Below are 72,089 nucleotides of genomic sequence, written 5' to 3'. Positions count from 1 at the left end.
TTTTTTTTAATATAGCCGAGAAAGCTTCCCAGGTGGTTCAGAGGTAGAGAACATGCTTGCCCATGCAGGAGACTCTAGTTTAATCCCTGGATCAGGAAGATCCCTTGCTGAAGGAAATGACAACCCACTGCAGTATTCTTGCCTAGGAAATCATGGACAGATAAGAGTGACTGACTGCAGTCCATGTGTTCACAAAAGAGATGGACATGACTTAGAGACTAAAACACAAACCATCTCACAAACTGTGTGAACAAGATAATATCTAAAGAAAAAACACAAGAAGTCGACAAGTCTGCACACAAGCCTGCACACCATGGGAGATAGTGAGGACTATGACCCCTTATCCCGATGATTAACAGAAATCACTCCCTTTTTCCTTTTAAATACTTCCATGACTGAACAGAATCTTCAGAGATGGTTTTGGGGGTAGCTTAGTCCACCGTCTCCCCAAATTGCTAGCATTCTGATTAAAAACAACTTTCACCTCTACCAACATTTCTCTCTTACACACAGATACTGATTTTTAAGCAGCAACAATTGGACTCAAGTTTTGTAACACCAGATATTTATTTCTGTATATGAAAGTCTATACTGCAACTTAAAGTAACCTAGTGTTAGAGCTTAAAATAGCCTTAGAAATAATCTATTAAAGCCAAATCAATTTAGAGATAAATAAAATGTCCAGATAATATAGTTCAATGTCCAACAGTTAAAATGTACATAATGTACACAGTAAGGGCTTCAAACCTATTGTTGAAGTTTCTCATTTCTCTGATAGACTTTAAGAAGGCAAATCTAAGTTCTATACTGAACATGAGAAATGCAATGGAAATAGAAGGACATGTCTGTCAGATCTTTGAAGGCTAAATTTTCTTCACTTTTTTTTCATTAAATCACTAAGGTCGGGGTGACCTTTTATTGGTGTGCCTCATACTTATATGAGAAAGTTCAAAATCAGCATAATGACTGAACTTAGAAAGTATTCTGATCATAACAAAACAAAATTTAGAGAATGGAAAAGTAAGTAAAGTAGCAGAATAATATTGGGGATGCACATCCCAAGTCACTTTAAAATGCATTTAAATTATTCAAGCAGCACAACACAGTTTTCAATTGGAAGACATTTAATATAAGAAATTGAGATACTACTGCACTCATGAAAAAAGATTTTGCATAGATCTGTTTATCCTTAGGTACTCTTTTCTAACTCCTTTGCAATATATATTTTCATAGTATATTTGAGTTAAAATTTGAATAATAGAGGCTTGCTGAAGTTACTCACCTGTCAAAGCCGTGACATTGGAATAGAACTTATTTATATGGGAATCTAGCCTTTGACTGATTTTATATGATAAAATTATTGAAAAGTCCATCAAATTTTGAGTCAGGAAATTCAACGGCCAGTTACAGCTACTTCATTTTTGTTCTTAATAACTGTGGATAAAAACATTTCCCATTAGGGATTTTCTAGTAAATATTAATAAAAGTAATTAATATCTCTATGAATAGCATGTAATAACTACAAATTTGTATGAAAATATTAACTGGTCTCACACTATTTGAAACACAGAATCAGAACTATATATAAAATATTAAATAAAATCCCTGTTCTTAAGAAACTTAAATTTTCATGACAGTTAAGTAAAACTACAATTATAATATGATGTGTGATACAACGGAACTTCAAAAAGGGGCCACTGAATGAAGTTTTAGGGTATAGAAATTTTGTTAGAAGCTAGGATTCCATTTTGTGATGAAATATCTGAAGATATTAGCTAAATGAAAAATGGGAAGAAGATTCTGTGGAGAAGGGCAATAATAGGGAAGGACAAGCCAGACCTGAAAACAAAAGAGAGATGTCTGTGTCAGCTTAGGAGTTTGCATTTGATTTTGAATGCTTTAAAACACTGAAATATTTTGAACTAGGTATGTTGTTGTTCAGTCACTGAGTTGTGTCTGACTTGTGACCTTATGAACTGTAACCCTATGGACTGCATGCTGCAGGCTGTCAGGCTTCCCTGTCCTTCATTATCTCCTGAAGTTTGCTCAAACTCATGCCCATTGAGTCAGTTATGCCATCCAACCATTTCATCCTCTGTCACTCCCTTCTTCTCTTGTCCTCAATCTTTCCCAGTGTCAGAGTCTTCCAATGAGTTGGCTCTTCACATAGGGGGCCAAAGTATTACAGCTTCAGTTTCAACATCAGTCCTTCCAATGAAGGTATGTTAAACTATATTTATTTTTTTGAAAGTTTGTTCTTGCTGTGTTATAGGGAATAGGGAATTCCAGGAAGGAAAGATTGGAGATTTGTGGGAAATTTTGCGGTATTTTAGAAAAAGGATATTGCTGAATTAGTTGTATAGAAAACAGGGTACAAAAATTTTGAGAATGACCAAGGAAGATACTGACAACAAATGGGTGTAGATTTTCTCCAATATTGGAGATAACACGGAAGATCAAAATCTTAGAGTATGGAGGAGGAGACACATTCAATTAAATCTGTTAGTGGAATAACCAGGTTGGGGTTGGCAGTAAACAGTGAACCACAGGCAAAAGAAGGGGAACTGGGCAAGTATATTCATTTAGTGAATGATGATATGAGACATTTAAATCATCAACAAAGAGTGAGTAAAGTAAAAGAGCTTCTGAAGACTTCATGGAAAACAAAAATATTTAGATACAGCATATGGGAAAGTGGTGAAGTCCTCAAATATCTTACCCTTGGCAATGGAAACATACAATGACTAGAAACAGATATTATACTAATCACTGTTGAGAGCCATTTGTTACTGACATCTCCTTTGTAAAGTTTTTTGTTTGTTTGTTTGTTTGTTTGTTTCTATTTACGTGCTACCCTCAGCAGGGTCAGTATCTTGACCTAGAAAAGGCAATGTGATTGATTTATATACTTTTGAACAAGCATTATTGTGCCAGAGGCTTCCTTGATGGCTCAGTGGTAAAGAATCCTCCTGCTAATGCAGGAGATTCAGGAGATGTGGGTCAGGAAAGCCCACTGGAGAAGGAAATGACAACCCACTTGAGTATTGCTGCCTGGAAAAACTCCTTGGACAGGAGCCTAGCCGGCTTACAGTCCACGAGGTTGCAAAGGGTCGGACACAACTTAGCGACTGAATAATAACAACAATTGTAAGAAGACGACAAGAAGTTTGTGTGTTGAGAATCTAGACCAGAAGATAATTGAAATGTTGTCTACAGACTTTTTTCAGGAGGTAAAAGTCATAGAGAATAGACTTATGGACATGTGGAGAGGGGATGGGAGGATGAGCTGTATGGAAAGAGTAACATGGAAACTTACATTACCATATGTAAAATAGATAGCCAATGGGTATTTGCTGTATGGCTCAGGAAACTCAAACAGGGGCTCTGTATCAACTTAGAGGGGTGGTATGGAAGGGAGTTTCAAAAGGGAGGGGATATGTATACTTATTGATGATTCATGTTGAGTTTGACAGAAAACAGAAAAGTTCTGTAAAGCAATTATCCCTCAAATAAAAATAATATACCCCTCCCCAATAAAAAAGGAGATGATCAACGACTTGGGTAGTGAGGTTGAGATAAAATAGCACATTGCCAGTACAGAGGTTTGGATGAGTTCAAAGAATACAAACAATAGAAAATGATATATGCCTTACTGTAATGTTGGACATTTTCACGGGGATATAAGGAGTGTCAACAAGGCTGAACAGAGAAGTTCATGATTGTGAAATTTTAATAGAATTAGCATTCCCCTAGCTTATTCTGTGTAATACCAGTTAGGTGGGTTGTTATTAAGTGTTATGAAAAAGAAATGTTTAGTAGCCTAAGTAATGTTAAATTAATTTTAAATAACCACTCAGGAATTGTTTGAACTTTTAATATTTAACTTTTTGGTATGAGCTTCCAAAATTATTTGGCTTTTGTATACATTTTAGCTAAATATGTCATAGTGATAATGGTCTATGAAGCTTATTTTGAGAAATACCAAAGTAGATAATGTAGGTCAGGTATCAGTGTGATGCCTGGAATAATATATCTTCAGTAATTGCTGCTTTTAAAATCAGTAGCATATTTTGATCTGACCTTCTTTTACATAATCCCATAGACTCATAAAGACAATATTAGAAACTGGCTGTTTTACAGTTCCCATCATGCTGTCATTGTCTTGTATATTATTGAACTTAAGAAGTGCTTCGTGTGTAATTCAGCTGTGGTGACTGAAGTGAAAATAGAGGGCAGAGATATGCATTCAATGAAATTTTGGCATTTAAAAGCAGAAGGAAATAACTTTAAGTTAATGTCCATAAAATGTGTCCAGTTAATGTATACATGTATACACCAGGGCCACTGTATAAAGGACCAGCACAGCTGACACTCTAGGAGAAGTATTAACAGCATATACTGGGTTTGCTCAAAGTCTTTAATATATTTTAGAATAGATCTGGGATAGGTGATACTTGATCATGCTCCCTCTGGCCTCATCCTCAACCTTCAATCACAAAAATAAAAAAACATTTCTTTTTTTTGTCATTAATATCTCCCACTTTTTATATTCTAACAATTCCTCATGTCAGTCTCATATCTAGCACTGATGGAGGATGCTATAAACTAGGGCAATACTGAAATATCTTGGATTTCTAAAATGAACTTCTTTTTAATCTCCTCATTTTTATGATTTCTCTCCCCAGCCTTTTCTTTCTACAACACAGTGTGATATTTTTAAATGATACATTTTAGTGTTTAAAGGGTTTCCATGGCTTTGCTTTACTCATAAGATTAAAACTCAAGTCATTAATATGTTGTATATAACATGACTAGACTACTACTGGAGTTTCATTCCCACACATTTCATCTCCCATGCAGTCCCACAAGAAGATGAAAGACAGGAAGATCTTAAGCCTTTTTTTAAAAAACAAATTTATTTATTTTTAATTAGAGGATAATTACTTTACAATACTGTGTGGGTTTCTGTCATATATCAATATGAATAAGCCATAGGTGTACATATATTATCCCTTCTTGAACCTCTCTCCCACCATCAACTCCATTTCACCCCTCTAGGTTGTCACAGAGCACTAGAATTGAGCTCCCTGCATCACACGGAAAATTTCTACTGCCTACCTAATGTTATATATGGTAATTATGTGTTTCAATGCTACCCTCTCAATTCTTTCCACCTTCTCCCTCCTCCACTGTGTCCAAAGTTTATTCTTTATGTTTGCATCTCTTTTGTTGCCCTGCAATAGGTTTATCGGTATTATCTTTCTAAATTCCATATATGTGTTGATATAACTGTTTGTTTTTCTATTTCTGACTTACTTTACTCTGTATAATAGTTTCTAGGTTCATGCACCTCATTAGAACTGACTCAAATTCATTCCTTTTTATAACTGAGTAATATTTCATTGTAAATATGTACCACCACTTCATTATCCATTCATCTGTTAATGGACATCTAGGTTGCTTCCATGTCCTAGACATTGTAAATAATGTTGCAATGAACTTTGGGGTACATGAGTCTTTCAATTAAGGTTTCCTCAGGGTGTATGCTCAGTAGTGGGATTGACCCATATGATTGGATCATGTGGTAGTTTTATTTTCGTTAAATTTTTTTTTTTTTAAGGAAAACTATGTTCTCCATGCTTGCTGTATCAATTTACATTTCCACCAACAGTGCAAGAGAGTTTCCTTTTCTCCACATCCTCTCCACCATTTTTTTTATTGTTTTTAGATTTTTTTTTTTTTGATGGCCATTCTTACCAGTGTGAGGTGATACCTATTGTAGGTTTTATTCACATTTCTCTAATAGGCAGAAGAACCAAATAGGCATTTCACCAAAGAAGACAAACAGATGGCTAATGAACACATGAAATGATTTTAAGCCTTTTAATGCACCAGACTCCTTCATTACTCGTGACTACTGTACCTGTTGTTGTCTTTTCCAGTTAACAATTTCCCTCCCTCTTTTACTTAGTGAAGTCCTATTCATTCTTCAGATTTCTATAGAAATTTTATGTCATCAGAAAAGCATTCTCTAATTTTCTCATATTAATTAGGGTAATAAAAGCTCATATCCCATCCAACTGATCATTTATAGTTATTATTTCTAAATACACCAAATGAATATTTTATTTTATTCTTCTAGAATATTGAAATAATTTGAGGACAAGAACCATGTCTCTTTTGAACTTTCTTGTGTTTCCAATGCCAAATAAAGTTCATGGGTGTAGAACTGAAGAGCTTCTCAGTAATATATTGAACAGTACTTGATGGATAAATGGATGAATATATATATTTAATTGAGTAAAGTATTAGGGCTGGGGCTACTGTCACAAAGAAAATAATATGCTTGCCCTAACCTTTCTCTTTGAATTTATCACAACTACTTATTGAAAAAGATGGGAGCAAAATGTCATGTAAACCTAAGCAGCAGAATGAATACTAGAAAAAGTTTGTATGGATGGAAATTCCAGACAAGGACCAAGTGAAATATAGATTTAGCAAATTAGTTTATGTTACTGGTTTCTAGTTATCTTTATATAGCAGTTTTGTGTGAATAGGATGAGTTTATTTAAAATGATGAGGAAGGTTCTGCAATGTCCACTTGAGTGGGTCAATCTATTTTTGTTCACTGAATTAATTACAAAGCTATTTGAAAATGGGGTAAAAAGAGAACATTTGCCCATGTGTTAAATGGCAACCCACTCCAGTATTCTTGCCTGGAGAATCCTATGGACGGAGGACCTTGGTGGGCTACAGTCCATGGGTTGCAAAGACTTGGACACGACTGAGTGACTTCACTTTCACTTTCATGTCATTGAGAATCAATTATGTTTATAGACTTTACAAAATACTGGATACTGTGAAGTGTGTGTGTGTGGCAGCATGCTAAAACATGAGGAAGAGCTCTTATGAAGTATAAAATACACTTAATTCTATAGAAAGTGAGTCTGCTCAATCATGACTTTCAAAAATAGAAAGTGATGATTTTCATTCTTGAATCTATTTCATTAGGCTTTCAGGTTTGAATAACTGATAAAATAATTTGTTTTAAGTTTTATTCATAAAATGCATTTACTATATATGACTTTTATATCCTGTGTACCTTTTAGATAATGAAAAATATACTGATATTCATGTTAGAAAAACCTATCATTTCCAAAAGTGATTTATTGTCCCTGAAAAATAAATTATAATACTATCAAGTAGCACTTACTGTGAACTTATTAAGTCCTCACATCAACTCAATAATTTGGATTTCTATTATGTCTATTATATAGATGAGGAAACTGAGACTTAAGGAAATTACGTGACTGTTTAAGCCTCCACAGTGAATACCTAAAGGAGTTTGAGATTCAATTTGGAAAGACTGATTTCAAATAATCCTTCCTATAGATTGTGGGAACTGAAGCTCAGACATTTTCCAAAACATTCATAACATCAGCAAGCTGTACACTGCTTAAGTACTATGTTAAGCTTAAGCACTATGTTAAGCACTAGGAATTCTAACTTCTCATAAGGGGCTCATCTCCATCCCCATGGAAAAGAAATGCAAAAAAGCAAAATGGCTGTCTGGGGAGGCCTTACAAATAGCTGTGGAAAGAAGAGAAGTGAAAACAAACAAACAAAACAAAACAAAAAAAAAAAAAACAGAAAAGGAAAGATATAAGCATCTGAATGCAGAGTCCCAAAGAATAGCAAGAAGAGATAAGAAAGCATTCCTCAGTGATCAATGCAAAGAAATAGAGGAAAACAACAGAATGGGAAAGACTAGAGATCTCTTCAAGAAAATTAGAGATACCAAGGGAACATTTCATGCAAAGATGGGCTCAATAAAGGACAGAAATGGTATGGACCTAACAGAAGCAGAAGATATTAAGAAGAGGTGGCAGGAATACACAAAAGAACTGTACAAAAAAGATCTTCACAACCCAGATAATCATGATGGTGTGATCACTGACCTAAAGCCAGACATCCTGGAATGTGAAGTCAAGTGGGCCTTAAAAAGAATCACTACAAACAAAGCTAGTGGAGGTGATGGAATCCCAGTTGAGCTATTTCAAATCCTGAAAGATGATGCTGTGAAAGTGCTGCACTCAATTTGCCAGCAAATTTGGAAAACTCAGCAGTGGCCACAAGACTGGAAAAGGTCAGTTTTCATTCCAATCCCAAAGAAAGGCAATGCCAAAGAATGCTCAAACTACCGCACAATTGCACTCATCCCACAAGCTAGTAAAGTAATGCTCAAAATTCTCCAAGCCAGGCTTCAGCAATATGTGAACCGTGAACTTCCTGATGTTCAAGTTGGTTTTAGAAAAGGCAGAGGAATCAGAGATCAAATTGCCAACATGCCCTGGATCATAGAAAAAGCAAGAGAGTTCCAGAAAAACATCTATTTCTGCTTTATTGACTATGCCAAAGACTTTGACTTTGTGGATCACAAAAAACTGTGGAAAATTCTTCAAGAGATGGGAACACCAGACCACCTGACCTGCCTCCTGAGAAATCTGTATGCAGGTCAGGAAGCAACAGTTAGAACTGGACATGGAACAACAGACTGGTTCCAAATAGTAAAAGAAGTACGTCAAGGCTGTATATTGTCACCCTGCTTATTTAAATTCTATGCAGAGTACATCATGAGAAACGCTGGACTGGAAGAAGCACAAGCTGGAATCAAGATTGCCAGGAGAAATATCAATAACCTCAGATATGCAGATGACACCACCCTTGTGGCAGAAAGTGAGGAGGAACTCAAAAGCCTCTTGACGAAAGTGAAAGTGGAGAGTGAAAAAGTAGGCTTAAAGCTCAACATTTAGAAAACGAAGATCATGGCATCTGGTCCCATCACTTCATGGGAAATAGATGGGGAAACAGTGGACACAGTATCAGACTTTTTTTTTTTTTTTTTGGCTCTAAAATCACTTCAGATGGTGACTGCAGCAATGAAATTAAAAGACGCTTGCTCCTTGGAAGGAAAGTTATGACCAACCTAGATAACATATTGAAAAGCATAGACATTACTTTGCCAACAAATGTCCGTCTAGTCAAGGCCAAAGTTTTTCCTGTGGTCATGTATGGATGTGAGAGTTGGACTGTGAAGAAGGCTGAGCACCGAAGAATTGATGCTTTCAAACTGTGGTGTTGGAGAAGACTCTTGAGAGTCCCTTGGACTGCAAGGAGATCCAACCAGTCCATTCTGCAGGAGATCAGCCCTGGATTTCTCTGGAACGAATGATGCTAAAGCTGAAACTCCAGTACTTTGGCCACCTCATGCAAAGAGTTGACTCATTGGAAAAGACTCTGATGCTGGGAGGGATTGTGGGCAAGAGGAGAAGGGGATGACCGAGGATGAGATGGCTGGATGGCATCACTGACACGATGGATGTGAATCTGAGTGAACTCCGGGAGTTGGTGATGGACAGGGAGGCCTGGCGTGCTGCAATTCATGGGGTCGCAAAGAGTCGGACAGGACTGAGTGACTAAACTGAACTGAAGATAGGAGTATTCAGGTAAAGAGGTAATTGTGGATCTTTAAGGCAAAGGGAGCAAAATTAAAAAAAAAAAAAAAAACATGAGAAACAGTGTGGTATATTGAGGAATGAAAGTAGTTCACTTAAGCTATAAAAAAAGAGGAGAAGACTCTTGAGAATCCCTTGGACTGCAAGGAGATGCAACCAGTCAATCCTAAAGGAAATTAACCCTGAATATTCATTGGAAGAACTGATGCTGAAGCTAAACCTTCAATATTTTGTCCACCTGATACGAAGAGCCTCAGTTCAGTTCAGTCACTCACACGTGTCCGACTCTTTGTGACCCCATGAATCGCAGCACGCCAGGCCTCCCTGTCCATCATCAACTTCTGGAGTTCACTCAAACTCACGTCCATCAAGTCGGTGATGCCATCTAGCCATCTCATCCTCTGTCATCCCCTCCTCCTCCTGCCCCCAATCCCTCCCGGCATCAAAGTGTTTTCCAATAAGTCAGCTCTTCGAATGAAGTGGCCAAAGTACTGGAGTTTCAGCTTTAGCATCATTCCTTCCAACGAACACCCAGGACTGAGCCTACTCATTAGAAAAAACCCCTGATGCTGGGGAAGATTGAAGGCAGGAGGAGAAGGGGACGACAGAGGACGAGATGGTTGTATGGCATCAATGACTCAATGGACATGAGTTTGAGCAAGCTCTGGGAGATGGTGAAGGACAAGAAAGACTTGTATGCTGCAGTCCATGGGGTTGTAAAGAGTTGGACACAACTGACTGAAGAATAGCAACATAATTCAGGAAGTGATTAGTGAGTGCTACAATTGATAATCAGTTCAGTTCAAGTAATATAGGTGTCAAAACTTAAACTGCCTTATACTACATGCAAGCAAATGACTTTGGATTTTATTCTGAGGACAATAGGAGATTTAACATATATATATATATATATATATATATATATATATTTAATTTTCAACCATCAATTTGAAGAATTATGTGTGTGTGTGTATATATATAATTTAGGAGGTCTATTTCTATGCTATCAGGATAAATTATGCAATAAGAAATTGTTTTCATATGTTCCTATGAAAAGTTTTGAGAGTTTTGATTATAAAAGCCATAATAGTGTGAAAAATAATAGAAGTCTTTTTGGGAAAACACTCAGAAACTCGATGCTGGGAAAGATTGAAGGCAGGAGGAAGAGAAGACAACAGAGAATTACATGGTTGGATGGCATCACCAACTCGATGGACATGAGTTTGAGCAAGCTGCAGGAGTTGGTGATGGATAGGGAAGCCTGACGTGCTGCAGTCCATGGGGTTGCAAAGATTTGGACACGACTGAATGACTGAACTGAACTGAACTGAAGAAACTTGTAGTTAATTATATTAGAACTTAATTGGTGAGGGTTTTCCTGGGGATAAAAACATCATTTTATCAACTTGTTTGCATTTATTAACATATTCAGATTGATGCATGTATTTTAAAAATTTTAAAATAATAGTTGGAAACTGTCATCTAAAACATTCTTTTAATCAGTTATTGTCACTTTTTGATTTTGTCAACCATTTGATAGCTGAAGATAATTTAGGTGTTGTCTAACTTTTCCAGGCTACCCTAAAACTTTGTTGTGTCTCCTGAGAAAGCTATTTGTTCATAAAAAAAATGACTTTAATTTTTGCAATATTTAGATAAACCTTTGAACAAATACATGTAGAATGATGCTGATAAACTAAGGTTCATAAATATTCACCAATTCTGAACCAATCATCTCCTTCCAGAAACATGCAACATCATTCAAAGATGTTTATTTTGCCATCTCTGTGTTTCATCAATATCTTGCTATCTGCATAATGGCCAGGAGAGGAATTCAATTACTCTGCTAGCCATGGCTTGATTTCTGATTTCTGTGGAGCTCAAGCTTTACCAGACAAACCTTATTTATTTTGTTGGGCATAATACAGCATAGGATAAGCTCCTATTTTCTTCCTGGAGTTGCAAACTCCAGAAAGTTGAAGTGAATTTATTGTAGAGATTTGACACTTCTCCAAAGTTAATATATTTTCAGTTTAATTTTGTGGCTCATTAGTAAGTGCTTAAAATGCCTGTTCAGTTCAGTCGCTCAGTCGTGTCTGACTCTTTGCGACCCCATGAATTGCAGCAGGCCAGGCCTCCCTGTCCATCACCAACTCCCAGAGTTCACTCAAACTCACGTCCATCGAGTCGATAATGCCATCCAGCCATCTCATCCTCTGCCATCCCCTGCTCCTCCTGCCCTCAATCCCTCCCAGCATCAGAGTCTTTTCCAATGAGTCAACTCTTTGCATGAGGTGGCCAAAGTACTGGAGTTTCAGCTTTAGCATCATTCCTTCCAAAGAACACCCAGCTGCCCCCTTATTGTGGTTCCCAGATTTAAGTTAAGTTTGTATTGCCTGGTTTTGGTTTAGTTGCTAATCTGTGTTTGGCCCATTGAAACTCCGTGGACTGTAGCCCACCAAGCTCCTATATCCATGGTATTTCCCAGGTAAGAATACTAGAGTGAGGTGCCATCTCCTTTTCCATTGCATTGCTTAGTGTTTGCTAAAGAGTGAATGCCTTATGCCTTGCTAATTTTATCTTTTTTATTTTAGTCTATTTAATTAAACATAACAGCAATACTTTAGATGAGCAACCTTAGTGGTCTAAGATACCAAGGATAGAGAAAGGTTAATATTAAAGTTCTCAGATGACATTTAGGTTTTAACCTTGAGCACTCAACTGTAATTTAAATATATTTCCAAATATTTCAAGAGCAAAATTATTTCAAAAACTGATATTATCCTGTATGCAAATACTTGGAAAATATATTTTCATAGTCAATTTATGTATTAAAATATTCTTGTTCAGGGTTTTTTTTTTTTTTTCCCCCCAAAAAAGCAGATGTCAAAAACTGCACTCTCTTACAGATTAAATTTTCAAGTGAAAATAGCTTAAATTTTATTATAACTATCTGTAAGTTTCAATTTTTTTTCTGTTTCTATGATCTGAGATCATGTTTGTTTTACTTTGTTTATTTTTCAATTTGAGGAAAATTGCTTTAAAATGCTGTGCTGTTTTCTGCCATACAACAACCATAATATATATCTCCTCCTTCTTGAGTCTCCCTTCCTTCCCCTCATCCCACTCCTCTAGCTCAGCAGAAGTCCAGTCTGGCACTCTGTGATATAGTCTGCACTTTGGAAGTTATTTTTTATCAGTATGATTTGATTAATCATTAATATTTTATTATGATTAAATATAGTAAGAAAAATTAATTTTGATGAAATTTTGAATGTGTTAGTCTAAGAAACTTAGTATCTGAGACACATCAAGGTGAAATAAGACATATCTTTCCATCATTGCACCAGGAAATTGGTTGAATGACTTACTTTGAAAATAATTTTATTCTTTTATATTCATACACAAAACCAATATTGATGCTAGAAGAGAGAATAAAGGTTTTCAAGCCATCAAACCTAGCCATCTTATATGAATAAACAAGGAGCCACTGTATGCCTAAGAGAATAATGAATGGAATTAAGAAAAGCAAAATTTTGTCAAATCCTAAATATACTTGAAATACAAATATTCGATTTGTATAACTAAAACTAAAAATGAAAAGGCAACAAAATAGTAAATACATGATTTAAATAGTGTTTTAATATAAAAGGGGACAAATATGATAGAGAAGTGCACTTCTTATTAGATACATGTTACTTGTAATGAACTAGGTTAGTAGATAGAGTGGTTCGTAAATTGAGTGGTTTGTTCACTAAAATTCATTAAATTATTAAGAAAAGCTTTTGATTCTTACCTCAGATAAGAAGATAAAAACAACAACAACAGTAAAAACTTACTAACCCTTATAACAAGGAAGAAGCTTGCTGGAATACAAGTTAATAACTTTTTGGAACACATTAGTGGACTGACCTCTCATGTCTTTTAACTAAACCAAGATCTGGAAGAGCCAGGCATCTGTACAGAGAGATATAGTAGGAACACCTTGAATTGAGCAAGTGTTGCTGTTGGACATGGAATAAGCTAATAAGAATTCTTCTGCCTTATTGACTACGCCAAAGCCTTTGACTGTGTGAATCACAATAAACTATGGAAAATTCTGAAAGAGATGGGAATACCAGACTACCTGACCTGCCTCTTGAGAAATCTGTATGCAGTTCAGGAAGCAACAGTTCGAACTGGATGTGGAACAACAGACTGGTTCCAAATAGGAGAAGGAGTACATCAAGGCTGTATACTGTCACCCTGCTAATTTAATTTATATGCAGAGTAAATCATGAGAAATTCTGGGCTGGATGAAGCACAAGCTAGAATCAAAATTTCTGGGAGAAATATCAATAACCACAGATGACACCATCCTTATGGCCATAAGTGAAGAACTAAAGAGCCTCTTGATGAAAGAGGAGAGTGAAAAAGTTGTTTTAAAGCTCAACATTCAGAAAACTAAGATTATGGTGTCTGGTCCCATCATTTCATGGCAAATAGATGAGGAAACAGTGGAAACAGTGGCAGACTTTATTTTCTTGTGCTCCAAAATCACTGCAGATGGTGATTGCAGCCATGAAATAAAAAGATGCTCACTCCTTGGAAGAAAAGTTATGACCAACCTAGACTGCATATTAAAAAGCAGAGACATTGCTTTGTCAACAAAGGTCTGTCTAGTCAAGGTTATGGTATTTCCAGTAGTCATGTATGGATGTGAGAGTTGGACTATAAAGACAGCTGAGCACCAAAGAATTGATGTTTTTGAACTGTGGTGTTGGAGAAGACTCTTGAGAGTCCTTTGGACTGCAAGGACATCCAACCAGTCCATCCTAAAGGAGATCAGTCCTGAGTGTTCATTGAAAGGACTGATGTTGAAGCTGAAAGCCCAGTACTTTGGCCACATGATGCAAAGAGATGACTCATTGGAAAAGACCCTGATGCTGGGAAAGATTGAGGGCAGGAGGAGAAGGGGATGGCAGAGGATGAGATGGTTGGATGGCATCACTGACTCAATGGACATGAGTTTGAGTAAACTCTAGGAGTTGGTGATGGACAGGGAGGCCTGGTGTGATGCAATGGGTCGTAAAGCATCGGACGTGACTGAGCGACTGAACTGAACTGAACTGAATAAGAATTGAGCTGAAATGTCTTTTTGTTGTTGTTGTTGTTATAAGCCAAGTATGGACTATGTGAAAGTGTAAATCCCTCTTGGATTACAGATTTAGAAAATGTTTGGACCAGTTATAGACTTTCTCCATGAGTTTAATGAGGTTCTTACAAGGAAGGCTGGGGAGAACCCTGAGAAATCTTTCCTTGTGATCCTGGCTACAGGACTGAAGTAGCTTAAGGTACTGACACTTTGCTGACACCTACCTCATATTTCTCCTCCGTAGAACAAAACTCTTGCACTCCAGGTAAAAGGATAATGACTATTGGCTTTTTAGGAAATTGTGTAATCCTTGATACTGGAGAAAGAGTAAAGGAGCAAAAAATAAATTATGTGTCTCAGAGGAGAGACAGAAATAGTCCTAACACTATCATTACAAGTGAAGCAGAGGCAAAGTGATTATTTCCACCGTGCTCCTGGGAACTTTGGACACTCTGCTTGCATAGGATGGAGGCTGTTAGAACATCAGAGGAGAGTTTCTCTTGTTGATTTCCATTTCCAAAATAATAAGAATTTGATAAAACTGTAGAGCATTATTAAGAGAGCATCAGGAAATGTATTCTTTTTCAGGTATAATGAAAAACGAAAAATAAATAAAAGTGAACAAATATTGAGAACATAACTTCTGGCCAATCTATACCCTAAACATCAAGAAAAATTTCAAATCTGTGGTACACTTGCAACAACAGGCCAGCCCAATTTTGAATTAGATTGACATAAGCCCCAACACTAAAATAATAGCAGAAATAAAGCAACACTAATCACCATGCATAAGAACTATTTATCTCAGCCTCTACCCTTTTACATAACATGTCCATTTTTTGACTCTACCTCTCCCTTTACTTCACTCTGCACTGGGGTGGCTCAGAGGGATGGTACGGGGAGGGAGGAGGGAGGAGGGTTCAGGATGGAGAACACGTGTATACCTGTGGCGGATTCATGTTGATATATGACAAAACCAATACAATATTGTAAAGTTAAAAAATAAAATAAAATAAAAAATTTAAAAAAATAAAATAAAATTCATTTTTTAGTTTTAATTGCTCTAAAATATAGCTGGGATTTTAAGTTCAGACAATGTGATACAAACCTTTTTCTCCTTACTCCTCTCCACTAAGCACAACTAAAAACCCTGGACAAAACACAAGAGACAACTAATGAAGAAATGTGAAAGGTATAAGACAAAGACAAACTTGCTATAGACCTTAGGATTGGAGTGACAAGTGCAGTAACAAGATGCTTTATATACCTCCAACCAAACAGATAAGCTTCCCAGGTGGCTCAGTGGTAATGAATTCACCTGTCAATACAGGAGACACGGGTTTGATCCCTGGGTTGTGAAGATTCCCTGGACAAGGCAGCCATTTGGAGAATCATAACCCCCTCCAGTATTCTTGCCTGGGAAATCCCATGGACAGAGAAGCCTGGTGGGCTACAGTTCATGGGCTCACAAAAAAGTTGGACACGACTGGGCAACTAAAATAAAAACCAAACAGACAACCCAGACCTAGTGTTTCTGATTTACAGTTTAATAACAGAAGGCAACGCAGATAGGTTTTACTTCTCCTTTAGGCCAAACAAGTATCTTTCAACATCAGTTGAACCAGACATCCACCTGCAAAAGGCATCTCTCAGTAGACTTGCCATCAGTAAGTGGCCAGAAGAAGTGTTCTCCTTCCCCTCCATGCCTGAGATTCCTTCAAGAGAGATACTGAAGTAGAGTGAAACCTGAAGGAAGAACTCAACCACAGCAACCTGCTTGGTCTTGGTCTTGGGATATTGTGTGTCTTTTTGTTCCAGGGCTTTGAAACTTTTCTTACCTTGCCAGAGACTTGGTGCATTTCAGAGTCATGGGCAAGGAGACACCAACACAAAATCTGTCTAGCTGAAGAACGCTCTTTTTCTCCTCAGATCAAAGACTTCTCTCCCTGACTGTAAAACACCTAGAGTCCATCCTTGGGGCTTCTTTCTTATCCTCAGGCAGCAACATCAGAAGTAGGAGCCCCAGCAGCACCACATAAGCCAAGCAGACCATTATACAAAGGTTCAGAAAATTAAACTGCCATTGGAACCACAGCCCATAAATATAGGCCAAACCTATGTGTTAAATCTAATTAAGCTGAGTGTTAGACTAAATGCTTTAAATTGAACCTAGGGTCAACTAACAAAACAAACAAAATATCTGGGGTCCTTTAAAAAAATCATCTACCCTACTAAGAACAAATAAAATAATAATCTAAATGAGAAAAGTTAATCAAATGATACTAAGACAGAGATGATTCAGATGTTATTTTCAGCAGTCATCATAAAAATGTTTTAACAAGCAATTAAAATTCTTTTGAAATAAAAGCAGAAAGTTTCAGAAAATTAAAGGAAATTGAATATCAACGAAATGGAGGAACAAATGACAACTTGGACTTCCTTTGTAGCTGGTTGAATGGAAGTGTTGTTTTTGGCTGGACAGATTTTGTGTTTATATATATATATATATATATATAGGCTTTCCTGGTGGCACAGTGAAGAATCTGCTTGCAATGCAGGAGACCCAGGTTTAATTCCTGGGTCAGGAATAAACCTGGAGAAGGCAATGGCTACCCACTACAATATTTATATATACATATTTGCAGATATAGTTAAGAATACTGAGATAAGGCCATTTTGGTTATATAGATGGGTCTTAAATCTGATGAGAATGGGTTCTTAAAATAGGCAAGATGATAGACACTGGAAGAAAGAGAAAAGGCCATATGAAGACAGAGGCCATGACTAAAGTTGCGAGCTACCCAAAAGGAAGGCCTGAGCTACTAGAAGACCTATAAGCAAGAAAGAGACAAGAATGGATTCTCCCTTAAAGCCTTCAGAGGGTACATAGCTTTGCCAGCACTTTGATTTTGAACTTCTGGACTCTAGAACTTTGACAGACTCAATTTCTGTTGGTTTAAGCCACTGCATTTGTGATACTTTGTCATGATAGTCCTATTTGACAATGAATTAGTCAAAACAAAGAAAAATTTTGCTCTACAAAAGACCTCCTTTAGAGGCTGTAAAGGCAAAATATAGGTGAGGGAAATATCTCCGTATCATATATCTGACAAAGAATTAGTATCTGGAGTATTTAAATGTGATGGGTAATTTTATGTGTTAACTTGGCTGAGCTGAGGGAAGCCCTGGTAGCTGGTAAACTAGTACTTCAGGGTGTGTCTGTAAGGGTGTTCCCAGCACAGTTAGTCTTTAAATCCACAGACTGAGTAACGAAGATCACCCCCATCAATGCAGACTGAATAGAACAAAAAAGTGAAGGACAGATTGGTAGAGTTGGATGTCCATGTTCACATGCCCTTAGAAATCATTACTCCTGATTCCCAGGTGATTTACACCATTGGCTCCTCTGGTTCTAACACCTTCAAATTTGAATTGGGACTGTATCACTGACTTCCCTGGGCTTCCAGCTTGTAGGCAACAGATCATAGACCTTCTCAGCCACCATAACTGTGTGAGCTAATCTCTCACCATAAATTTATTTAAATAAATATTCATACATATTTTAATACAATATTACAGCATGTTTATGGAATCTAAAAACACAGGCATACAAAACTCAATTTTTCAAGGTTGCAAATATACAAGGGTACTAGCCTATGACAAGGGTTGGGGTGGGGCAGAGTGAAGATAGTAGAGTTGAAGGGCAAAGAGAAAAAAATTAAGGTGAGAACAAATAATAAATTGAAGTGACTTGAATAGACTGTGTGCTTTGACCAGAATAATAGTGAGCAACTTACATTTGATACCCTTTAAAAATTTTTAAATAATATATATGTACATATCTATCTACATATATCAGATCAGATCACTCCCTCAGTCGTGTCCGACTCTTTGCAACTCCATGAATCGCAGCACACCAGGCCTCCCTGTCCATCACCAACTCCCGGAGTTCACCCAGACTCATGTCCATCGAGTCAGTGATGCCATCCAGCCATCTCATCCTCTGTCATCCCCTTCTCCACCTGCCCCCAATCCCTCCCAGCGTCAGAGTCTTTTCCAATGAGTCAACACTTTGCATGAGGTGGCCAAAGTACTGGAGTTTCAGCTTTAGCATCATTCATTCCAAAGAAATCCCAGGGCCGATCTCCTTCAGAATGGACAGGTTGGATCTCCTTGCAGTCCAAGGGACTCTCAAGAGTCTTCTCCAACACCACAGTTGAAAAGCATCAATTCTTCGGCGCTCAGCCTTCTTCACAGTCCAACTCTCACATCCATACATGACCGCAGGAAAAGTCATAGCCTTGACTAGATGAACCTTTGTTGGCAAAGTAATGTCTCTGCTTTTGAATATGCTATCTAGGTTGGTCATAACTTTCCTTCCAAGGAGTAAGTGTCTTTCATTTTCATGGCCGCAGTCACCATCTGCAGGGATTTTGGAGCCAAAAAAATAAAGTCTGACACTGTTTCCCCATCTATTTGCCATGAAGTGATGGGACCAGATGCCATGATCTTTGCTTTCTGAATGTTGAGCTTTAAGCCAACTTTTTCACTCTCCACTTTCACTTTCATCAAGAGGCTTTTTAGTTCCTCTTCACTTTCTGCCATAAGGGTGGTGTCATCTGCATATCTGAGGTTATTGATATTTCTCCTGGCAATCTTGATTCCAGCTTGTGTTTCTTCCAGTCCAGCCTTTCTCATGATGTACTCTGCATATAAGTTAAATAAACAGGGTGACAATATACAGCCTTGACGAACTCCTTTTCCTATTTGGAACCAGTCTGTTGTTTCATGTCCAGTTCTAACTGTTGCTTCCTGACCTGCATACAAATTTCTCAAGAGGCAGATCAGATGGTCTGGTATTCCCATTTCTTTCAGAATTTTCCACAGTTTATTGTGATCCACACAGTCAAAGGCTTTGGCATAGTCAATAAAGCAGAAATAGATGCTTTTCTGGAACTTTCTTGCTTTTTCCATGATCCAGGGGATGTTGGCAATTTGATCCCTTGTTCCTCTGCCTTTTCTAAAACCAGCTTGAACATCAGGAAGTTCACAGTTCACATATTGCTGAAGCCTGGCTTGGACAATTTTGAGCATTACTTTACTAGCGTGTGAGATGAGTGCAATTGTGCAGTAGTTTGAGCATTCTTTGGCATTGCCTTTCTTTGGGATTGGAATGAAAACTGACCTTTTCCAGTCCCATGGCCACTGCTCAGTTTTCCAAATTTGCTGGCAGCTGCGACAGGTGCGCTAAGCATGGCCGAGAGGAGCCACCCCACCTCCGAGGTCAGGGGCAGAAGCTGGGAGGACCCCATGCCCAAAGGGGGGCGGCCAAGAGAAGTTACCCCACGTCCGAGGTCAGGGGCAGTGGCTGAGAGTACCAGACTGCGACGGCACAGGAATGGCGGAGAGGAGATACCCAGCGTCCGAGGTCGGGGGCTGTGACGAGAGGAGTTACCCCACGTCTGAAGTCAGGGGCGGCAGCCGGGAGGAGATACCCCATGCCCCAAGCCCAGAGGCCAGGGGCGGCGGGTGGGAGGAGCTACCCCACGTCCAAGGATCCGTGGCTGCACAGGCGCAGGAAGGCCTAGAGGAGCTATCCCACGTTGAAGGTCAGGAAGGGCGGTGGTAAGGAGATACCCCTCGTCCAAGGTAAGGAGCAATGGCTGCACTTTGCTGGAGAAGGCGTGAAGAGATCTACATATATAGAAACAAATAAATATACTCCTATTTGTTCTGTTTCTCTGAAGAACTCTAATGTAATAAAAATTTCCCAAAAGATAACAGTAAAAAAGCAAGCAATTCAATACGAAATTGGGCTAAAACATAAACAGACATTGAAGTGAAGAGGACATACATTATTAGATGATGAGTAAGCACATGGAAAGAATTGCAATATCATTACCTATCAGATTATATATGCATATTGCTTATGGAATCTGAAAACACAGGCATACAAAACCTGTGGTTTTATATATTTTATATATACATATATATATATATATACCTACACACACACACACACACACATATATATATATATATACACCAAAATGAAATATCACTATGTACCCATCAGAGTGGCTGAAATAAAACATGAATATTGACAACACTAGATGATTATAAGGATGTGAAAAAAATGGGTCACCCATACACTGCTGATGGGATTGCAAAATGGTAAAAACATTCTGGAAAACGTTGGCAGTTTCTTGTAAAGTTAAACTTGCAATTACCATATTAACAAGCAATTGTGTTCATGGACATTTATCCCAGAAAATGAAAATGTTCACACAACAATCTATACATGAATGCTCATTGCAGGTTTATTTATAACCCAAAGTGGTTAAAAAAAAAAAAAAAGTGCAATGTCCTTCAACAGGTGAATGATAAGATAAACTGGCAAAACATACAATGGAATACTTCTTAGCAATATAAAAAGACTGAAATATTGATAAAGAGGAAGCAGATGGATCTCTAGACAATTATGCTAAATGAGAAAAGACAGCCGCTCAAATTTACATATTGTATGGTTCATTTGTAAGACATTTTTGAGATGAGAAAACTTGAGTAAATAAGAGATTAGTGATTTCCACGATTTTGGAAAATGGAGTAGGAGACAGGAAGGGAACAGTGATGATGGGATCGTTTAGTATGTTGCCTGTGATGGTGCATATACAAACTTACACCCATTGTAAAACAGTTTAAAACTTACATTACCATATGTAAAATAGATGGCCAATGGGAATTTGCCTTATGGCTCAGGAAACTCAAACAGGGCCTTTGAATCAACCTAGATGGGTGAGATGGGGAGGGAGATGAGAGCGAGTTTCAAAAGGGAGGGGGAATATATGTATACCTATGACTGATTCATGTGGAGGTTTGACAGAAAACAGCAAACTTCTGTAAAGCAATCATCCTTCAATAAAAAATGAATTAAAAAAACTAAATACATGCACACACAGCTTAGTACAAGTAAAGCTGGTGAAATCTGAACAAGATTTGTGGGCTTTATCAATTCTAGCAAACTCAATTTGATAATATACTATAGTTTTCACAAACTTTAAAATTGATGAAAATGGATAGAGTTCACACAGGATTTATACTCACACTAATTTCAATACAATTTTTATTAAAAATAAAATATTTGAAGATAATTCAAAGAAGTGTAAAATGACTTTTGAAAAATGTTTAATATTATTAGAAATCAAAGAAATGCAAATTAAAACTCTGATAGTGTGTGTGTGTATATGTATATATACACAAAGTGAAAGTATTAGTTGTTCAGTCATGCCCAACTTTTTATGATCCCATGGACTATAGCCTGCAAAGATCCTCTGTCCATGGAATTCTCCAGGCAAGATGGAGTGGGTTGCCATTTCTTTCTCCAGGGGATCTTCTCAAAAGGGTGATTGAACCTGGGTCTCCTGCATTGCAAGAGAAATCTTTACCATCTGAGCCACAAGAGAAGCCTTTGTGACTAGAATTAAGTCTAACAGTAAGGATGTGACACAACATATATTATTGGCAGAAACATTTCAAGAATTATGCAGTGTTTTCTCATTAAACAAGCCAAAAATTATCAACTGTTTCAGTAATTCTCTGCGAAGACCTGGATTCGATCCCTGGGTTGGGAAGATCCTCTGGAGAAGGAAATGGCAATCCACTCCAGTATTCTTGCTTAGAGAATCCCATAGAAAAAGAAGCCTGAAGGGCTATAGTTCATGGGGTCATAGAGTCAGACATGACTTAACGATTAACACACACTTCAGTAATTCTCTACTTCTGCTTCCTTTACTCTCCTAAAGCTTTTGGGTGAATCACAACAAACTGTGGAGAATTCTTAAACAGATGGGGAATACCAGACCACTTTACCTGTCTCCTGAAAAAATCTACTTCTGATTTATGACTATGCCAAACACTTTGACTGTTGGATCACAGCAAACTGTCAAAAATTTTAAAGAGATGGGAATACCAGACCGCATGACCTGCCTCCTGAGAAATACGTATGCAAGTCAAGAAGCAACAGTTAGAACTGGACATGGAACAATAGACTGGCTCCAAATCGAGAAAGGAGTATGCCAAGGCTGCATTTGGTCAGCGTGCTTATTTAACTTCTATGCAGAGTACGTCATGCTGAATGTCAGGCTGGATGAAGCACAAGTTGGAATCAAGATTGCCGGTTCAAAAACTTCAGATATTAAGATAACACCACCCTTACGGCAGAAAGCAAAGAAGAACTAAGATCCTTTTGATAAAAGTGAAAAAGGAGAGTGAAAAAGCTGGCTTAAAACTTAACATTCAGAAAATTAAGATCACAGCATCCAGTCCAAACACTTCATGGCAAATAAATGGGGAAACAATGGAAACAGTGACACACTTTATTTTCTTGGGGTCCAAAATCACTACAGGTGGTGACTACAGCCATGAAATAAAAAGACGCTTGCTTGATCCTTGGAAGAACTATGACCAACAAAACAGCATGTTAAAAAGCAAAAACATTACTTTGCCAGCAAAGTCCATCTAGTCAAAGCTATGTTTTTTCCAGTAGTCTGGATGCATATAAGAGTCAGACTATAAGGAAAGCTAAGCCCTGAAAACTGACCCTTTTGAACTGTGGTGTTGGAGTAGGCTCTTGAGAGTCCCTTGGACTGCAAGGAGATCCAACCAGTCTATTCTAAAGGGAATCAGTCCTGAATATTCATTGGAAGGACTGATGCTGAAGCTGAAACTCCAATACTTTGGCCACCTGATTCGAAGTTCTGACTCACTTAAAAAGACCCTGATTCTGGGAAAGATTGAAGGCAGGAGGAAAAGGGGAAAACAGATGATGAGATGGTTTTTTGGCATCCCTGACTCAATGGACATGAGTTTGAGTAAGCTCCAGGAGTTGGTAATGGACAGGGAAGACTCTTGACCTGCAGTCCCATGGGGTTGCAAAAATTCAGACATGATGAGTGACTGAACTGAACTGAACTGAAAGTGTAAAGCATATTGAGTGCAACACTTTCACAGCATCATCTTTTAGAATTTGAAATAGCTCAACTGGAATTCCATCACCTCCACTAGCTTTGTTCATAGTGATGCTTCCTAAGGCCCACTTGACTTCACATTCCAGGATGACTGGCTCTAGGAGAATGATCACACCATTGTGGTTATTTGAGGCATGTGGTGGCTGCATGGTGCAGGAACAGCCAAGAAGAGATACCCCAATACCAAGGTATGGGGCAGTGGCTGAGAGGAGCTATCCCATGTCCAAGGTAAGAAGCAGTGGCTGTGCTTTGCTGGAGCAGCCGTGAAGAGATACCACACATCCAAGGTAAGAGAAACCCAAATAAGACAGTAGGCACTGAGAGAGGGCATCAGAGGGCAGACAGACTGAAACCACAATCCCAGACAACTACCCAATCTAATCACATGGGCCACTGCTTGTCTAACTCAATGAAACTAAGCCACGCCGTGTGGGGCCACCCAAGATGGGTGGGTCATTGTGGAGATGTCTGACAGAATGTGGTCCACTGGAGAAGGGAATGGCAAACCATTTCAGTATTCTTGCTTTGAGAACCCCATGAACAGCATGAAAAGGCAAAAAAATAGGACACTGAAAGATGAGCTCCCCAGGTCAGTAGGTGCCCAATAAGCTATTGGAGATCAGGGGAGAAATAACTCCAGAAAGAATGAAGGGATGGAACTAAAGCAAAAACAACACACAGTTGTGGATGTGACTGGTGATTGAAGCAAGGTCCGATGATGTAAAGAGCAATATTGCATAGGAACCTGGAATGTTAGGTCCATGAATCAAGGCAAATTAGAAGTGGTCAAACAAGTGATGGCAAGAGTGAACATCGACATTCTAGGAACCAGTGAACTAAGATGGACTGGAATAGGTGAATTTAACTCAGAAGACCATTATATCTACTACTGTGGGCATAAATCCCTTAGAAGAAATGGAGTAGCCATCATAGTCAACCAAAGAGTCCTAAATGCAGTACTTGGATGCAATCTCAAAAACGGCAGAATGATCTCTCTTCATTTAGAAAGAAAACCATTCACTCTCACGGTAACCCAAGTCTATGCCCCAACCAGTAATGCTGAAGAAGCTGAAGTTGAATGGTTCTATGAAGACCTACAAGACCTTTTAGAACTAAACCCCAAAAAAGATGTCTTTTTCATTATAGGGGACTGAAATGCAAAAGTAGGAAGTCAAGAAATACCTGGAATAACAGGTAAATATGGCCTTGGAGTACAGAATGAAGCAGGGCAAAGGCTAATAGAGTTTTGCGAAGAGAACACACTGGTCATAGCAAACACCCTCTTCCAACAACACAAAAGAAGGCTTTACACATGGACATCATCAGATGATCAACATTGAAATCAGATTGATTATATTCTTTGCAGCCAAAGATGGGGAAGCTATATACAGTCAGCAAAAACGAGACTGGGAGGTGACTGTGGCTCAGATCATGAACTCCTGATTGCCAAATACAGACTGAAATTGAAGAAAGTGGGGAAAACCACTAGACCATTCAGGTATGACCTAAATCAAATCCCTTATGATTATATAGTGGAAGTGAGAAATAGATTAAGGGACTAGATTTGACGGAGTTCAAAGACGGAGTGCCTGATGAACGATGGACTGAGGTTCATGACATTGAACAGGATACAGGGATCAAGACCATCCCCAAGAAAAATAAATGGAAAAAAGAAAAATTGCCATCTGAAGAGGCCTTACAAATAGCTGTGAAAGAAAAGTGAAAAGCAAATTAGAAAAGGAAAGATATACCCATTTGAATGCAGAGTTCCAAAGAATAGCAAGGAGAGATAAGAAAGCCTTCTTCAGCAATCAATGCAAAGAAGTAGAGGAAAACCATAGAATGGGAAAGACTAGAGATCTCTTTCAGAAAATTAGAGATACCAAGGGAACATTTCATGCAAAGATGGGCTCAATAAAGCACAAAAATTGTATGGACCTAACTAAAGAGCCTCTTGATGAAAGTGAAAGTGGAGAGTGAAAAAGTTGGCTTAAGGATCAACATTCTGAAAACTAAGATCAGGGCATCCAGTCCCATCACTTCATGGCAAATTGATGGGGAAACAGTGGGGACTTTATTTTTCTGGGCTCCAAAATCACTGCAGATGGTGATTGCAGCCATGAAATTAAAAGATGCTTACTCCTTGGAAGGAAACGTATGACCAACCTAGATAGCATATTAAAAAGCAGAGACATTACTTTGCCAACAAAGGTCCATCTAGTCAAGGCTATGGTTTTTCCTATTGTCATGTATGGATGTGAGAGTTGGACTATAAAGAAAGCTGAGCACAGCCATCCTAAAGGAGATCAGTCCTGAGTGTTCATTGGAAGGACTGATGTTGAAGCTGAAATTCCAATACTTTGGCCACCTGATGTGAAGAGCTGACTTATTTGCAAAGACCCTGTTGCTGGGAAAGATTGAGGGCATGAGGAGAAAGGGACAACAGAGGATGAGATGGTTGGATGGCATCACTGACTCAATGGGCATGAGTATGGGTAAACTCTGGGAGTTGTTGATGGATAGGGAGGCCTAGTGTGCTGCAGTTCATGTGGTCACAATGAATCAGACACGACTGAGCAACTGAACCTAACTGAACTGGGTCATGAAGGTCTTTTTTATATAATTCTTCTGCATATTCTTGCCACCTCTTCTTAGTGTCTTCTGCTTCTGTTAGGTCCATCCCATTTCTGTCCTTTATTGTGCCCATCTTTGCCTAAAATGTTCCCTTGGTATCTCTAAGCTTCTTGAAGTTATCTTTGGTCTTTCCCATTCTATTGTTTTCTTCTATTTCCTTGCATTGCTCACTGTTGTTTAGACTTAGCAACTAAATAACAGAAAAATTCTCAACAGTGATATGATTTTGCCTCACCAAAGACCTTTGTAAATATCTAATTTTTGGCTGTCCCAACTGGCAGTGACTGTTACTCACATTTAGATGATTAAGACCATAATTCTGCTGAATATTCTACAAAGTATGGAACAACCTTCCACAATAATTATCTGGTCCAAAATGGCAACATAACTGAGGTTCAAAAATCCTGATTTACATGTTTACATATGACCCAGCTGTTCTAATCCTAGATATCATCCAAGAGAAAGAAAATATATGGCAATATAAGATTGATACACACTGATACTCCTGCAACATGGGAGACCTGGGTTCAACCCCTGGGTTGAGAAGATCACCTGGAGGAGGACATGGCAACCCACTCCAGTATTCTTGCCTGGAGAATCCACATGGATGGAGGAGCCTTGCAGGCTACAATCCATGGGGTCACAAAGAGTCAGACACAACTGAGCCATTGAGCACTACAAACATGTAATGTACTTATTGCTCTGTGGACCATAATTTAGGAAGTGTAGAGAGAAATATCAAGTAGACATATATTGGTATTTTCTTTGTGACAGACACAATGCTCAGGGCTTTGTATAAATTTTCTTACTCAGTTCCTTCAAGGTCCTTGAGACAAGTTTTGTTTCCTCCACTTTGAGATAGTGAGATGGAAGCCTGTGTGTGTGTATGCTCAGCCACTCAGTCATGTCCAACTCTTTGTGGCCCTGTGAACTGTAGCCCACCAGCCTCCTCTGTCCTGAAATTTTCCAGGGAAGAATACTGAAGCAGGTTTCTATTTCCTACTCCAGAGAATCTTCCTGACCCTTGGATCGAACCTACATCTCTTGCATCTCCTGTACTGACAGGTGAATTCTTTACCATTGTGTCACTTAGGGAAACCCCTAAAATGGAAGCCTAGCAAATTTAAATTGAATATAGTCACAAATAAAAGGGAAACCATGAGTTAATTCTAATATGCTCTATTTTAAATGTATGCCTTTCTATTTTATTCTAATTTCCAAAGGTGACATGTCAGCAACATTAATACATTAAATAGTTGTAAAAAAGAAGTATTTGTAAATAGTGCTGTGATGAATATTTGGGTACATGAATTGTGGCTTAGAAGGTGATGGCACCCCACTCCAGTACTCCTGCCTGGAAAATCCCATGGACAGAGAAGCCTGATGGGCTGCAGTCCATGGGATTGCCAGGGGTTGGACACGCCTGAAGTGACTTAGCATCAGCAGGGTTTATGCCTAGTAATAGAATTGATGGGTCATACGGTGGATTTATTCCTGGTTTTTATTTTTTATTTATACCTATATATTTTTTTCCCAGTGGGATGAAACTTTAGCTCTAGAAATACTCTTTCAAAAGAAACATACCTTTATAAATGAACAGGTCTTGCATATTACCACCCCAAACCAGAGGAGACACATCTACACTGGTAATGATGAACAGCCTCCTGTTTTCCACACTGATACAAGTACCACATATTAACCAGGTTAGATTTTTACGCATCTGAGAGTCAAGATTTGTTATACATTTGTAATTGTCTGACCAATGAGGTTAAGAACCTAGTACATTTTCTTTATTTGAGTTCTAGCATGACACACCTGTTGGTGACCCACCTATTTCCCCAATTGCTTTGTATGTGTCATAGGACTCTCTGTTCATAAATGACATGTTTGTTTATATGCACTGTGATTTTTTTGCCAGTTGTCTATTATATTGTTTTGGCATATTTTGCTATGCTGAAGTTTATTTAAATCTTTGTACAAGCTGGCTTACTCTCTTCATGTCTTCCATGCCTCTTTTCCTACTCAGTAAAGCCTTCCTCCTTCCTGTGCTTTCTTCTAACATATTATTTCATAATTAAACCTGTTAAATACAATTGTCTCATATTTCTTTGTAAGGTCTGTGTATGTTTTCTTTATTTTTGGAGAGTTGATAATCTATAGTTAAAACATCATTTCCCCAGTGATGAAAAACTAATCTTATTATATGTTGTTCTTTACTCGTTAAGTTTTGTCTGACTCTTTGGGACCACATGGACTGTAGCAGCTAGGTTCCTCTATCTGTGGGATTTACCAGGCAAGAATACTGGAGTGTATTGCTATTTTCTTCTCCATATTTCTAGTTTTTATGGGAATTGCCATACTGTTTTCCACAATGGTTGTATCATTTATATTTCCACTGAGTGTACAAAGGTTCCCTTTCCCTCACATCCTCTTCAGCATTTATTGTTTGTAGATATTTTCATAATTGTCATTCTGACTGGTATGAGGAGATACTTCATTATAGTTTTGATTTGAATTTCTCTAATAATTGGTGATGCTGAGTGCATTCTTGTACAGCAGAAACCAACACAACATTGTAGAGCGATTCTCACCCAATTAAAATATTAAAAATTGATTAAAATTTTAAAAATAAACCTTTCAAAACAGCAAAAAAAAAAAAAAAAGCAAAGAAGCATTTGGATGTTCCTACAATTTAAAAAATTAATATTTGAAATTTCCAATAAAATTGTAGTTTTAAAATATGTGTACCTCAGAAAACATTGACCTATGGAAAGGGCTTCAAATTCTCTTAGTCTCATAGTCATCGACACTTGTAACATAAAATCATTTCTATTCCTGTGCTGAAGATTGTTCCCCAAACATCTTTTCAGTCACTTTTTTGACTAAACTTTTTAGCACTTAGAACTTATATTGCATTGTTTTAGCTTATCTTTTGTAATAGGGCTTCCTTTATGGCTCAGATGGCAAAATAATCTGCCTGCAATGCAAGAAACCTGGGCTCAATCCCTGGGTTGGGAAGATCCCCTGAAGAAGGGAATAGCCATCCACTCCACTATTACTCTTGCCTGGAAAATCCCAAGGGTGGAGGAGCCTGGTAGGCTGCAGTCCATGGGGTTGCAAAGAGTCGGACACGACTGAGTGACTTCACTTTCACTTTTCACTTTCATGCATTGGAGAGGGATATGGCAACCCAAATAAATATTATGAATTTTTCCTTTTTTACTTGTTTATGAAATAATAGTGATTTGAACAATTCTCAGAATAAAGGTGTTCATTGATACTGGATAAATCAATGACTTCCATTAACCAGAGGTGATAGGAGTTTTAAGAAAACAATCCCTTATTACAGCATTTCTCCTTTACTATTTATATTCTGTCTTTATCCTATCACACTGATATGAGCAATCTGAGTAATGTACAAGGTATCTTTAGCTTTTTGTGTGTGAAAGTTTGAGTGAGGTTGAGATTAAGAATTTAGCAGAGTGAATTTGTAAGCAAGTGATTCTCTCCAGTGATGATGTTGAAGGAAAATGTAGACATCTTCTATGGTGTTTTAAAGTCATGATATTTGGTAAAACTAATACAATTATGTAAAGTTTAAAAATAAAATAAAATTTAAAAAAAAGAAAAAAAATAAAAATAAAGTCATGCCAGTAAAAATTCTTGCAGGAAGTCCAAGATAGGAAAAAAAAAAAAAAAAAAAAGCAAGAACAGGGAAAAGAATGAATTGCAAAAATAAAGTAAAGTAAATTGGCAGAGTAATGAATAGGCAAGTCAAGTCAGACTTCAATTTACATAAACAGCTTTACCAAAGGTGGTTTAAAAGGGTAGATATTTGTACCTGCATTAATTGTTGTGACTCATCTCCTTTGACTTTTGACTTCTTGGATCAGAGATAAAGAAATAAATTTTTATCAAGGACTCATATGAGATTCATCCGCTACATTTTCAAAGTAGATAAAGGCAAACTCTGCATCTTTCATGTTTTATAGAAATTATATCTCAAAATATGTGTAGGAAGGCTTCCATAAACTTGAGATAACTTGCATAAAGCTACCTTTTATCAGAAATAAGGCATTACATATTCATAAATATTAGTGTAATAAAAAGAAACACCTCCATATTCACATGTATTAGGGAAAAACCTGTTTTTTCCTGTCCTAGTTAGTTACAATTACCTGCTCCAGTTCTTTTTTGAGAGGAATCCTGGACACAAACTTTTCTTTCTGCTAGGCAACATGTAACAAAGACTAAATTCTCCACATCTGATATAACTCTATAATCTATTCTCTTGGTTTTATTATTTATTTTTAATTTTCACTTCCTTTGTGGTTCCATCAAATTCTCCCATCAAGCTCTTCAGTTCTCTCATGAAATATTGCACTATCTTCCTATACAAATTGCTTCCTCCTTCCTTCCTAACTTGGATGCTTATATAAGGGTTATATTTTGATTACAAACACAATAAAATGTCTCTACAACTTACACATGGTCCAGTGCCTTCTCAAGGGCTGCTGAAAAAAGTCCAAAATAAAGTCCATTCTCTAGAATTGTTTCTTTTTTTTTTAATTTTATTTTATTTTTAAATTTTACATAATTGTATTAGTTTTGCCAAACATCAAAATGAATCCGCCACAGGTATATATGTGCTCCCCATCCTGAACCCTCCTCCCCCCTCCCTCCCCTTACCATCCCTCTGGGTCTTCCCAGTGCACCAGCCCCAAGCATCCAGTATCGTGCATTGAACCTGGACTGGCAACTCGTTTCATACATGATATTTTACATGTTTCAATGCCATTCTCCCAAACCCAGTCCATTCATAGAATCCTACTCTAAGGACCCATAGTCTAGTATCATTGAATTATTGCTTTTCTCCTTTCTTGGAATATTCTTTCTCACTCTGTGTAGTACTACAAGGCCAAATTTACTTTTTGACACAATTAAAAGTACTACACTAATTAATTTGAATACTGTGTTTATAATTTGTAACAGCCATTTTTAAAATAATTATTAATCTTGGCCTGGCATTACGATGGAGTGTTGCAACTGACAATATGTAATTTATTTCCCTTACATTTGAAGCAAAATAAAACAGGGCATTAGTGATAAAGAATCCAACTGCCAATAAGGAGACATAAGAGACACAGGTTTTATCCCTGGGTTGGTAAGATCCCCTGGAGGAGGGCATGGCAACCCACTCCTGTATTCTTGCCTGGAGAATCCTGTGAACAGAGAAGCCTGGTGGGCTACAGTCCATAGGGTCACAAAGAGTTAGACATGACTGAGCCAATCAGCATGCGAAGCACACACTAATAAAGAGCAGATAGAGTCAGTCTCTCTCTCTAAGATATATAGGAGTTTGAAAGTTCAGGCACCAGTTCTTACCTTCAATCCCACATCCATTTACTAAGGAGAGCAGATCTGTCTTTTGCAGGATTACCTTACAGTAGTAATATTATGGTCAGTTATGCTCTTTCTTTATATCCCTTTCTTCAGAGATAATGGCGCCCATCCTCCTGGAGACCAAGGGAATCCAAACAGAATCCCACATAAAGACTGAGGAGTATCTTGAAAATCAAAGGGCCATCATTTTATGACTCAACTGAACTATGCTCAGCCAGGAAATCTGTTGATTCATACTCGTACTTTTTAGAACAGGAAATAAAGAACCCAAAGAGAAATAGCAATTAGAGGTCTTTAGGGCTGTAATTGGGGCACCAGGATATGACTAGCCATGGCATCTTGCTCAGGAGTGAGCCCTTTGTCTTTAGGACTCTGAATTTCCCCTGCATTAGTGTGTGCTAAATCACTTCAGTTCAGTTCAGTTCAGTTCAGTCGCTCAGTCGTGTCCGACTCTTTGCAACCCCATGAATCGCAGCATGCCAGGCCTCCCTGTCCATTAATAACTCCTGGAGTTCACTCAGACTCACGTCCATCGAGTCAGTGATGCCATCCAGCCATCTCATCCTCTGTTGTCCCCTTCTCCTCCTGCCCCCAATCCCTCCCAGCATTAGAGTCTTTTCCAATGAGTCAACTCTTCGCATGAGGTGGCCAAAGTACTGGAGTTTCAGCTTCAGCATCATTCCTTCCAAAGAAATCCCAGGGCTGATCTCCTTCAGAATGGACTGGTTGTATCTCCTTGCAGTCCAAGGGACTCTCAAGAGTCTTCTCGAACACCACAGTTCAAAAGCATCAATTCTTCGGCACTCAGCTTTCTTCAGTCATGTCTAACTCTTTTCTTGGTGGCTCAGATGGTAAAGAATTTCCACTACTCCTCCGTCAAATCCACATGAAGTACAAAAGTTACATTGAATAGTGTGCATTAGTCACCTCCAAGGGGAGAAGTATAACCTAATATTCAAACAAAATAACTCTGTCTACTTCTTTTGCCCTTTTCCTTGTTTTGCCCCACCAAACACCCTTGGTCTACTTTGTACTGTGGGAAACAGATAAAAATAATTTTGAATTGGGTATAATATCACAGCTCTGAATATAATCAGAACATATTTTCAGGAAGCAAAATGAGACTATTTATTATTTAGATATGTCAAAAAATAAATAAATAAGGATACTGAGAAGGTAATAACTAAATAGATGAAAGTGGGTCTGATACAGTTGGAGATTTAAAAAGAATACTACCATGTATTGTTTATAACCCAGTGACTTCATTATTTGCAAACTGGTCCCAAATTAGTTTACCCAACAAGCATTTATTGATCAGTTACCAAATACTTGACGTATACACCCCAAGGTATATAACATGGGATAAGACAGAGAAGAACAGTCATTCTGAGTTTGAAGGCTCATAGATATTGTCTTATCTGTATAGGCTTCTCTTATGCTCACCCTAGCACAGAATTAACTCCTCCACTTTCTGATACTTCAAACTGCATCTGCATACAATGATATAAGGGAAATAATTTTTATAAGTTTCAACCTATCATAATTCTTTATTTTAAAGATACTCTCAATCCACTGTGGGACAGATCTGTTCCATGTCTAAGACTGAAAGTTGAAATGATTTATCATACAGAGTGAAGTTAGTCAGACTGAGGAAGACAAGTATCATATGATGTCATTTATATGTGGAAACTAAAAAAAAAAAAAAAAAAAAAAAGGTAAAAATGAACTTATTTACAAAACAGAAATAGAATAACAGATATAGAACAAACTTATGGTTTCCAAGGGGAAAAAGGGAGGAGAAATAAACTGGGAAACTCTGATTGACATATAGTCAGTACTATATATAAAATAGATAACTAATGAAGACCTACCATATAGCACAGGGAACTCTACTCAATACTCTATAGTGACCTATATGGGAAAATAATCTAGAAAGTGGTTATATGTATAAGTAAAAATGATTCACTTGATGAGCAACATAAACTAACACAGCATTGTAAATCAACTATATTTCAGTAAAAATTAACTTAAAATAAATAATTAAATCCCTTATTCTGTTAAAAAAGTAAAACAAAATGAAAATGAGTTCAGGGTCAAGTCTCCAAACTGTGTGACCTGGAAAATTAAGTGACTCGAATACCTGTCTCCTAGATGAAAATAATAATATCCTCCATGGCTGTTGTGAGAAAAATATATATATACACATAGAGAGCATAGATTATGTGTACATATAATATATATTAAATTATAAGTATTCAATATACATAATATAAAACACTTGTACAGTATCTGATCCCTAATGACTAATCCCTTTCCATGTGTCTTTCATTTGTTTATCTCCTGTATCCAAATCACTCAAATAAAATTTTGACATATGGTAATATCATGCTATATGCTTCAAATAGTGTTCCTATATCTCATTTGTATTGATTTACCTTCTTTCAAAGGTTTCCTTTTTTCCTTCATCAGTTTTCACAGGGCTTATCCTATTCTCGGTTTAGGTTTTCCAGTCAGAGCCCTGAGATAGTCATACAATTTTGCCTTTCTCCACAGATATGTGATTCTCAGTTTGCCGTATAAACTTCTCAGTTTAATTACCAAGTTGGCAGAGGCATTTTTAGGCTATCCACTTGAGTTTGTATTTTTTCTCCATTTTTTTCCCATCTGTCATTTATTTACATTTCTGTAGTCATCTTCACAGCTGTAGCACTTACCATCCTCTTGGAGCTACATCCCTTATGGTATCATAAGGTCTGTGTGTATCTGTTTAAATATTTGGAAGTCTATTGTTCTGAAGCCTAAATAATTATCTGAATTAAATCCAGTTTTAAAAAAATGTTATTTTTTTAATGTTTTATTTTTTTTAATTTTATTTTATTTTTAAACTTTACATAATTGTATTAGTTTTGCCAAATATCAAAATGAATCCGCCACAGGTATGTATGTGTTCCCCATCCTGAACCCTTCTCCCTCCTCCCTCCCCATACCATCCCTCTGGGTCGTCCCAGTGCACCAGCCCCAAGCATCCAGTATCGTGCATCGAACCTGGACTGGCAACTCGTTTCATACATATTTTACATGTTTCAATGCCATTCTCCCAAATCTTCCCACCCTCTCCCTCTCCCATAGAGTCCATAAGACTGTTCTATACATCAGTGTCTCTTTTGCTGTCTCGTACACAGGGTTATTGTTACCATCTTTCTAAATCCCATATATATGTGTTAGAATACTGTATTGGTGTTTTTCTTTCTGGCTTACTTCACTCTGTATAATAGGCTCCAGTTTCATCCACCTCATTAGAACTGATTCAAATGTATTCTTTTTAATGGCTGAGTAATACTCCATTGTTTATATGTACCACAGCTTTCTTATCCATTCATCTGCTGAGGGACATCTAGGTTGCTTCCATGTCCTGGCTGTTATAAACAGTGCTGCAATGAACACTGGGGTACACGTGTCTCTTTCCCTTCTGGTTTCCTCAGTGTGTATGCCCAGCAGTGGGATTGCTGGATCATAAGGCAGGTCTATTTCCAGTTTTTTAAGGAATCTCCACACTGTTCTCCATAGTGGCTGTACTAGTTTGCATTCCCACCAACAGTGTAAGAGGGTTCCCTTTTCTCCACACCCTCTCCAGCATTTATTACTTGTAGACTTTTGGATCACAGCCATTCTGACTGGTGTGAAATGGTACCTCATAGTGGTTTTGATTTGCATTTCTCTGATAATGAGTGATGTTGAGCATCTTTTCATGTGTTTGTTAGCCATCTGTATGTCTTCTTTGGAGAAATGTCTATTTAGTTCTTTGGCCCATTTTTTGATTGGGTCATTTATTTTTCTGGAGTTGAGCTGTAGGAGTTGCTTGTATATTCTCGAGATTAGTTGTTTGTCAGTTGCTTCATTTGCTATTATCTTCTCCCGTTCTGAAGGCTGTCTTTTCACCTTGCTAATAGTTTCCTTTGATGTGCAGAAGCTTTTAAGGTTAATTAGGTCCCATTTGTTTATTTTTGCTTTTATTTCCAATATTCTGGGAGGAGGGTCATAGAGGATCCTGCTGTGATGTATGTCAGAGAGTGTTTTGCCTATGTTCTCCTCTAGGAGTTTTATAGTTTCTGGTCTTATGTTTAGATCTTTAATCCATTTTGAGTTTATTTTTGTGTATGGTGTTAGAAATCAAAGAGGACACTAACAGATGGAGAAATATACCATGTTCATGGATTGGAAGAATCAATATAGTGAAAATGAGTATACTACCCAAAGCAATTTATAGATTCAATGCAATCCCTATCAAGCTACCAACAGTATTCTTCACAGAGCTAGAACAAATAATTTCACAATTTGTATGGAAAAACAAAAAACCTCGAGTAGCCAAAGCGATCTTGAGAAAGAAGAAGGGAACTGGAGGAATCAACCTACCTGACTTCAGGCTCTACTACAAAGCCACAGTTAGCAAGACAGTATGGTACTGGCACAAAGACAGAAATATAGATCAATGGAACAAAATAGAAAGCCCAGAGATGAATCCACGCACATATGGACACCTTATCTTTGACAAAGGAGGCAAGAATATACAATGGATTAAAGACAATCTCTTTAAAAAGTGGTGCTGGGAAATCTGGTCAACCACTTGTAAAAGAATGAAACTAGAACACTTTCTAAAAAAATGTTATGAATGGTGATAGCACATGACCTTTTTAAATTTATTTTGCAAAGTTTAAACATTGCTAAAGTGTTCTTCTTAGTCAATAAGAATTAAGCCTCTTTCTTTATTTAATAATTATAAAAGAAAATCATTCATGCCAGGGCAAGGAATTCACTACTAGACTTTCTGCTCTTAAAGGAGACTTCTTTTTTTTTTTTTTTCATACACACAATGTATTTTATTATATCATTGTAAAACATTATTACAGACATTTTTAATTTAGAAAAATACCACCTTTAATGCAATTTTTAAAAATCCTCTTTGCTCTTAAGGAAGCTAACAAATGCAGGCATTCAATGTTTTTAGCATTTAATTGGGTGCCTATGATGTGTCCAGATTAGTTCCTGTGGGAAATTCTAAGGAGCATGAAGCATGTCTTCTGTCTTCTGGGAGCTTACAATACTCGCACATAGACAACAATTAGCAAACAGTTCCAGTACTTAATTAAGTATTAGTGCTTTGCAGTGTATAAGTCAGAGAAGGCAATGGCACCCCACTCCAGTACTCTTGCTTGGAAAATCCCATGGACGGAGGAGCCTGGTGGGTGCAGTCTATGGGGTCGCGAAGAGTAGGACACGACTGAGCGACTTCACTTTCACTTTTCACTTGCATGCATTGGAGAAGGAAATGGCAACCCACTCCAGTGTTCTTGCCTGGAGAATCCCAGGGATGGGGCAGCCTGGTGGGCTGCCTTCCATGGGGTCGCACAGAGTCGGACACGACTGAAGCGACTTAGCAGCAGCAGCAGCAGTGTATAAGTACTATGGAAAATGCATAAAGGAAGAGGAGCAAGGGCTAATTGTTGAGGAATGCCATATACTTTTTCTAGTAGTGTTTGTGTTTTATGCTGTCAAAAAATTATCTAAAATATAGTGTATCCATACCACTTAACATAATCTTTTTCTGAAATCATGGGGCTAAATACTTTATAGTAGTATGTTAGACATACTATCCTTTTACTGTTCTAGGTCTTTTCAGTGAAAGAGCTCAAATGGTAGATATTTGAATTCCTGTACTCAACTGCCTAAATAAATCGTGTTGTTGTCATTGTTGTTCAGTCACTAGGTTGTGTCCTACTCTTTGCAACCACATGAACTGCAGCTCACCAGGCCCCCCTGCCCCTCATTATCTCCTGGTGTTTGCCCAAGTTCATGTCCATTGAGTCCATGATGCTATTCAATCGTAAAAATAGATCATGAGTTCCTAGAAAATAGAGATTTTTTTTTTTTTCTATAGAATACCAAAGACTGCCTAGCATGGTGCCTTTATGGCAGGTTATTCAGTATATGTCTGTTGGTTGACCAAGTGAATAAATATATGCCTTTCTTATTGGGATTCATTATCTTCAATCATTCAGAGGTTAGTATCATTGAAATCAATGGGTTTGATTCTTATATTGTCCAGTAGCTTTACATAGGAAACCCCATTTCATAACCCATGGAGTCTCAAAGTTGAGCAATTATGTGTACTTGGAGAGGATGTGCTACACCAGAAGATAAGGGAAGTTTTTGTTTTTTTAAAGGATGTTTTAAATTTCCATATCTTTCTCCTGCTGTCTTACTGAACACCTAAATTTTGTCAGCTTGTCAGCTTTGTGTGTTGGTCAGGGTTCTCCAGAGAAAATATCATATATATATATATATAGAGAGAGAGAGAGAGGTTTGCTATATTTGTTATAGGAATTGGTTCCTGTGGTTATGGAAGATAAGAAGTTCCATGGTCTGTTGTCTGTAAGCTGGAGAAAGAGTGATGTACTTAAGTCCAAAAGGTAAGGTCTAAGAATCAGGCCCCAATCTGAATCTGAAAGCCCAAGATCCAGGAGCATCACCAATATCAAAGGGCAAAAGGCAGATATCACAGCTGAAGGAGAGAGAGTGAATTTGCCCTTTGTCTACATTTGTTGGTCTTTCCAGGTGGCTCAGTGGTAAAGAATCCACCCATCAATAATGGAGCTGCAGGAGATATGGGTTCTATCCTTGGATCAGAAAGATCCCCTGGAGGAAGAAATTGTGACTAACTCAAGTATACTTACCAGGATAATCCTACGGACAGAGGACACTAGAGGGCTACAGTTCATGGGGTCAAAAAGAGTCAGATAAGACTGAGTATGCAAACATGCCACATTTTTCTTCTATTCATATCCTCAACAGTAAGGGTGATGCCCACCCTCCTTGGAGAGAAGAATCGTCTTTATTAAGTCTTCGGATTCAAAATGATAATCTCTTTTGGAGATACCTTCACAGAAGTTCCTAGAAATTTTTGACCAACCATCCATGCATGCCTTAGTCCAGTAAAGTTGACACATATGTTACCCATCATGCTCTTTGAGAAGGAATATAACAGAAAGATTAAATGCATCAAAACTTTGGAGTCAGATGAATCTGGTTCTATTTCTACATTTTGTCATTTATTAGCTGTGTGATGTAAAAAATATTATTTACCCTCAAATTTTATGGATTTGTGAAACAAAAATAACAATTATGCTTATCTAAAACTGACTAGAAGAGATCCATGCATAGTGTCTGGCAATATTATTTGATAATTAGGTGCTTTATATACATCATCACATTTAATAACAGCTAAACAAGTAAGGTATTATTATCTTTCTCATTATATGTAATAGAAAACTGATTTTCAAAGAATTCAGGCAACTTGTAAATATTTGGGTGAATGAGTAGCATATGAGAAATTACATTTCAGTTTTATCTCAGTTGAATTTCTAGGTTCATGTTATTTCTATTATAATTTCATAAAAGATGCATACAGAAAAATATGGTATAGCAGGTAGTTCCTAGCGGTAATCTTATTATCCATCTTATCTAGCATCATTCCCTAAGATTCTGCTCTGTAAGGCTAATCAGTCTGATAACACTTCTGTTAATATTATTCACAAATTAATTTTGAACCCATAAAAATTATTACTCTTACAAAAATATTGGTGTAAAAAGTCTGGTAAAATCAGATTTTATGTAAGTCATGAAGTGAGTGCATTTGGCAAGTGCAAACCTTTGACCCTTTTAAAACCATATTACCTAGATGTCAATATTTTCTATTTACACATGAGTGACTCAAATCAAGTGAATTAGCATTATTAAGGAAGGAACATATTATTAGTATTGACTTTTAATAGGCAATCTACTATGAGCTTCTAGAGTGACTCAGCATTAAAGAGTCCATCTACAAGGCAGGGGATGCAGGATACACACAGGTTCGATCTCTGGTTTGGGATGATCCTCTGGAGGAGGGCATGGCAACCCACTCCAGTATTCTTGCCTGGAGAATTCCATGAACAGAGGAGCCTGACAGGCTGAGGTCTATGGGGTTGCAGAGTTGGACATGACTGAAGCAACTAAGCACAGCACAGCACAGAGCAAGCAATCTACCACCACTTGAAAACATGGCTGTATACAATTTCAATTTTGTTATAAAGTTTTGTGATAAAAAGAGTGAGGACTTAGGTTGGCGTCCAAGGAACTTGGTTTTCATTTGAATCTCTGGTCTGTTATCAACTCACTATTGTTTAGACAAATCACTTCTCTCTGCAAATAAAGTTTACTAACAAGTGGGGAGCCCAAAGTGTTCTTAACTTCTTTCTTTAAAAGATAATGATCCATTATTTACCAAGAACAGTGTGCATTTATCTCTTCCCACTTTATTGTATATTCTAATTGTATCTCATTTCTGCCTTAAAGATTTCCATTAGTAGTAATTATATATAAAAAAGGAGGTAACCATTTCTTCCTTCAGGTGCTTGAAATGGAGTGTTGTCAGTTTCTCAAACTCAAAAATCACCTGATTGTTCTCAGATGCCAGGCAAAGACTGTGGAAATTTTTATTGTCAGATTTGTAAACCAAACAAATTCTGTTTCAGAAATATTTTATCACATTATAAATCAACACCAAACAAATGATATAATCTTACTATAGTAATAAGTAAATTATTTAAATTCATTAATCAATAATATTTAGAATAATATTAAGCATATGAATAGTGTGTTTCTTGGCATATACTTCTCTTTCTAAAGAATAGCACCCACATATTCTAAAGTGTGATTTTCTTATATTTAGATCAGAATACTAGAGTGGTTTGTCATTTCTTCCTCCAGGGCATCTTCCCAACCTGGGGGTTGAACCCAGGTCTCTGGCATTGCAGGAGGATTCTTTACCAGCTGAGCCACAAGGGAAACCCCAAAGACCATCACAGACAATGCCATTGTCATTTTCTCTGAATGAGTCTATTATTCTGAAAAATAATTGCACATTCAGCAATCACATATCAGATCCTCCAATTTCATTTTTTATTTTTTGCAGCAGAGCTGAGAATAGAAGAGGGCTTTAAATTTTCTTTACATTCTCCTTGCTAGTTTTAGTTATTCACAATAATTTAAGAATTGTGGTAAAAACTTCATTTTGTTCATTTCAGCATTTTTAATGGGACTAAGTTTGTGAGTTAGCAGATTAAACTACCCATGGAATTACAATAGTCCAGTGATATCAGTTTCTATATGAGACTTTCTCAGTCCAGATTTTTCGTAAACAATATCTGCTGTGATATTATTCTCCCTTCTTAAATTACTCAAAGTCACTTTCCCTTTTCATGTAATAAAGAAGAAAATAGACATGTATGTTGGGCTTCTTGAGTGGATCCAGTGGTAAAGAATCCTCCTGCCAATGCAGGAGACATGGGTTTGATCCCTAGGTCAGGAAAATCCCCTGGAGGAGAAAATGGCAAACCACTCCAGTATTCTTGCCTAGAAAACCGAATGGAACCTGCATGTTCCACGGGGTCATAAAGAGTCAAACACTACTTAGTGACCAAACAACTGTCATATATGTTAGTTCTAGTAAAAACTCTAAGAGTTGTCTAGTTCAGTGGTCTTTTATTTGTCGGTAAAATGTGTAACTACAGGGGTAAGTAACTGGTCTCAAGATAACAGAGTGAATTTGTTCTTTAGATTTGACTCAGACTTCAGTGAAGATACTCAATATCTATTTGGGAATAAGATACTCATTTTTATCTTTCACATCTGTTAGTGTTAATTGACCTATAACCACAAAGTAGGTTCAAACAATTTAGAATATTTTCAAAAGAGTTAATGTCAACAAATAATTTCATATAAACTCCTAGTTGTCTGGTGAATTAAACTCACACTGTGTGCCCATTGAAACTTTTTCTGACCTATAATATAGAAGTTTGACTTCTATCTTCTGTTGAAAGAAATGCCTTTAAGGTCATAAAATCAGATTCTTTCATTGACTCCCAGTGGATTCAGAGAGTCATTCCTATTTAAATTCCTCACAAAAATAGTGAGCATAAGAGTGTATGCTCATGAATACTTCATTGTTTTTAGTTGTACTTTAAATAATAAATATGCTTGGTTTGGTGAATTTTGTTTTTTAAACATAAGGCCCATTTTTTCCATTAAAATAGCTTTAAAAGACTTTTTCTTTTCTAGTATTCATCTAGAATTTCTTACTTATTAAGAATATCCAGTTTAAACTGATGAAATGAGAGCAAACAAATTTAAATCAAAACTGAATTTTAGGCTCATGACAAGTGCTCTAAAAATGGCCCATGGCAGGTGTATAAAACTGATTCTTATATTCAGTCATGGGAATGATCTGCAAGTTCACATAATTATGAAAATTTCTGTTCATAGAGTTTTGTTTGAGGTATTAGTAGACATTGATGTTGGACCTCAATAGAGTTTCTTCTAGTTTAGAACTCAGGCTTTCTGTTGGACTATAGCAAAGTAAATATATTTTCTTATATGTACATCCAAAAGGGATGTTAATTCAAATCCTAAAAGATGATACTGTTAAAGTGCTTCACTCAGTATACCAACAAATTTGGGAAACTCAGCAGTGGCCACAGGACTGGAAAATGTCAGTTTTTATTCCAATCTCAAAGTAAAGCAATGCCAAAGAATGTTCAAACTACCAGACAATTGTAAAGTAGTAAGTAATGCTCACATACTAGTAAAGTAATGTTCAAAATTATCCAAGTCAGGCTTCAACAGTACATGAACTGTGAAATTTCAGATGGTCAAGCTGGATTTAGAAAAGGCAGAGGAACCCAGTGATCAAATTGCTAACATCCACTGGATCACTGAAAAAGCAAGAGAGTTCCAGAAAAATTTCTACATCTGCTTTATTGAATATGCCAAAGCCTTTGACTGTGTAGATCACAACAAGCTGTGGAAAATCCTTCAAGAGATGGGAATACCATATCACCTGACCTGTCTCCAGAGAAATCTGTATGCAGGTCAAGAAGCAACAGTTAGAACTGGACATTGGACAACAGATTGGTTCCAAATCGGGAAAGGAGTACATCAAGACTGTATATTGTCACCCAGCTTATTTAACTTATATGCAGAGTACATCATGTGACATACTAGGCTGAATGAAGCATAAGCTAGAATCAAGTTTACCAGGAGAAATATCAATAACCTCAGATTTGCAGATGACACCACCCTTATGGCAGAAAGTGAAAAGGAACTAAAGCACTTCTTGATGAAAGTGAAAGAAGAGAGTGAAAAAGGTGAGTTAAAACTCAACATTTGAAAAATGAAGATCATGGCATCTGGTCCCATCACTTCAAGGCAAATAGATGAGGAAACAATGGGAACAGTGACAGACTCTACTTTTTTGGGCTCCAAAATCACTGCAGATAGTGACTGCAGCCATGAAATTAAAAGACACTTACTCTTTGGAAGAAAAGCTATGACCAACTTAGAGAACATATTAAAAAGCAGAGATATTGCTTTTTAATTGCCGACAAAGGTCCATCTAGCCAAAGTTATGGTTTCTCCAGTAGTCATGTATGGATGTGAGAGTTGGACTAAAGAAAACTGAGGGCTGAAGAATTGATGCTTTTGAACTGTGTTACTGGAGAAGACTCTTGAGAGTCCCTTGGACTGCAAGGGGATAAAATTTTGATATTTGGCAAATCTAATACAGTTATGTAAAGTTTAAAAATAAAATAAAATTAAAAAAAAAAAACAAAAACAAAAAACAAAACAAAAAAAAAAAAAAAAAAAAAAAAAAAAACCAGTCCATGCTAAAGGAAATCAGTCCTGAATGTTCATTTGAAGGACTGATGCTGAAGCTGAAACTCCAATCCTTTGGCCACCTGATGTGAAGACCTGACTCCTTGGAAAAGACCTTCATGCTGGGAAAGATTGAAGCAGGAGGAGGAGATGACAGAGAATGAAATGGCTAGATGGCATCATCAACTCGATGGACATGAGTTTGAGCAAGCTCTGGAAGTTACAGATGGACAGGGAGGCCTGGTGTGCTGCAGTCCATGGGGCCACATAGAGTTGGACATGACTGAACTGAAAAGTGATGATAATAATATTGATTTTTTTTATATGAGAATCTTAGGGGTAAAGTTGTATACAGGAGAATGACAGTATTGATATATAAGAAAAATAATCAGCCTCTTTTGTTGCTCAGTTGATAATGAATCCTTCTGCGATGTGGGAGACCTGGCTTTGATCCCTGGGTTGGGAAGGTCCCTTGGAGAAGGGAACAGCTATTCACTTCAGTATTTTGTCCTGGAGAATTCCATGGACTGGATAGTCTATGGGTTCACTAAGAGTCAGACACGACAGAGTCACCTCACTTGATTATTTATATTAATAATAAAAGCAAAATATTAGTAAAATTTTATGCTGCTATATGTTGTCAATTATTTATGTTTAAACTCATATTCATAAGAAGTGAATGAAAAAGCTTAAAATGTCTGTATCAATAATATATGTATATGCTCATACATGTGCGTTTTGTCTATTTACTATATAAGTGTGTATACAATATATTATACATATTTTGATATATGTGTATGCATGCATTATTTGCACTGTAAATAATCCATATGCATGTATATAAACATACATTTATACTTGCAAACATATGCAAGAATGCTAAGTGGTGTAAGGATATTTCAGAATTACAAAGAGCTCTTTGAAACAGAAACATTCAGAACATTTGGTGAAATTATTTGAGCAGTATTGCTGTGATTTATGGGGTCGCAAAGAGTCAGACATGACTGAGCTACTGAACTGAGCTGAACTATTGAAAAAGAGAAAAAATAGAAAAGAAAATGATTTAAATTAAGAATGTAATCTATAGACAACTTTCAAACAGTAAGAATGAAAGTCTAGATTGAATATCCTAGATAAGAATTTATATTAGAAGCATATAAGGGAGAAAAAAAATTAAGGGATAAAAAAATCAATATTTAACAATATTAAAATATTTTAGAAAATGTAAAGGAATGGCAATGTCATTTATTCAGTTAATGAATACACTTTCACCAATTATTTAGACTAGAAGCAAAATTCACTTTATAGCTTCTACTAAGCAAATGGTTCAAAACAGTGTTTATGAAGGATTTGGTTATACTGTTTGTCCTCTGTTAAATCCTGCAATGGCAAACAGACAAATTATCATTTCTATTCAGGTTTACACATTAGTATCATAAGTTCTGCTAAAATCATCCCTTTTTATCCCTTTATGTGATATAGCTATATCAAACGCATTTAGACTCAGAAAAAGAGAAAGAAAAACAATACAGGTATCAGAGCATTGTTCAACTAGCATCTAAGCATGTTTCAGACAGAGCATCAGCAACTTTTACTTTTTCCTTGCTTTTTGAGAAACCATGTGTGCTAACATTGACTTGTTTCTCTGAGGAACAATTGTGTGTGTGTGTGATGGTGATGCTATTATTCAATTTTCCCATAATTCTCTGGATGTATGCTTTTAAACTATAAAATAATTAATGATAATTTATTTGTCAAATGTCTCATTGAGAATAATGTATTTTAAGATAGCTTGAAAAAGCACCTTTCAAACTATTATACAAAGGTAAATTTACAGCTATGAAATGTGTCCTTACATCATAATTCCCTTAGCTTATAGGTGCCATTTTTTGTATTAAATAGACTTGGATGAACTATTCAAAAATATATTTTCAATATTATTCAACTCATGGAGAGTATTTTCACTAAATTTTAAGAAGAAAGATGTTATTAAATGTAACTTCAGTTTTAATCAAAGGCAGAATCTTTTTGGTAACAAAATTTGATCAAAAAGCATTTCAGTGTTTTCCTCTAGCTTCTGCTTGAATAATCTTTGGTGACTTTAAGACACCTCAGTCTTAACATGAGTCGTTTACATGGTCTTCTACATTATCATTGCTTAATTAACTAGATTTTAAATTTTGTAGTTTGAGCAAAAACTCAGGCAACAAAATGACAAATTATTAATAATTTATTTTTAACTTTTTATTTTGTATTGAGGTATTTCTGATTAACAATGTTGTGATACTTTCATGTGAACAGTGAAGAAATTCAGCCAACATATACACGTATCCTTTCTCCCCCAAACTCCCCTTCCACTGAGGCTGCCACATATATTGAGCAGAGATCCATGTACTTTACAGTGAGTCTTGGTTTACATTTTAAATACAGCAATGTGTACATGTCCATCCTTTACACCCATTCTTCCCCCTAGCAACCATAAGTTCATTCTCTGTGTCTGTGAGTCTCTTTCTGTTTTGTAATTTCATCAAATTATTAACAATTTTAACCTTCTAATTCCCAAAGTTGACAAATGCCACCCTACATGTTGCTTAAGTATTTAAATGCTTCCATACAAGTTGTAACTATCTTGTGTTCAAGTTCTCACCCACTCTGGTACTACCTGTGTCCTCCCCTCCCTAGAAATGCCCCAACCATCAAGACTAATCCAACAGGTTTTTCTTCAGTAATACATGCAGCTTCCACTCTGATTTGCCTGTACTTATTCTTCACAAATTGTCAAATACTATAAATATCAGTCAATTACTTCCAACCTATACCACTTCCTTCAAACGTTCCATGAAAGGAAAGATGAAGGAAGGAAAAAGCTATGTTACTGTCAATAGTTAAGAGTCATCTTGCTTCAGTTATATACAGAAAATAAGCTCAGTGAGTCACTAAGTCTGTTTCTCCAGCAGACACACACCACTCAAAGATAAGTGGAAGGAAGAGGTGACAGACTAGGCAGATAAACAGCTGGGGGACATGGATTGCTGAGCCTTTACAACAGTCACTCTTGAGTTGTGTACAATGAGCATAGCAAATTTCATCTTATTATTTCCCAGATTATTATATTTTGACCAACCATCAGTCAGTCAGTTGATACTGGAGTCACAAATATTTACCAAATATTATCAAAGCACCTTCAAATAAGTGGACAAAGTTATTTAAAACATAATGAGAGAACTATACATTTTAAATAATGTTCATTTTAAATTTTCAAAAAGAAAAGTGCAAGAGAAATGCACCCATTGTTAACCCAGTCAAGTTAAAAACTCCTACTTTAACAGAGATGTGTTACATCAGGCAGGTGGCGCTAGTGGTAAAGAACCTGCCTGCAAATGCATGAGACTTGAGATGTGGATTCAATCCCTGCGTTGGGAAGATCCCCTGGAGGAGGACATGGCAACCCACTTCAGTATTCCTGACTGGGAAATCCAATGGACAGAGAACCCTGGTGGGCTTAAGTCCACAGGGTCGTCAGACATGACTGAAGTGATTTAGCATGCACCTCAGGCAGAGTGTGAAGTTAACTCAGAAAATCACTTTTGAACAAAAATAAAAACTATACAGCACAAGACATTTGGAATTCATTAACTCAGATCTTATGACAACAGGACTAAAATATACTTTTGCAGTATTTGTGTATAAGGGGATTGCTATGCTGATTTTTGGTATAAACAGCTTTGATGGACTATGTCAGGGATATAAATTGGGAGTTAAATTCTTGAAGAGGACACATGACTTTCATGTGCAAAATTAAAGATTATTAATGTTATACTACTTAAATTTAAGTTTTAAGTGAAAGTCGCTCAGTCGTGTCCAACTCTTTGTGACTCCATGAACTATAGAGTCCATGGAATTATCCAGGCCAGAATACTGGAATGGGTAGCCATTCCCCTCTCCAGGGATCTTCCCAGCCCCAGGGATCAAACCCAGGTTTCCCACATTGAAAGCAAGTTCTTTATCAGTTAAGCCACCAGGGAGGTCCCACTTAATACTACTAAAATAGCACCCAATCCATATTCCAAATTTTACAACTGAATAAAGCCCAAAGAAAAGAACTAACTTATTCATAGTCCAGTATGCACTGAGTTACTGTAAGAGTACATATGTACTTACAATGTGTCATTCTGAGTTTTAGAAATAACTCAGACACATTAATTGTGCCTGTGTTTATCAAGTCAGAGGACTTCCTGGATTGGGTGACTGAATTGTCTTACTAAGAATTATATCTAATTAAAAATACTATTACAAAACCAATTTTAAGTCTTTAGTGTAAAATGTGAAAGTTTTAGTCTCTCAGTCATTTCTGACTCTTTGTGGCCCTGTAAACTGTAGCTTGCTAGGCTCCTCTGTCCATGGGATTCTCCAGGCAAGAATACTGGAGTTGCCATGCTCTCCTCCAGGGCATCTTCCCTTTCCAGGAATCGAACTCACAAGTCTTACGTCTCTTGCATGGGCAGGTGGGTTCTTTACAACTAGCATCGCCACAGTTTTAGTAATTTCTTTCATGTGAAATTCAGCTCGTTTTTACTGAGAAAAACACGCAGTAGCTAGCTGAGACTTATTTGAGAACAGTTAGTATTTGCAAATTATTTTAATCTTTGTTTCCTGTTAGAAAGGGTTAAAAATAAATGTGTGGTGAGTTTAGTTAAGAGGTTCTAAATTTGTAAAAAAAATAATTGATAGAAGCATCTCTTGGAGAAAAAGAAATGCCATTTAATTATCATTTTCCTCAGTGTTCTCATTGGCAAATATAAAGATAAGAAAATTCATGTTTTAAGACAGTTTAATATCAAAGCTTTTATTCGTCTTAATGATTTAGAAAATTATTAGAGCACGATAAATGCTTACAAATAGTTAACAATGCTTTTAATTCATAATCCTATATCCATTAACTAATTGATGCTTATGTTTTAAAGCATGTTAAGTTATTATATGTGTTTAGTAAGACAATAAAGCTGCATCACTTAATATATAGTACATAATTCAATTGACATACTAATTTGAAATATCTTCCCATACTTATTTCTTCTAGTTTATCCTTGATTAAGCAGCATACTATAGTCAATATAAATGTAAGTCCTAGCATTAGAGTGCTTGTGATAAAATCCTCCTCCATCACTAACCAACTCTATGATTGCAGAACTTACATAGCTTCTTTGCACCTAGCATTCCTCTTCAGTGAAATCATGAGGAGAAAGAAAAAAGATAGAATTTTTTGTAGACTTCAATGTGTTTCTTGGACAATTAAATGAGTTATTATACTATTGTATTCAGAATAAAATCTGTCCTGCCTTACACATTCAATATATGTGCATGATTTCTTTATTATTTTGTTGTTGTTGTTGTGATGAGTCTTATCAGCAGAAAACAATAAAGGAAAAACACTTAGCATCAGAAGGATAGTTTGAAATTTGAGGAATAAATGTGGCCAGAAGATCAATTCTACATGTAGAGAGAAACTGGACAAAGGTGGAGCACTGTGCAAATGTCTTGGAACCTTAATTCTAAGACTGCTTCTTGTTTGTGCATTTCAGACAAAGTTTGATATTGATGTAGAAACTGTATTGAGTATAAAGCCTAAAAGCTTCCTAGTGTTTACACTAGTTTAAGTATACAGACCACATAACTTGCCTCCTGAGAAATCTGTATGCAGGTCAACAAGCAGCAGTTAGAACTGGACATGGAACAACAGACTGGCTCCAAATCGAGAAAGGAGTACCTCAAGGCTGTATATTGTCACCCTGCTTGTTTAACAACTATGCAGAGTACATCATGGGACATGCCAGGCTGGAAGAAACACAGCTGGAATCAAGATAGCCGGGAGGAATATCAATAACCTCAGATATGCAGATGACACCATCCTTATGGCAGAAAGTGAAGCAGAACTAAAGAGCCCTTGATGAAAGTGAAAGAGGAGAGTGAAAAAGTTGGCTTAAAGCTCAGCATAGAGAAAACTATGATCATGGCATCTGGTCCCATCATACCATGGTAAATAGGTGGAGAAACAGTGGAAATGGTGAGAGACTTTATTTTTTTGTGCTCCAAAATCACTGCAGATGGTGACTGCAGCCATGAAATTAAAAGACACTTGCTCCTTGGTAGAAAAGCTATGACAAACCTCTTTTTTTTTTTTTGAAAGTCAGTCATGTCTGACGCCTTGCCACCCTATAGACTATACAGTCCATGGAATTCTCCAGGCCAGAATACTGGAATGGGTAGCCTTTCCCTTCTACAGGGGATCATCCCAACACAGGGATCAAACCCAGGTTTCCCACCTAAACAGCATATTTAAAAGCAGAGACATTACTTTGTCAACAAAGGTCAGTCTAGTCAAAGCTATCGTTTTTCCAGTGGTCATGTATGAATGTGAGAGTTGGACTATAAAGAAAGCTGAGTGTCGAAGAACTGATGCTTTTTTTTTTTTAATTTTATTTTATTTTTAAACTTTACAATATTGTATTAGTTTTGCCAAATATTGAAATGAATCCACCACAGGTATACCTGTGTTCCCCATCCTGAACCCTCCTCCCTCCTCCCTCCCCATACCCTCCCTCTGGGTCGTCCCAGTGCACCAGCCCCAAGCATCCAGTATCGTGCATCGAACCTGGACTGGCGACTTGTTTCATACATGATATTATACATGTTTCAATGCCAATGTGGCATTTGAGAAGATTTTGAGAGTTCCGTGGACTGCAAGGAGATCCAACCAGTCAATCCTAAAGGAAGTCAGTCCTGAATGTTCCATTGAAAGGATTGATGCTGAACTCCAATACTTTGGGCACCTGATGCAAAGAACTGACTCATTGGAAAAGATCCTGATGCTGGGAAATTTTGAAGATGGGAGGAGAAGGGGACGACAGAGAATGAGATGGCTGGATGGCATTATGGACACGATGGACATGAGTTTGAGTAGGCTCCAGGAGTTGGTGATGGACAGGGAAGCCTGGTGTGCTACAGTCTATGGGGTCACAAAGAGTTGGACATAACTTAGCAACTGAATAACAACAGCAATAATCTATATTACAATAAATTGAATGTAGATTATAAAGGCAGAAGAAAGTCAAGGTCTACACTGTCTACACTTAAAAAATCCAGCCACAAGGGAATATAATGTGAAAAATATACCACCATTTCCTGATTACTACCTAGATTACATATTTGCCTTTAAATGATACAAATTCTAGTCAACCAAAAAACAGAATCCTTAAAAATTCAAATGTCTTTAAAATAGAATTACGCCCATATCACGAGAAGCATAAATGCTTTTGACTTAAGGCCATTTTATATAATGTGAAGTTTGTCAGCAGTTTATAATTTTACTGCTATTGTATATGGGATATATTTTTAATTATACTTTCTGAATTTTTTTCTGAAAAATAAGCATCCATTTTAATGATGCAATAAGATTTTTACACTGTGGTAATATTTAGCTTTATTTTTTTAATATTTGTGATTTTATTATTGTAAGCAAATTATTTCCACTTTACTAATGAGTACACTACTTACTCTTCTTGTCAAGTTGTATTTTAATCCTTAGAATGATGCTAAATATTAATGGAAAAGATGAACATATTTGCTTCATTTTTACTATATCAGTGATTTTTTTAATGTTTCATATTTATTTCTTGATTCATGTAGGTAATCATGTAAAAATGTAGTATTCTTCTGTGCATATTTATATTCAAATATTCTGTATCATTTTTTGTATTATTGTACTGATCAAGGCTGAATCTGTACTTCATTAAGTGTCTCATATATTCTTACCATCTATGAATAGATAGCACTGGTGTTATTTTTAATGCATATTTACAGAAGTTTGGTATTTAAGTGTATCAACATTGATAATGGATGTTTTGAAGTTTTAGCCATACATTAAAAGAATGTTAAGAGTAGTTCCTTTATATTGACTGTGAGACAGTGAATTTTATATATGCAAAATGTCCTGACTTCCTATGTAGTCCTGGTTAAGCTTCACATGTAGATTATCATTGTGTAATCTCTATAAATGAGGTTACTATAAAGGCAGTCATCTGAAGCAGGACTGAAAAAAAAAATCAGTTAAGGGCATTTGATGCCTAAGAGATAATCTAAAAATCTGTATGAGCCTTGAACAGGGATAAGTATTTCCCTAGAGCTCAATGATTGCCTGCACCCTTTGCTTCTATGGATGAAAGAAAACCTATATGATGAGTCATGTGACACCAATTCTACCTTTGACCAGCCTGAAAATCTTGAAATGGAGAAAAGTCAGTGAATTCCTGGATGGTGACCAATGTTAAAAAATATAGACATACCTCAAAGATATTGTAGGTTCAGTTCAGGACTACTAGAACAAAGTCAATACACCATAAAGCAAGTTACAAGGTTTGTGTGTGTGTGTGTGTGTGTGTGTGTTTTAGTTTTCCAGTGCATGTAAAAGTTATGTTTAAACTATGTGGTAATCTATTAAGTGTGCAGTAGCTTTGTGTCTAAAAATATAATGCAAATACCTTAACTAAAACATGAAAATGCTAAAAATCAACTGACATTTTGGCTAGTCATAATCTTTCTGCAACAAGAATATGCAAAAATCTTTTTGTAGTAACAAGATCTCTGATCGCTGATCACAGATCACCATGAAAGTGAAAATGTTAGTCTCTCAGTCCTGTTCAACTCTTTGCCACCCCATGCACTGTAGCCCTCCACATTTTGTGTCCATGGAATTCTCCAGACAAGAATACTGAAGCAGGTTGCCATTCTTTCCTCCAGGGAATCTTCTAGACCCAGAGATCAAACCCAGGTCCCCCACATTGCAGATCACTATAATAAATACAATTATAATGAAAAAGTTGAAATATTGTTAAGAATTGCCATAATGTGGTATGTGAACATGAAGTAAGCAAATGCTATTGTAAAAAAAAAAAAAAAAAAAAGCTGCCAATACATTTGTTCGACACCAGGTTGCCACAAATCTTCATTTTGTAAAATATTCAACATCTTCAAAGCTCAAAAAAGCAAAGTGTAATAAAACAAGGCATACCTATAAATAAATGCAAGTAATAAAATAGTGGATGGTCTCTACATTAATTTAATTTAGAAAGTTGAAGAAAACAGTGTAAAAATTACTGCTAGATTTTACAGCCCTACCAAAACATGAATTTTTACATTTGAGATAATACATGATTGGAGACAGTGATATCATCAAGAATGTGGATTAGGAAACTCTGGCTCTTGTTTCCTCACAGAACCACTGATACAATAACAATTTTGAGAGCAAAATACCTTAAAAGGAATTTTAGAATGCAGATAAAAAGTCAAAGAAAAAGAGCACAAACTGAGTGCAGTCCCTATATCAGTCCCTCCCTCAAACCAGCTTAGCTCAGCACCAAGAAGACAATAGGCTTCCCTGGTGGCTTAGAAGTAAAGAATCCCCCCACAAGACAGGAGACACAGGTTCAATTCCTAGGTTGGGACAATCTCTTGGAAAAGAAAATGGCAACACAGTCTAGTATTCTTGCCTGGGAGCTCCCATGGACAGAGCAGCCTCATGGGCTACATTCCATGGGGTAGCAAAGAGTCAGACACTTTGATTTCATGGACAACCTGTGATTTCTTTCATGGGAAGAAAAGTGAGATTGGCACCTGTATCTGGTTGCCTGGCCTCCTGCCCTATCAGGACACATTCCACTGAGTTGGTTTCTATCTCACCTCATACAAAAAAATGAACAGTCTGCAGAGCCCAGTCCCCTGGAACATCAAACAACAAAGGGTAAGACATTCTCTTACAATCAGTGCTGCTCTATGAGACTGGAGAAGGCACATGACTGAGGCTTTTGCCTCCACAAGAGATGTGTGAAAAGGGCCTTACCCCCAGCATTTCAGAGTGGATCCGGTCTCTGTCTTGCTTCATACTGACTTCTGAGAAACCTGCAGAGTCTGGGTCTTGGGGCAGCTTGGGATAAAGGAAAATGGATGAGCATCCTCTTAGAGCTAGCACTGATCTTCAAGATTGTGAAAAGTTGCAGAATGAAAATCTACATTTTCAAGTGTATGGACACAAAGTAAACCCACAAGGAACCTGGAAAATCTAAAAAATTTTATACAAAGAAAATTTTATACAAAGGAATAAAATAAATGTCCAGTAAAAACCTGAATCCACCTGCAATGCAGGAATAGTCGCAGGAATCACAGGTTCAATCCTTGGGTCAGGGAGATCCCCTGGAGGAGGGCATGGCAACCCACTCTAGTATTCTTGCCTGAAGAATCCCACGAACAGAGGAGCTTGGCGGGCTACAGTCCTTTGGGTCTCAAAGAGTTGGACACAACTGATGCAGACTCTCTGCATTTGTAAAAACCTGAAAGAATTAAAGATCTGCTAAGTAAAATTTTTAAATAATCGTCTTAAAGTAGTTTGGTGAGTTATGAAAAGCATGGCATAACTAAATCTAGGAAAGAGTAAATGAACAAAATGAGAATATCAGCAAGCAAAAACAATTTATGGCAGATTCATGTTGAGGTATGTCAAAACCAATACAATATTGTAATTAACCTCCAATTAAAATAAATAAATTTATATTAAAAAAAAGAGCCAAACAAAAATAGCGGAACTGAAAAAGACAATAACTGAACTGAAAATACCCCTGACATGTCAGGAAATCTGCTCAACATGTCATTAAAATCTATTCTTCCAGTAGATACAAATCAATGAAAGAAGTAGGAAGAAAAAGTGGATGTAAAGAGGAGGAGGAGACAGAAAATAATCCCATTTACAATAGCATCTATAACAATAATATATTTAGTAATACATTTAATCAAGTAAACGAAAAATTTTCACCATGACATGTGTAAATCATTGATTTACAAGAAGACTACACAAATATAGGAAATATATCCCATGATTATGGGTTTTAATATTGTTGAAATAGCCATATTATTCAAAACAATTTACATATTTAATTCTTTCTCTATTATTATTCCACTGGGATTTTTCACAGAAATAGGAAAGCAATCCTAAAAATAATGTAAAACCGTAAAAGAGCTCAAACAGCCAAAGCAAGCTTAAGCATGAGCAACAAAGCTGGAGGCAACACAATGCTGTATTTCAAATTATTGCAAGGCTATAGTATAGTGATCAAAAAAATTTGATAGTATCATCAAAATAGACATATGGACCAGAACTGAGAGTTCAGAAATAAATCTATGTGTCTGTATTTAATTGATCTTTGACAAAGGTAGCAAAAGCACACAATGGGGAAAGGATAATCTTTTCAATAAATGGTGTTGTGAAAACTGAATATACACATGTAGAATGACACTATAAACAAAAATCAACTCAAAATAGATTATAGAATAGCAGAAGACCTTCTTGACATTGTTTTTGGCAATGGTTTTCTTGGATGCAATACAAAATCACACATTGCAAAAGCAAAAATAAATGAGATTGCATCAAACTAAAAGGCTTCTGTACAGAAAATGAAACGATCAACAGAGTCAAGAGAAAGCCAATGGAACAGGAGAAAATATGTAGAAAGCATGCATCTGATAAGAAGTTAATATCGAAAATATTTAAAACTCAAACAATTCAATATCAAAAAAGTAACTTCATCTTAAAATGGGCAAGAACTTTAACAGGCTCAAAAAAGTGATACAAATGCCCAATTTATGTGAAAAGATGCTCAATATTACTAATCATCAGAGAAATGTATATCAAGACTACAATGAGATATCACTTTACTTTAGAATGGTTATTATTAAAAGAAAAAGACAACAAGTGAAAAGGATATAGAGAAAAGGGAAGTCTTGCACACTGTCCATGGAAATGTAAATTGCCACAGTCACTATGGAAATCATTATGCAGATCTCTTTAAACATTAAAAATAGAGCTATCATATGATATAACAATCCTACTCCTGGATACAAAGTATATTAAATCATTATCTTGAGGAGCTCTCTGTACTTGTAGCCTCATTGCAGCATCATTCACAATAGATAGGATATGAACATAACCTAAATGCCCATCAATGAACAGATTATAAAATGTAATACACACATATTGGAATATTTTTCAGCTTCAAAAAAGAAAACCCTGCCATTTTTAACCACATGGATGAATGTGCTAGACATTATGCTAAGTGACATTATCCAAGAACTGAAAGACAGATACTGCAGGATCTCACTACGTGTGGAATCTAGAAAGATAAAATCTGAGTAGAATGGTGAATGCCAGGAAATAGATAGTAGTGAAAATAGGGAGATATTGGTCAGAATTTACAAAATTTCAATTATGTAGAATGAAAAAGTTGTGAAGATTTAATGTGCATCTTGGGGATTATAGTTAATAACATTGTATTGTATACTTGAAATGTGTTGAGAGTACATCTTCAGTATTCCTACCAAAATGAAATTAAACATACCATCTGAGGTGATGGATCATTTAATTAGCTTGATTGTGGTAATCATTTAACAATGTATATATATATATATATCATAACATTATGTTTTAATCCTTAGATAGATACAATTTTCATTTGTTAATTATACCTCAATAACACTAGAAAAATGCAATTCAGTCTACAGGCAAAATATATATATTATCAGGCAGGTTGTATTAATAGAATTGGTTCATTCTTACTTTCCTGAAAAAAAATTTTGTTGATAACTGACATATGATTTTAATATGGTGTTACATTTTGTTTTTATGGAAGTCTTCTTAACTATAAATGTGTCACATCTTCCTTCCAACACTACTGTGAATTTTGGCTTGGGAATCAGACATAGATTGGATTTATTCTTCCCTCATTACAGATTTTTAAAACTAAGGCCCACTGCTTCATACTGAGCACAATAGTTCTTTTTTTCCTCTTATTTTCCTCTTTATCATTACTTTTCAAGGTTCATATATTGGGTTTTTTTTTAATTAATTGTGTTCATAAAATAAAAAAGCACTTTTATTCTTTGGTATGTTAACATCAATTAGTCTGTGATTATTTCCCTGGGATTTATTACATTATATTTGAATGTCTTGTTTCTCCAACATTAAATAGGCTGAATATTACACATACACAAACACACATGCACAAACATGTCTGAGTAATCTATTCAACAGGCAAAAGCTATATGTCGGGAAAAATCCACTGATTTTGTTTATTGAAAATGGCTAAATTTAAGAAAGTTACCAGAACACATTAAATTCTTCAAGGCCCTACATCTGCATACCATAAGGATGTAAGGAAATAGCAAAGGAGCTTCAATAGCTTCAGTAGCCAAATAGTCAGAGGCATAGCCTCATTCCATGATTTTGTTTTCTATCAAGATTCAGGAACACAGTATCTTCTTAGTAAACATCTAGCACTTGTGGGATGCCCCAAGCAAGTGTGCAGTGTTTTGCATATAAATCATCACATTATTCCCTGTGTGCTCCTGGCAAGGTAGAAAGAAATGATCAACACTATTTAACAAAGGGGGTCACATATCCCTCTGCATGTCAGCAAGTTATAGAAAAAAAGTGAACATTTTAATGTATAGTTAAAAGAAATAGTCACACAATTATGTAAACTTTTGTTTTATGTCTGTATATTTACATTTAAGAAGTAAAAATTGAATTAGAGAAGAGTAAAAAAATCTTCAAATTTATATATATTCCTAGGTAGGGAAGATCCCCTGGAGAAGGGATTGGCTCCCCACTTCAGTATTCTTGCCTGTGAAAGTTCATGGACTGAGGAGCCAGGCAAGCTACAGTCCATGGTTCACAAATAGTTGGACATAACTGGGTGACTGATAGTCTTTTGGTCTTAATAAAAATCCAAATGCTTTTTTTACACACTGAAAACTGATGAAACACTCATACATACAACACAAATGAAGAAATACTTCCATTAGCAGGTAGACACACTTTTATTATCAAATAGTCAAATCTTATTGCCCAAGTTCAAGAAACTATTCAAGACTATGTGACTAAAAACTACATTAACTAAATATTTGATAAACAATTACTTAGTTTCATTCATTACTGTAGGCACTAAAAATAAGTTTTTGTTCCTACTGTCTAGGGTTCTCTTTCCCATCAGCTAAAATTTACTTCTAAAAAGAACTACTTTCTAAATTGGTAAATGAATGACCAACAAAGTTATAGTTCTTCTGTTTGCTTGTATGTTTTGAGGCAAGTGTGGTTGGTGGCAGTGATGTGAGAGCAATTGAATATGATAACGTTGAGTTGCCTGTGAAATATTCCAGTAGTCTCTAAGAGGCAAATGATGAATATATAAATCTTTGGTAGCAAGTTGAACAAAATGTGTAAGGGTCAGTTCTAAAGCAAGCAATTTGAGAAATAGTTTCACACTTTAATTCTCACATATGGTAGAAGGATATAGTTCTTTCATAAGATCAAATGTGTTTAAGTTAATAACACAATGAAGTTAAAGCTGTTTTTAAGCTATTTTTAAAGTGTAATGGAATTGTGTGTACTCTTCTGGAGAGCAATAGAATAAAGAAATTCAATTACTGGGTAATACAAATGAGACTGCAAAACAAATGGGTTTCTATTTCAGTTTTAAAGAGTTTACCACTTGTTAAGCAAACTTGTTTATAAATACCATATGTAGATACATAGAAAAGTACTTGACCAATCTGTGGTGGTCAAAAGCAAGCAAATTCATTGATATTACAAAACAATCAAGAATAAACACATTGACAAAATATTTCCAGACTATTTTAAATACTAAATATATTGTGCTTCAAGTCTACTCTTTTTTTTTTAATTAGAGAGCCACATATACCTTGAGGCAAGAGATAAACTCAAATATCATTTTAAACAAAATTCAGACCAGATATTTAAACAATGTATAAAACATTTAATAGAACATCATGAAGACCAAGAATGAATACTGCGAACCCAAGAAAAATGTGCACCTACTTTGTGATGTCAAACCCTAATTCTATAATTTCAACAGAATCAGCTAAGCCATGACTACATAGACAGAAATCTCTAATGACAAACTGAAGAATAAAATAACATATAGAGACTGAATAGATTAAAAAATTTATTAATAATTATTTGTTAATAAGCATAAGTTCAGAACTAAAAAAAAAAAGAAGCTTTGACAGTCTTTCAGTTTGTAAAGAAAAATACATGATTTTTCAAATTTATAGGTGAAATTTTGTTGTAAAAAGTGCTAAAAAAATATTCAATGATTTAATTAGGATCCAAAAATGAATTTGAGAGGCAAGAATGTTGTGCTAAAGTTTAAAAATAAATTTATTTTTAGGACTTGCTATTGAATATCAGTAGAGTGACTACACATTTCCCCAAATATTCTTCCCTTGACAACTTCATCTCTAACAGTGGCTATGTGAGTCTATCATGGCCTTCCTCTCTGGTATAATGGTTTGAAAAAGAATCAGACATTGTATTTTTGCATGTGGCAATGAACAATATTAAGGTTAAATGAAGAGCTAAGAGTTGAGCAATTTCTAGAAAAGAAGTGAATAGAAGCCCAGAGAAAGCAAATTCCCACATAAAGATGATCTGAGGATATTTCTTTAGAAATAAAAGTAAAAACTCAGCTTATCTTGTAGTTTTACAATGACAATCTTCATATTTCATAGTGTATATGGAACATTGTTTAGGCTGGTAGGGGTAGGAATGGGCATGCAACCAATTTTGATAAATCTTATACATATATATATACACATACATTTGATTCCAGTTCTCTCCCCCCAGAGAACTGGAATAAGGACCACTTAGTGAAATTCTCAGTTGTGTCTGACTCTTTGTCACCTCATGGACTATACAGTCCATGGAAATCTCCAGGCCAGAATACCGGAGTGCGTAGACTTTCCTTTCTCCAGGGGCTCTTCATAACTCAGGGATTGAAACCAGGTCTCCCACATTGCAGGCAAATTCTTTACCAGCTAAGCTACAAAATAAACTTTTAGCACATCTCACAGATGTAGAGAAAAAGATGCCCTTGGGTAAGCAGAAAGGTATCAGTGACTTATGTCAATAAATGGATGATTTCTGTATCAGATTTTATCTCTTTCCATACTTTTTAAACTTCTCTAAAGGATATTGTCTTATAAGTTGTTGACCTTTTCACATGAAGGAAATACACTGGCCCATTTACTATGGCTTTTGTCCTGCTAAGAGTTTATTGATCAGTGCATTCTAATGAATTCTGATTTGGGAGCATGTGTCACAAAAACATCTTTACCCCAATTTAGCATTGTCTTACCAAATTCAGGAAACTAGCAAAAATTGAATCTCTGAACCTATAAGACCATAAGAAAGGATGAGTTCAGGTGAATAAGTGATACACTGCAGAGTTTCAGAGACTTTCCAAGATCACACGTGCTCATTTCATTATGCATTATCTTCAAACTCTTCTAACAGACCTATGAGCAGAGGATTAACACCTGGTCTGGGCTGATACTGGCCTGCTGGTAAATGATCTCAGTGTTTGTTTTCTGGAAAACTACATTTAAAATAAATGTGGAATTTGGTGTCTGTTCCTCTTTATAAACATGTAATTGGTAAAAATTCACTTGAACTGACCAAACTGAATTTTCTCACCAACTGTGGGCCTGGATAGCTGGTGAGAATTTGAGTCTGTAGGCTCTCAGTGTCAAGGTGACTTACTTTGGTTCTTAGGCACCTGTCTCTGACAGTCCTATACAATCATGGGGGTAAGGGACAAAAGAAGTTCGGAATTGCAGAGCCATTGGTCATCCAAATGAAACTGAAATCTATCTGCTGCTTCTTCAGTCCTTTTGCTTCCATAAAATCAATGCAGCATCAGATTGAAGCTTACTTGTATCTTATAAATCTGATTGTGTTTTCTGACCCATAGCAATTGCAAAGTAAATGTAGAGCTTATTCAAATGTTGGTATAACATGGATAAGCAACATGCTAGAGCTTTAAAAATGGTTTTAAAATGCAAATAAAACCTTAAGATTTATGAATTTGTATACTTAAAACCAGAGAGATTTTTAATAAACATATTTTCTTCCCTCCACTATGACCTTGTGGCACTCTATTAGTTTGCTAAGGCAACCATAGCAAAATACCAAAGATAGGGTGGCTTAAAAAACAGAAGTACAATATCTCATAGTTATGAAGCCTAGAAATTCAACACCAAGGTGATAATATGTTTAATTTCTTCTTATTCCACTCTCCTTGGTTTACAGATGACTGCTTTCACAAGGTGTCTCCTTTGTGAAGTGGTATCCTTGGTGTAATCCAAGTAATATGAAGACATTACTCTGTCAACAAAGGTCCATCTAGTCAAGGCTATGGTTTTTCCAGTGGTCATGTATGGATGTGAGAGTTGGACTGTGAAGAAAGCTGAGCACCAAAGAATTGATGCTTTTGAACTGCCATGTTGGAGAAGATTCTTGAGAGTCCCTTGGACTGAAAGGAGATCCAACCAGTCCATTCTAAAAGAGATCAGTCCTGGGTGTTCATTGGAAGGTCTGATGCTGAAGCTGAAACTCCACTTTCGCCACCTCATGAGAAGAGTTGACTCATTGGAAAAGACCCTGATTCTGGGAGGGACAGGGGGCAGGAGGAGAAGGGGACGACAGAGGATGAGATGGCTGGATGGTATCACTGACTCGATGGACATGAGTTTGGGTAAACTCCAGGAGTTGGTGATGGACAGGGAGGCCTGGAGTGCTGCGATTCATGGGGTCACAAAGAGTCGGACACGACTGAGCAACTGAACTGAACTGACTGATCCTTGGTGTATTATTATATACCAAAATTTTCTCTTCTTATAAGGACATAAGGCAACTTGGATAAGTGTCCATTCTAATAGCCTCATATCATCTTAATTACATTGGTAAAGGCCCCATCTCCAAATCATAGCTATTTCTTAAGGATTCAGATGTGTGAGTTTCAACATAAGAATTTTGAGATGGTGGCACAGTTGAGTCCATAACACTTTCCTTGTATTCAAGCCTAGAGTGAATAACCATTTGGTAAGAATATAACAGAGAAGTGATAAAAATATATATATATATATATATATATATATATATATATATATAGGACTTTAGCTGCAATCAGCTTCCTTGATAGCTCAGTTGGTAAAGAATATGCCTGCAATGCAGGACACCCTGGTTCAATTCCTGGGTCAGGAAGATCCGCTGGAGAAGGGATAGGCTACCCACTCCAGTATTCTTGGGTTTTCTTTGTGGCTCAGTTGGTAAAGAATCTACCTGCAATGTGGGAGACCTGGGTTCGATCCCTGGGTTGGGAAGATCCCCTGGAGAAGGGAAAGGTTACCCGCTCCAGTATACTGGCCTGGAGAATTCCATGGACTGTGTAGTCCAGGGCTTTGCAAAGAGTTGGACATGATTGAGTGACTTTCACTTTAGCTACAATCAGCTTAAAAGTATTTTTCAAAAAAATATTAGAAATATTTTATAGTTCTAAAGGAATAAACTGATAGTTTAGACCACATGAAATTGTCATTTTTATCATTCAAAAATTTTAATTACTTGTGTTACTTTTGTGACTGCTAGATCAGAATACAGAAATAAGGTCCATTATAAATAACATGTTATTTATAAGAGAGGAGTTGTTCTGGACTTTACCAAGATAGTAGACTAGGAGGGCAAGAACACAATTCTGCCATGAACACATCAAAAATACATGTACATGTGGAATAATTCTTGGAAAAACTAACAGGAGAAAGACTTCTATACAAACACAGCTGTAAGAAAGATGCACAGGTAACCAGGTAGGCAAGGAAGTAAAGTGATTACCCTAGGACTTGTGTCCCTGAGAATGACTCAGAGGAGAAGGCAGATTAACAGAAAAGATGAATCCTCTTAGCCAATTGGATAGGTGGCAGGACTAAAAGAGGGTAGAGGGAACATGGATTCCACTTGTGAGGAGCTTGTGCCCAAACCAGGATGGAGAGGATGGAAAACTGCAAGAGTGGCTGCTGAGTTTCCTGCAAACACCACTACATACATCCCAGACTGATGGGAGCAAAAGTTCCAGCCATACTTTGTTCAGGAAGCAACCTCACAACCAGGGCAAGGGCAGCAGAGGATGAGGGGAAAGCCCATCTGTGAGGGACAAAGGGGGCTCAGACCAGAAGTGGAATTTGAACATGGGAGGTAAACACTACTGACACAGGAGTACATAAGAAGCAGCCCTGATTTCTGTCTGCAATGGAACCATTACAGCCTGTGCTCCAACCAATGCAAGAGTGTACATGGGGCCCCTCCTGCCCTGTGATGCAGCTCCACACCCCAGAGAAGGCTCCAGAGACTGAGAAGAGAGTTTAATTGAGGCTTAGAAGGGGGCCCATTGCTAGCAGACCCATATACAAAGAAATGTTAAAGGGAGTACTTCAGGTTGGAATGAAAGGACACTAGTGTCTAAGTCAAAGACATAAAATGAGGTAAACAACACCATTAAAAGAATTGTACTGTGTAGACTTAGTCTTTCAGTGGTGTCCTGCTGTTTGCAATCCCATGGACTGTAGCCAGCCAGGCTTCTCTGTCCATGGGATTTCCCAGGCAAGATACTGGAGTAGGTTGTCATTCCTTTCTGCAGGGGATCTTCCCAACCCAGGGATCGAACCCAGGTCTCCTTCATTGCAAGTGGATTCTTGACAATCTGAACCACCAGGTTATGCTTTTGTCTTTTGAATCATGTACAAAAAGATAAAAATCAAAGACAATAATACTCGATTTATGTATCTAAATATAAATTGAGTATTATTGTAATAATTATTAGAATGACATAGCTAAATATAAATCTAGTATTATTGTCTGATTTTTATCTTTTTTTAAGTGATTCAAAAGTCAAATGCATAATGCAGTACTTATGAATCTATGTTAAAGTACATACAAAAATACAGATGCAATTTATGACAACAATATAAGGAAGCTGTGGTTTATAAAGCAAGTTTTTACACCATTTTAACTTTGGCCACCTCATGCAAAGAATTGACTCATTGGAAAAGACTCTGATACTGGGAGGGATTGGGGACAGGAGGAGAAGGGGATGACAGAGGATGAGATGGTTGGATGGCATCACAGACTTGATGGACGTGAGTTTGAGTGAACTCCAGGAGTTGGTGATGGACAGGGAGGCCTGGTGTGCTGCGATTCATGGGGTCGCAAAGAGTCGGACACGACTGAGTGACTGAACTGAACTGAACTGTTAGTATTAATTTAAATTAATTATACAAATTAAGATGTTAAGTGTAATCCCCTGGTTAGCCACTAGGAAAATAATTAAAATATATATATAATAAGTGGGGAGGGAGGAGGGAGGAGGGTTCAGGATGGGGAACACATGTATACCTGTGGCGGATTCATTTTTATATTTGGCAAAACTAATACAATTATGTAAAGTTTAAAAATAAAATAAAATTAAAAAAAGAATATAAAAAATATATATATAATAAGTTATATAGAAACAGAATCAAAATGGCAAACTAGAAAACATAAACTATAAATGAAAGAATACAATAATGGAGGAATTGAGGAACACAGATCATACAAGATAGAAAGATAGAAATTTCAAAATGTCAGAAGTAAATTTTCTTATTATCAGTAATAGCATTAAATGCAAATTGATTAAACTCTAAGTGAAAGACTCTAAGTTTGGAAGGATAGATTTAAAAAATGACACACTCTATGTTGTCTACAAGAGATTTCCTTAGATCCAAAGACACAAGAAGTTGCAAGTGAAAGGGTGGAAAGATATTTCATGCAAGTATTAAACATAAGGGAATTGTTAGTGGCTGTAATGATACCAGACAAAACAGAATTCAAGTCAAAAACTTAAACAAAGATCAACATTACATACTGATAAAAGTGTTAATCCATCACAAAACAATAACAACTGTAAACATATACATAGCTAGCAACAAAGCTCCAAAATATATGAAAAACTAACAGACTTAAAGAAGAAATGGGAAATTATATAATCATTGGATGCTTCTGTACCCTATATTCAATAACGTATAGAACATCTGGGCAGAGGAATAGAGAACTTGAACAATGTTATAAATCAACTCAAACCAGCAAGTATGTAACACTCTGCCTAAAGACAGCATAGTGCTCATTCTTCTAAGGTGAACATGGAGTATTATATTAGATGACAAAACATGTTAGATGATAAAGCAAGTCACATGTTCATAATTCACTGGATGAAAGAACCATTTTATTAATTCTGCTGCCGTAGCTTGTCATCAGTTGAAATAGTTGTGTCTTCATCAGAGATTAGCAGTAGCACCAAGCTTACATATAAGTGATTTCCCTTGGAATGTTAGTTACCCATCAACTAATCCTTCTTGAAATCAAAAATTTCACTCTAGCAACTGACCCATAATTTGCTTTCAACTACAATATCCTAAAGTCTCTATTTTATGATGATAGTAGAATCCAGATATGAGCTTCTTTAACTTTCTTCTATGGAGCTTTCCTTTATCTGTACTGAGTTGTGCGTAATCAGCCTTTACTGCAATTTATCAGAACCACATGCTACAAAAAGTCCTCAGGTTTTAGGATTTTGGTTATATCTCTATTATTGAAATGATGATGCATATTTTTTCTGTTTAATATCTCCCATTTAAATATGGAAATGTTTCAATGTTAAATTTAAACATCAAATAGAAAAACTGCTTAAATTTTCAGATATAATAATGTTCAGTCTTCTCCTTATTAAAATAAAATGCATCACTGTAATTATGACTGGCACATTATCACCAACTAATTTCCCTTTAACTATTCTCAATCCCTGCTTAATAACATTGGGACTTATGTATATTATTTGCATGAAATTAAAGGTTTGTACTATTGTGTATCTTAGGCAGTTCATATTGAATAATATTTCCATATCTGTTATTTCATATATAATACAATTAAAAGATACCTTGTAAACCCAAAGAATTGCTAAAAGGATTATTTTTATCTGGAGATAAATTTAACTAGGGACACTTTTAACTTCCAAAGGGATTCTGTCAATGTCTGCTCTGCGGACATTTTTATTTGTAACACTCAGGAACTTCTATGGCATCTAATTTTAATGCCAGGGATGTTAAAAAGTATTCCATAATACATAAGATGGGCTTCCCTGGTGACTCAGAAATAAAGAATCTGCCTGCTAATGCAGGAGACATGGGAGATGCAGCTTTGATCCCTAGTTCTGGAAGATCCTCTGGAGAAGGAAACACAACCCATTCCAGTATTCTTGCCTGGAGAATCCCATGGACAGAGAGTCTGGTGGGCTACAGTCCACGGGGGTCACAAAGAGTTGGATGTGATTGAAGTGACTTAGCAAAATACACAAGACAGACATCTTACAACTATCAAAATATCAATAAGATCAATATTGAGACACTCTGTTCTTGAAAAACATTAACTTGACATAATCTCAATTTTTACCAAATATTAAAACTACAGCTGTAGAGCAATGCATAGATATTTAGGAGGCTTTTTTTTTTTCTAAGTTTGGCTGAAAATACAACGGGCTACCCTGGTAGGTTAGTTGGTAAAGAATCCACTTGCAATTAGATTCCCAGGTATATTCCTGGGTATGAAAAGGCAAAATGATAGGATACTGAAAAGGGAACTCCCCAGGTCACTAGGTTCTCAATATGCTAGTGGAGATCAGTGGAGAAATAACTCCAGAAAGAATGAAGGGATGGAGCCAAAGCAAAAACAATATCCAGTTGTGGGTGTGACTGGTGATAAAGCAAGGTCTGATGCTGTAAGAGCAATATTGCATAGGAACCTGGAATGTCAAGTCCATGAATCAAGGCAAATTAGAAGTGGTCAAACAGGAGATGGCAAGAGTGAACACTGACATTTTAGGAATCAGAGAACTAAAATGGACTGGAATTAGTGAATTTAACTCAGATGACCTTTATATCTACTACTGTGGGCAGGAATCCCTTAGAAGAAATGGAGTAGCCATAACAGTCAAAAAAGAGTCCGAAATGCAGTACCTGGATACAATCTCAGAAACGACAGAATGATCTCTATTTGTTTTCAAGGCAAACCATTCAATATCATCCGTAATCCAAGCCTATGCCCCAACCAGTAACACTGAAGAAGCTGAAGTTTAACGGTTCTATGAAGACCTACAAGACCTTTCAGAACTAACACCCAAAAAAGATGTCCTTTTCATTATAGGGGACTGGAATGCAAATGTAGGAAGTCAAGAAACACCTGGAGTAACAGGCAAATTTGACCTTGGAGTACAGAATGAAGCAGGTCAAAGGCTAATAGAGTTTTGAAAGAGAACCCACTGGCCATAACAAACATCCTTTTCCAACAACACAAGAGAAGACTCTACACATGGACATCACCAGATGGCCAACCTTGAAATCAGATTGATTATATTCTTTTCAGCCAAAGATGGAGAAGCTCTATACAGTCAGCAAAAACAAGACTGGGAGCTGACTGTGGCTCAGATCATGAACCCCTTATTGCCAAATTCAGATGAAGAAAGTAGGGAAAACCACTAGACCATTCAGGTATGACCTAAATCAAATCACTTATGATTATACAGTGGAAGTGAGAAATAGATTTAAGGACTAAATCTGATAGACAGAGTGCCTGATAAACTATGAATGGAGGTTCGTGACATTGTACAAGAGACAGGGATCAAGACCATCCCCATGGAAAAAAAATGCAAAAAAAGCAAAATGGCCGTCTGGGGAGACCTTACAAATAGCTGTGAAAAGAAGAGAAGAGAAAAGGAAAGATATAAGCACCTGAATGCAGAGTTCCAAAGAATACCAAGGAGAGATAAGAAAGTCTTCCTCAAGGATCAATGCAAAGAAATAGAGGAAAACAACAGAATAGGAAAGACTAGAGATCTCTTCAAGAAAATTAGAGATACCAAGGGAACATTTCATGTAAACGTGGGCTTGAAAAAGGACAGAAATGGTATGGACCTAAGAGAAGCAGAAGATATTAAGAAGAGGTGACAAGAATACACAGAAGAACTATACAAAAAAAGAGCTTCACAACCCAGATAATCATGATGGTGTGATCACTCACCTAGAGCCAGACATCCTAGAATGTGAAGCCATGTGGGCCTTAGAAAGCGTCACTACAAACAAAGCTCGTGTAGGTGATGGAATTCCAGTTGAGCTCTTTCAAATCGTGAAAGATGATGCTGTGAAAGTGCTGCACTCAATATGCCAGCAAATTTGGGAAACTCAGCAGTGGCCACAGGACTGGAAAAGTTCAGTTTTCATTCCAATCCCAAAGAAAGGCAATGCCAAAAAATGCTCAAACTACCGCACAATTGCACTCATTTCACACGCTAGTAAAGTAATGTTCAAAATTCTCCAATCTAGGCTTCAGCAGTACGTGAACCATGAACTTCCAGATGTTCAGCTGGTTTTAGAAAAGGCAGAGGAACCAGAGATCAAATTACCAACATCCGCTGAATCATGGAAAAATCAAGAGAGTTCCAGAAAAACATCTATTTCTACTTTATTGACTATGACAAAGCCTTTGACTGTGTGGATCACAATAAACTGTGGAAAATTCCGAAAGAGATGGGAATACCAGACCACCTGATGTGCCTCTTGAGAAACCTGTGTGCAGGTCAGGAAGCAACAGTTAGAACTGGACATGGAACAACAGACTGGTTCCAAATAGGAAAAGGAGTACGTCAAGGCTGTATATTGTCACCCTGCTTATTTAACTTCTATGCAGAGTACATCACAAGAAATGCTGGGCTGGAAGAAGCACAAGCTGGAATCGAGATTGCCGGGAGAAATATCAGTAACCTCAGATATGCAGATGACACCAGCATTATGGCAGAAAGTGAAGAAGAACTAAAGAGCCTCTTGATGAAAGTGAAAGAGGAGAGTGAAAAAGTTGGCTTAAACCTCAACATTTAGAAAACTAAGATCATGGCATCTAGTCCCATCACTTCATGGGAAATAGATGGGGAAACAGTGGAAACAGTGTCAGACTTTATTTTTGGGGGGCTCCAAAATCACTGCAGATGGTGATTTCAGCCATTAAATTAAAAGACGCTGACGCCTTGTAAGGAAAATTATGACCAACCTAGTTAGTATATTGAAAAGCAGAGACATTACTTTGCCAACAAAGGTCCATCTAGTCAAGGCTATGGTTTTTCTAGTTTTCATGTATGGATGTGAGTTGGACTGTGAAGAAAGCTGAGCATCAAAGAATGGATGCTTATGAACTGTCATGTTGAAGAAGATTCTTGAGAGTCCCTTGGACTGCAAGGAGATCCAACCAGTCCATCCTAAAGGAGATCAGTCCTGTGTGTTCATTTGAAGGACTGATGTTGAAGCTGAAACTCCAAGACTTTGGCCACCTCATGTGAAGAGTTGACTCATTGGAAAAGACCCTAATCTGGGAAGGACTGGGGGCAGGAGGAGGAGGGGACAACATAGGATGAGATGGCTGGATGGCATTACCGACTCAATGGACATGAGTTTGAGTGAACTCTGGGAGTCGGTGACGGACAGGGAGGCCTGGCGTGCTGTGATTCATGGGGTGGCAAAGAGTCGGACACGACTGAGCGACTGAACTGAACTGAACTAGATTTCTGTTTCTAGTTGATCCCCTAGAGAAGGGATTGGCTACCCACTTCAGTAATCTTGGGATGGTGAAAGCAACTAATGAAGCAAATTACCACTAATGAAGTAAAGAAATGCTTTCTAAGTGCTGGATAAGGTTAAGCATTCTTACTTGCATGGCCTGACTGCCTACAATGGAGCAGTCATTTACCTATGGAACAGTCATTTGTCTATGGAGTAGTTATTTACCTATGGAGCAGCCTCATTTGGTTTATTGTATCACACACTTTAGGTGATGGTGTTTCTCCTACTAGTACCATTACTACTAATACTATTGCTATTCATAACTGCAAGAGCAATAGCCATTATTTAGTGGAACATTTGAATAGCAAAAATGCTGTGCTGAGCACTACACTTTTATTATTTTATTTAATCCTCATTATAATCCAATGAAATAGATATTATTAGGGAAGAAAATGAAATTTAATCTTCTATCATTAACTATATATCACTCTAAGAGGTAGTATCTATGGATCAAATAAAATAAATCCATTTCTTTTGTTTAGAAATGGGTATAGTGATACCCTGAGAATATACAGCTTCCTTAAGTCCAAGAGGCTGCTAAGCAGTAAAGCTAAATTGGAAGAGAAGTTGACTTTCTCCAAAAATAATGTTATCTACTAGCACAGTTTTTATGTGCCATTGGTGCAAAATTTCATTTGGGTGTTTTACAAGTTCAGATTACAAAATTTCTTTTCAACTTAGCAAATAAAATTCTTCATGGCTGGTGACCATAAATGCCATTCTCAGTAGCATTTCATGTGATTTTATGGCCATGAGTTTGAGAATCATGGAATAATATTATACTACAAGTTATAATGTCAAAAGATATACTTTTTTTTTTCTTTTTCAAATATTCTTCATATAAAGATAGTTCAGCTACCTACTTTCATATAAAGGTTTTCAGCTAATATTCAATCTAGGATCTTATTTTTTTTTAATAGTATTAACCACATAAGTGGAAGTATCTTGAGGGAATGAGTTTATAAATTGCTTAATGACTTCCTAATGTATTTGTGAGCATTAATTTATATGATATAAATAGAAACTCAAAGTCCTACATAATCAAAATTTTGTGTTGACAACTTCAAAATATCTTGTTCAGTTTCACTTATAATAATTGAAACCTTTAGTTGTAAATGTCCATTTATTTATTTTTCATTTCTTCACAAAATTTTGTCACTGCAGGGATCACTAGGATTCTTTCCAAATATCACAGTTGTCTAAAGTAACCTCCATCTGTACTTGTAAAGATTACACTTCTGCATTGTTCTAAGTTAGATAAGGCTGTGTAACTGTCTTTGGCCAATGAAACGTGAGTAGAGATGGTACTTCACTTTCAGGAACTATAGTTTGAGCCAGTACATAATTCCCTCTTTTGTCTTCATCTTGGCAAAGATATTTTAACAAAGGGCATTAAGAAGATTCCATAAGCCAGGGTGACTATAGTGTGGTAAGGAAACCTCCGTTTTAGAAATACTCTGAAATATGTATTGCTATGGTAATACATTCTAGTCCACTATGACTATTACATTCAGTGATGGAAACATTAATATGAAAAACAGAAAAAATGGATTATGGAGCAAAGACCTCGCCACTCTCCTTATCACATGCCATTATTTTCTTTGGGTGTAAAAAATTTCCTGTTATTTGAAACATAGACAACACGACCATGATGACAATGAAAAGCACTCACAGATCAGGAAAAAATCGGAGTTGTTTAAAGTACAAGGTAGATAGATAGTGTGCACACACCCTCTTAGAAAGTAATCATAAAGCATGAAAAAATGTATACTAAGAAGTTACTTTAAAATTGATGGTATAATTTATAAAACAATATAGAGCTAAAAATTATCCAGACACAGTGGAAAAATCTTCCTGAGACAATTGATAGACCTTGAGTGTGTAAAAATACCATTGCTTTTAATTTGTAACATAATGATTGTAAATTGGTTATTTTAACTTATTCCTTAAAACTTAAAATAAATTGTCATTTGGTATTTGCATACTTCCAGGGGAAGTGAGAAATAGATTTAAGGGCCTAGATCTAATAGATAGAGTGCCTGATGAACTATGGAATCAGGTTTGTGATATTGTACAGGAGACAGGGATCAAGACCATCCACATGGAAAAGAAATGCAAAAAAGCAAAATGGCTGTCTGGGGAGGCCTTACAAATAGCTGTGAAAAGAAGAAAAGCGAAAAGCAAAGGAGAAAAGGAAAGATATAAACATCTGAATGCAGAGTTCCAAAGAATAGCAAGAAGAGATAAGAAAGCCTTCTTCAGCGATCAATGCAAAGAAATAGAGGAAAACAACAGAATGGGAAACACTAGGCATCTCTTCAAGAAAATCAGAGATACCAAAGGAACATTTCATGCAAAGATGGGCTCGATAAGGGACAGAAATAGTATGAACCTAACAGAAGCAGAAGATATTAAGAAGAGATGGCAAGAATACACAGAAGAACTGCACAAAAAAGATCTTCACAACCCAGATAATCACGATGGTGTGATCACTCACCTGGAGCCAGACATCCTGGAACGTGAAGTCAAGTGGTCCTTAGAAAGCATCACTACAAACAAAGCTAGTGGAGGTGATGGAATTCCAGTTGAGCTATTCCAAATCCTGAAAGATGATGCTCTGAAAGTGCTGCACTCAATATGCCAGCAAATTTGGAAAACTCAGCAGTGGCCACAGGACTGGAAAAGGTCAGTTTTCATTCCAATCCCAAAGAAAGGCAATGCCAAAGAATGCTCAAACTACTGCACAATTGCACTCACCTCACACGCTAGTAAAGTAATGTTCAAAATTGTCCAAGCCAGGCTTCAGCAATATGTGAAACTTGAACTTCCTGATGTTCAAGCTGGTTTTAGAAAAGGTAGAGGAACCAGAGATCAAATTGCCAACATCCGCTGGATCATGGAAAAAGCAAGAGAGTTCCAGAAAAACATCTATTTCTGCTTTATTGACTATGCCAAAGCCTTTGACTGTGTGGCTCACAATAA

Source organism: Bubalus bubalis, chromosome 12 (genome assembly GCF_019923935.1).
Source record: "Bubalus bubalis isolate 160015118507 breed Murrah chromosome 12, NDDB_SH_1, whole genome shotgun sequence".
Lineage (NCBI taxonomy): Eukaryota > Metazoa > Chordata > Mammalia > Artiodactyla > Bovidae > Bubalus > Bubalus bubalis.
The sequence above is the reverse complement of the archived record's forward strand: the minus strand, read 5'-3'. Positions refer to the sequence as shown.